The following is a 71,470-nucleotide window of genomic DNA, read 5'->3' on the forward strand; positions in this document are numbered from 1 at the left end:
TGAAAGTGAAGTGATCGTCATTGTGAAACACTGCAGCACACGGTGACACAGTAAAATGTGTCTCTGCTTTTAACCATCACCCTTGGTGAGCAGTGGGCAGCCATGACAGGCACCCACGGAGCTGTGTGTGGGGATGGTGCTTTGCTAAGTGGCACCTCAGTGGCTTGGGATTCGAACCCACAACCTTCTGATTATGGGTCCTTACCCGCTAGGCCACCACTGCCCCTGATAAATTGTACGTTTTCCATTTATTGAAACGAACCATTCTAAATTAATTGTAGCTTAAAAAAAACTCATCACAGCATGATCGACTCAAAGTAAAACTCCATGCAAGCGGAAAAACAAATAAAAGCAAGAAGACTGCGGGCAGGTTGTCTGGGGACCCATGTCATCCCTGAGTTGGGACGGGGTGGTGGCAATGGGCCGATCTCTATCTGCACAAGCAGCTAATTATCACCAGCAGTCAGCGGGATATTACTCCGGTGGGAGGGGCGGCCACAGCAGAGCAGCGGTGCTACTTAGAGACCTGGAACACAACATCCCCGGGTTCATTGCACGCAGGTGTGCCTTGCTCCTGGCAGCACCTCCCCAGGACCCTCCACCAAGGAGATGGGAGCATCAACAAAGCCCTCCTCAAGGAGATGAGCCATGGTGAAATGAGATGTTGGTGAATTCCAACAACAATCCACAAAATGATGTGACTGTGATGCACAAAGCAGAACCAGAGAACAAAAATGGTGTCACTGGACATCTGACTGCACACCATCTCGGAATGTAATGGAAACGTCAGACTTATAAGCAAAAAAAAAAACTTTTTCTGATAAAACACGGCTAGCTGTGAGGCTGGATATTGCAAACCAAACACACAGACACAAAGAAACCCTAAATCACACTTCAGTCCAAACTAAAAACACATAAGCGTGCGTACATTTCACTTGCATAAAGAATGTTGACTGTTGGGTCGACTACTGGCACCTAGAATACCAAAACAATCTAATGTCAGGTTTATTGAACGAGCCTTAACCAGAAGTAAAAACCCATCCAGCTGGGCAGAGCTGGATTATCGTTTCTATATTTAGACCATATGGCAATAACCAATTCATCAGTAAGGTAGAGGAATGGTGGCCACAAATGCATAGATCATGGATTAAATGCTCAAAAGTCTGGGACCATTTCACCGCAGATTAGGCAAAGAGAATGGTTGAAATGGTGAGAAAGGAAATTAAGCTGTTAGAAGACCCTCTCAGATGGTGGAAGGAAAAAGGAGGGTGTTTTTCCCCCCACTGTTGAATCTGGCAAGATCATTTATGTCCATTCCTGCAACATTTCCATCAGAGCAAATCTCCTCTGCAGCAGGGAATATCACAAGAGAGCAAACATGACCCGAGACCACGTTAAAATTCTTTACATGTAATTTTTTGCCTGGTTTGCTGCTGCTAATGTGCCTGCAAAAATGTATTTTTTCTGTCTTTATTATTTGCCACGTAAGTTAAATAACCTCATGCTATAAGTAAAAGCTGGTAGTTAAATGGGAGCCGTTTTATAATAGTTTATAAGCTTAATTGATTATAGGCCAATTCAACTATCAAAATAGTCATTAGTTGCAGTGCTGGTGAGGGGTAATGGGACATCGAGTAAAAAGTTTGGACATTCCACAGAGGTTATGGAGAGGATGCTGGATGCTATTCAAAATCTAATACAGAAAAAAACAAAGCATGTTTCACAAATCACAAACTTTTATCTTCATGACAGCTTGGCACACCATTGTCATCGTCATAAGCAGCTTCCTGAAATAATTGAGGGAAGCCAAGCGTCTAAACTGCTGTAATCACAGCAAAAAGGGCCTAAAATATTTAGCTTCTTCTGTTGTCTGTGCAAACTCACATATGTTATTTCATAGTTTAAACGTTCAGCTTCAGAACCTTTTGACTCTCCGAGATTTATGGAACAGTCAACTCTATAACGGTATTATACAATCCGTGTTGCACTTCAGGATATTACATGTTGAGCGCATATTAAAGGACAAAATTGCACTTGTATGACTACAAGTGCAATTTGACTACATGGTAAACACCACAGCCGTGGTCTTTTGTAAAGAAAGGCTCTGCTTTGAAAAAAAAAAAGACATTAAAGATGTCGGCCAGGTCTGTTATTGCCATTCTAAATAATGTACAGTAACGTGTTTGGGAGAGACGAGGTTTTGGGGGCCACAGCTGCACCGGTGAAAGCACCTCAGGTAAAACAAGATCCATATGAGATTTAGTTGCCCGGGACGCATCCTACGAGGATGCATTCCCATGAGGGCTGTTAGTCGGGGCTGTTTGGCCATTAACTGACTCTCACAGGCCAAGTGAAACACAAAAAGCCCAATGGCCAGTCAAACAGAGTTAAAAAAAAAATCCCACTCAGTGCACAAATAATATCTGTTTTAATGGCACCGGGACAGCAGTGGCCTGGGTGAAGCACCACAGTCGTTTAGATATTCACAGAGGAGGGCGACACAACCACGATGTAACACTGATGTAAATTCATATCCATCATTTGTAATATCATGTCTTAGATTAAGATAAAAGATATGATCATAAGAAACAACGGGCGAAACACACAAGGCTTTATTTCACATGACTAGCCCTCAAACGAAAAAGCAAAATGATCCCATGCTGAATGAAAAAGGAACATCCACAGAAAATGGGTTGTATCTTGTTTAATGCCACCGATCAGTTGAACATCTACTCGCCTGAAAAATACAATAATCACGCGGACCGCGACAAACCCGGATCCAGAGACAGAGGCTGCTTTTCTGTTAACTTTAAATAGCAGTATCACAGGGAATTATCACAGATCAGAGGATGAAATCAGATTAGAAAGGAGGAAAAGGGTGAAATAGCAATACAAATATCATCTCCTACATTTCATAAAAGGACTGACATTACATTAAGCTAAGCTTATAATAACCTTGCTTTTTATAGATAGGTTGGGGATGCAGTAATCTGATTTGCAGTAATCTTCTCCAATCTCGCATAAATGCTGACTGGGTGCTTTTCGGCGAATGAAGAGCTCCTATTGGCCCGTGCACAGTCTTACTGACATCTGCTGTTGAGATAAAGCACATCATATTTAGGTCTGTTGCGAACACATTAGTGTGACTTGAAACGTCACTGTTGGAGTCACATGTGCCGTATGTGCATGAGGCAGAACTTGGATTAATATTCTAATGTTTCATGGAACACGCACACAAACAACGCAAGGAATGTTAATTAGATAATAGAAACAGTAAAAAAAGCCGTAGTAAACGAAATGTGCAATTTACAGGAAACTGTGGGGACCAAAACTTAAATATTTATTTTCTCAAATTTTGACAATGTACATTTCTTTGGACAAAAGGACAGCTTATATGGCATAACATGGATGTTGCATGGACAAATCCTGCCGCTGTTATTCGTTTGTTAAGGTGCATGAGATAGTTCTATTCAACCCTTTTTTTGTTTTTTTTGCCACAGCACTTGACCCTTTCCCTCCGTAGTAGTTATATTTGTATTCACAGGCTTCCTGTCTAGTCCACAGTACTGCAGATGCAATTTTGGTGTAGACGTTTTGTGCTGTGGACACGGTGTACCGTGGGTGTGGATCCATGGGATGCGTGATTTCTCTCCCCCTGCTGTTGGTGAAATAATACTGTACCAGCAGATGCAGTGGATTCTGTAAGCATAGGGCCTGGAGTTATTCCACGGGTGGCAGACAAACAAGCAAAATGCACGTCGGCCTGAACATGGATCCGGGAAATTATGAGGGTTAATTTAATCTATATGCAAGGTTTTCTGAGGAAGCTGTGCATACTTCTTTAAAGATACATAAAAACGAAATATGACTTAGCAATAAGCCAATATCTTTGTGCCTCAGATCTACTTCATCTGGAAGAAACAGAGCACTGAATCCGAAGCTACGCTCAACCGTGTAATCGTAGCATCGTACGACCACAACAGATAATTTTCAGGTCATAGTGTATTGTATCTCCTAACGTCTGGACTTAATATAGCCTGTATGCAAACTGTGGGTGTTACAGTTGTTGCCAAGGCAACCGGAGTGTCTGTTGTAGCCCAGGGATGCTCCAGACTCCTGTGGTTTGTACTTAGCCTTTCATACAGTAGGCATTCTGTGCAGATATAAATAGCCCTAATGAAATATGAAAACAGAAACGATTTCTCCTTGGCAAGAATGAATGATGCACTGACAAACTACCTGCATAAATACCTATTAATCTGCCCAAAAACGCTATGGGTCTTGTATCTAATTTTCTGTGACGTTATCTGATCTAACACAGCCTCTTATTGCTGTTCTTAGATGCTGCTCTCAGAGCAGTATTATTTAATTATTTACTTATTTATTTGATGTATTTTCATGGTTTTGTTCTTTTTACACAGCCTGCTGGCTCCCTCTTCTGGATGTCTTTGGATACTGGACTGTCATGCAGGAAGTTCCACTGAGAACATTATGTACGTTAGACTAAGGCAATCTGTTCTACGTGTACCATGCAAATCTCAAATGTTCAGCTGTTACATTGCATAGAGGTATAGATATAGACATAGAGAAAATATATAGATGCTCCTTGCATCACACCGTGGTATGAAGTCAAAATGATTCATTTTTATTTAGAACTAACAGAATAAATACATACAATCTTTGCGATTAACAATATTTCATAAATCTGTGCCATGAGAATGTAGATGCCAGGTCTTGTGTTGGTTTGTTGGGTCTTCAAATTTTTTTAGCTGATTTTCTCATTTGAGGTGTGTGTGTGTGTGTGTGTGTGACATGCTGGTGTGACATGCATGCTGTGTTAGGTGAAGGCCATCAGGGTGACACTGTAAACTTCTGTCACATCTCCTTTAAGGGTCAGAGGGGAGTTGGCCTGGACAACCTCGTACGGCTGAAAAAAAAAAAAAACAGAGAATGAGAGAGAAATTATCTTTAAAAGTTAGAATGCCTTTAAAAGTTGGTTTGATGTTGCTCATAGTACTTTATGATCTAACAAGTCCAGTCTCACACACACCCCATACACAAAAATGCAGCACCAATTTGTATGTCATTAGCAGACACAAATAATTCTCTCTTTCTCTCAGAAAAGCTGCTGATGCTGTGGTTTAAGAAACTTCAGTAGCAGTTATAACTGTAGTTTCAAATATTTTTTTAATTTACTGCATGCAAGGAACTAAATTAGACTATTACCAAACTTTAATATTTTTGCAAGTCATTAATAAGCGTACATTTCATAATAATAAAAAAACTATATAGTTACATTTGAAGAGACATTTGCTTTGACACAATTTTGTTTGAATAAATATTCGACACATTTATGGTTGTATTGTGATGTTGCTACGGGAACAGTTTTTACAATTTTGTGTTATTCCTTTGGGCAGATTATTCATTGGAAAGCACATGCATGTGTGTCACTATTCAATTCACAATGGGTCAGCAATTTTTTAGCAGATCAAAGAAGGTTGTCTTGGCTAATTAAAATCATCAAACCGCACATGAATTTTCATTTCATGGGTGTGTATGAATGCAAAACCTCATCCTTGAAAATTATATCTGCAGAAAAGTGAGGTGATGACATCATGTGACATTTCCAGGTCCTCCAGTTCCCTGTTTCCCAGACCAAAGTCTTGAGCTACTGATTACCTGATTGTGTGCATCTGTGATTATTAAATATATTCTTGCATGTCCTGTCCTTATTCCTGTTTGTTAGTCATGCTTTTGCATGCTCCCTTATTTCTTAACACATCAGCAAATTTTTCACTCATCTTTACCATATTGCATTAATGACCTTCAAATAAAATGAAATATGTACTTTGCCCAAAGCTCCAGGAGGTAGACTGAATTAACGAAAGATCGCTACTCACCCTTAAGCCACAAGGGGGAGTCCAAGTCACAGTAATGGTGCATCTGCTTCCTGACTCAACTGTTCCTCTCGCTGGCTCCACAGTAAAACCTTTCTGCTGTAGAGCAGACTGGTTCTCCCAGACAAACTCAGCATTCTGGAAAAGGCAGAGGAGCATTTGCATGAATCCCAGTGCTCACCAAAGCCTACACACTCTCAAGAGACAGCCAACTACCCAGCCAAGCATGCACACAATCCTACACAGATTTATAAAAAAAATCATTTTAACTCGCGTGAACTAGAACAGTAAAAACATCACTGCTGTAATCTCACGAATATTCAAGAAACACGTGGAGGCAAGTTGTTTACACCAGAGACTTGAAGCACAGGATGACTGCAGCTGTTGAGACTCTGAGACTGATGTTGGTGAAATTCAGGAACAGTACCTTCTTAGCTGTGGCCTGTGAAGACTGTATGCACCCCACTTCCAGCTGGCACAAGGCTGGAGCCCCAATCCCTCCACTCCACTCGCTCCTCATGGTCAACAGCAGAGGACGCACGTCCCCACCTGAGGGAGCGAGCAGATGACTGATCAGGAATGCAGATCCAAGCTCGGCCTCAGTATTTAGGCTCTTAACGAACAGGTTTAAGGTGCGAACGGTTCCTGGACCTTGCTGTCTCTTAGCACCACAGTGCCTGAATTGAATCTCTTAAACCACTCAGGAAAGGAAAGACAGCTCTCTGTGTGAATGTCATATAAGTCATATACACAAATTAACACTAACATTTTGTCACAGACTTGTTGTTGAGAGAAATTTTTTTTCAGAAGCTGTTGCGTAAAAAGTCAATATTTTGATATTTACATTTACGGCATTTGGCAGACGCCCTTATCCAGAGCGACTTACAACGTGCTTTCAAGTTACCATTGATGAAGAGATAAATAAAATATGATATGATAAAATATATTAGGTAGGTAAAGAGAAATAATTATTTCCTCCACAAAACAGTACTTTTCAGAACAATGGCATCGATCAGGGTTGTTCACTGCTGCCTAAGTCCCTAATTTGCAACATCCCTGTCTTTCCAGACGATGTGTTAAGCACTGTCCTTATTTAAATGGAAAAAAAAATTGACCGAGTTCATATGACCGAGGGTTGTTAATAGATATACCACTAAATAGGCCAGCCCCACAGGCACACGTAGTCACTAGTATCTTAGTAATTAGAAGCAGATTCTAATGACTTGTCCAGGGATGACAAGGTTTACTGAGCTATTTTATTTGTGAGGGGGAATCTTTGATTCATGAGTGACAGAAGTGACAGAAAAAAGTGTCATGTTCTGGGTGTAGCTTTTTATCCATGATATGACGAGAAAAGGAAATAATTATGATATGAACTTTTCCGTGGAGTAACATTCCAGTGTATCCAATGGTTTGCCTATGTGGGTGTGTGTGAGGGAAATCATACCCCCTTTTACACTATTGTGTCTTTGTCTATATTCTAATATGTAATATATTATATTGTTTTATGATGTTACTGTTCTCTTTCTACATTCGTATCTAACTATGGGAACACCCTCAGCGTGACCGATCGCGGAAGCACCAATGACACCGCATCCGTTACTGTTATATGGTAATATTGTGGGTGTTTGTAGGAACTGTACCCTCAGTGTCTCCTGCTCTGAGTGTGTGTGGTGGAGGCAGTAGGCTCTCGCAGGACACCTCAAGCGGGTCTCCACCGCTCAAAAACATGGTGTGACGATGGGCGCCTCCTTTCAGATCCAGAACACACACTGTTTGCTAAAAAACAAAGATACACCCACATGATTGTGGCACACACACAACAGTCCCAAGCATGCATTCAATCGTCTGCACAAAGAGCAGCATTACCTCACGGGCATTATAAGGACAGTTGCTGATACAGTGACTAGGTGGAAATTTGGGTTTGAGAACACCCAGGACCTATGATAAAGTTACGGTGACATTTACAATCCAGTTTCCATGAGCCTGGATTGAACCTCTGCAGAGCCGCTGGTTCTGCTAACAGAAGGTACGTCACTCTTGCTTGCAGAAAAGTTCACTGTAGCCTGATTTCAGTGCTCTCTGGGGGCAGGATGCGTCTAACGCATGGCCTGGTTCAGTTTTCCACGCTCACTGTACTGTGCTGTGTGCTGGTTAGGCCTTCACATTCACTGTTTAGGGCAATCATGGCTGATTCAGCTAAGTTCATGTGTTTTTAACAGTACGCGAAATAAAAAAAAATCTAAAAACTATATTTTTTAAACCCTTGAAGCCATAATTAGATCAGGTCATTTGTTAAATTCATTGTAATCTAATTTTAGCCATATCAGAACTGAGAGTTGTCTAGCGGTCTAGTAGTCTAGTTGATTAATCATTCTTACACATCTGCCTATTATTATTGTGTCCTGGATTAAGGCAATTAACCCAGTGTTGTTCCATGAGGGCTGAACCTATAATGATTGGTTAACAAAATAAATAAATGTAGATGTAAATTTAGCCCTCATCCACCCCAAGGGGGAATTAAGCTATGTATCTACATCCATATAAGGGTTGTAGAACTTCTGCTGACTCTTTAGTCGGAGTAACTGTCAGGGCAAATCTGAGCTGCATGCCCTTGTAAATGCAGAGCATTTGAAGCCTTTGAGAGGTGTTTGCTCTGATGTCTGGTGACAGGTGGTGCAACCTTGTTCATGAGATGAATGCTCAGTCGGTCAGAGTAGAACGGGCTCTCATGGTCAGGCTGAAAAGTCACAGTGATGTCCTGAGATTTCCCAGGGGCAAGAGTGCCCTCTGGGGGCGACACTACAAACACACTCAGACCACTGTAGTTTTGTGTACCTGAGAGGTAGAGAGGAAAACAGACATTTGAGGTCATTCTGCATTTATTTAATAAGGGACTTATGAATTTGTTTTAAGAATAGAATATGCTTGCAGGCATTTTCTGGTATGGAATGAAAGTACAATGCTTGGTTTGTTTGCTTGTCTTACCTACAGTAGTCACTGTGCCTGTAAGTGTAGACTGTATGCTTGTCAGATGCTCTGTGTGTAGCTGAATGCTTGCGGAGAGGCTGTCCAACACGGCATTGAACTTCACTGGCAGAGCAGAGTCATTCTGGAGCTTTGTACACACACACCCACAGACATGCACACATCAGTTCTGCCCTCCTCATTCCCAAAATGTAACTTAAAATGATATATTTTCAATAGTGGCCGTCAGATTAGAATGTTTCCAGCAAACCGATCCCAGGCTTTTTCATTTTACATACCTGAAACACTTGGCAGGCGCTCTCTTGTGCCAGCACATGGCCAAAGTCAATGACTGGTCCACAGTGTGAGCATGTGACCAGTGGCTCAATGCCCTCACCAAACAGCATGAGTTCCAGGGTCATTCTGCAGCTGTGGATCTCCAAAGCCTCTCGGTACTATAACACAAAACCACGAAGTTGCTTTTCAGAATGATTTTTATCAAATAATGAACTGTTAAGAATGCACAACAAGAGTTGTGTTATCATTAGCATGCTTAGGTGTGAATTAGGGGGCAGTGCTTAGTGATTCATAGTGGCGTTTTCTACAGTATTAAGCGGTATAGTAGTAAGCAACAGCCTTTTGATCCAAACCCTTGTATCTTTCTCTTAATCTTTCATTTTCACCTTCTCCCTTTTACCAAACTGCCATCATGTGTCTGAAACCTATCTCAGTAACTATGTCTTACAGGCTTAGGAGAACATATTCACACTGCAGAGGCTCTGTTACCAGCAACATCATATACTTCTCAAACAAGAAAGGTAGTTGGACTCTGGAACTGTCAGTCTGCTGTTAAAAAAGCTGACTTCATCTCTGTACTCACTACCCTCCACTCCCTGGTCTTCTTGGCATTAACTGAGACTTAGATATCCCCTCAGAATACACCTACACTTGCTGCTCTCTCTTCTGCCTGTAGTTTTTCCCACACTACTAGAAAAACTGGGAAAGGTGTGGGTACTTGCCTCTAACTATCATGGAATTTGTCCTTTACACCACTGTCTCTCACACATCTTAAAATCTCTTCCATGCAGTCTCAGTTTCTTCTCCAGTGAACATCCTTCTCATCGTCTCATCGAGACCCTCCGGGGCCAATTGGAACCTTTATTGATGAATTGGAGACTTCCCAGAGACTCCATTTATCTCTCCTAGGTGACTTCAACTGTCACCTTCAATTGTCTTCCCTTCTTACCCTTCTCCACTTTTTCTCCTTGACCATTAGCAGCAGCTCTTCCACACACAAAAGAGGGAATGTCCTGGATCTGGTCTTTAGTCATCCCTCTCAACCTACCGATCCTTCTGTCTCATCTTCATCTGTATCTTCCTGAAATCTTTCACATCTTTCAACCTCTGACTCATTCTTCTCCATAACACTAGAAACAGCCACCAACACTCTACTCTAATCACTTTCCTTTTCTATGGATCATCTTCGTCCTCTCTCTTCTCAACCCAAAGGGAGTTCTCCCCTGCTCCCTGACTATCTGAGACATTGTGCAACAGTCAAAGGGAACTCGACAGATCAGCATCTCATCTGTTCTTATTCTCCTCAACCTCTCTGCAGCATTTGATACAGTTAACCACAAGACTGTCCTGTCTATCCAAAAGAGACTTGGAATTTGATGAGTGGTCTTATCCAGTGACTTGGAAAGGATCCATATCTGCTTTAGGCAGACTCTCCACTAGCATCCCTCAGGGTTCAGAACTTGGTCCTCTTCATTTATCCCTTGACATGAGATCATTTGGTGAGGTCATTTCCTCACATGGGTTATCCTACCACTGCTATGCCGATGACACACAACTCATCTTCTCTTTTTCCTCCCTCAGATGACTGCAGCTTTTGAGACTCCGAGACTCCGTTTCCAAAATCTCTTCAGGGCTAACTGAGATTTCATCTTAGCCATGAAGAGATTTTGGTGGTAGTAGCCTAGTGGGTAACACACTTGCCTATGAACCAGAAGACCCAGGTGGTTCAAATCCCACTTACTACCATTGTGTCCCTGAGCAAGACACTTAACCCTGAGTTGCTCCAGGGGGACTGTCCCTGTAACTACTGATTGTAAGTCGCTCTGGATAAGGGTGTCTGATAAATGCCATAAATGTAATGTAAATCTTAAATGGCAGCCCATCGTCTAAAACCCAATGCCATTAAAACCAAACTAATATCCAGCAGATTCTTCACCACATTTTAAATTTTTTTACATTTACGGCATTTTATCAGACGCCCTTATCCTGAGAGACAATTGGTAGTTACAGGAACTGTCTTCCTGGAGTAACTCAGGGTTAAGTTTCTTGCTCAGGGACACAATATTAGTAGCTGGGATTTGGGTCTCCTGGTTCATAGGCGAGTGTCTTACCAACTAGGCTACTACCACCCACCTGAACAACTCACAGACCTCTCCTTCTTTAACTGCACACAACCTTGGAGTAACAATCGACAACCAACTATTTTTCTCTACTCACATCACCAATCTTTCCCACTCATGTAGAATAACAGATGGATCCACCCTTATCTAACACAGGCCACCCAGATACTTGTTCAGTTTCATGACTAGATTAACTCCCTTCTAGCAGGTCTACTTCTGAATGCCATTCAGCCTCTACAACTAATCCACAATGCTGTAGCATGACTGGTTTCAACCTTCCCAAATTCTCCCACACCACCCCACTGCTACACTCCCTCCACTGGGTCCCAATAGCTGCCCGCATCAGATTCAAAATACTGATGCTGGCCTACACAGCCAAACATGGTGTAGCCCCATCCTACCTCAGAGCCCTTATTATACCTCACACTGCACCTCGCACTCTCCGACCCTCCAGTACTACTCACCTGGTCCCTCCACCGCTGAAGACTCCTCCTCTCTGTCTTAGCCCCGTGGTGGTAGGATGAACTTACCCTTTGGCTGAGTATTTTCAAAGACCTTCCTCTTTAGACTAACTTGTAACTTTCTTAAAGTATGACTTATGTAAGAAAAACTACAACAGAGTGAAATAAAATGATTGTATTCATGGTTTGAGTCCTAGTGAACCAAAGCTGATTACTTAATTGATGCTAACATGAAAATACGTTGTAAGTCGCCCAGGGTGTCTGACTGGGAGTTTCATCTAAAGATAATGGTGATGAAGAAAGCCGTTATTTTTGACAACAATGAGATCAAATCAATTCCATTCAGTTTTAGATTAATTTAGATTGTCACTGTGATACACTGCAGCACAGCATAACCTGCTTTTAACCCACCACCTTTGTGAACAGTGGGCAGCCATGAAAGGCACCCGGGTAGCAGTGTGTGGGGATGATACTTTGCTCAGTGGCACCTTGGCGATTCAAACCAACAACCTTCTGACTACGGGGTCGCTTCCTTGACCTCTAGGTTATCTGTAACACTTTCAGCAACACTTCTGGCTCACTCACTTTATAAACACATCATATATAGTGCTGTTTTACAGCTAAGTGTAAGCAGAGAGCTATCTATTCATGTAGACATGTGTGTATATGTACACAATTTGCTTGAGTGATTACATAGTGATGAGGGATGGTATACCACCTTTTTGCCCTTTGTGGGGGTAAAGGCCAGTAAAATGGTATGAGTTGCTCCTGGGCTAAGGGGTCTCATGGCATTCAGCACAAGGAATGGTCCTCTGAGGTCCAGCAAAGATGGCTTCAGCTGCACACCAAGGATTACATAAGCCTTAATCATGACTCATCATCTATTGTACATTAATTAATATCCTTCAACAAAGCCAGAAGCAATGACTATTTTAAATCAAAAATGTGTTATTCTGTAACAGATATGCATAGATGGATGTAGATGAATAATCACCCAGAGCATCTGTCATATTTTCAGTGTGAAATGAAGATGGGCATTTTTTTAATTTGCAAAAAGGATATATGAAGTACATTCTAAGCTTTGAGAGCAGCTATGTCCTTTTATTTTTTTGTCTTTTAGTTTAGTCTTCTGGATTCTTGTCCAGTGTGGTTGTAAAAGTACCCTATAAATAAAGTTAGATTGAATTTTAGTTCTATTTACAGGATGTGGAGGCCACAGTACCTCCACTTCTCTGTTCAATCGGTCTCATCTGTTGTCTCACTGCTTAAGGCCTTGTTCCTCATTATCAGGCAGACAGATCTCACTGTGTTTATTGAACTCCTGTCAGCATTTCCCAATTTGCTCCTTTTTCAATGTTTCAGCTCTACACATACCCTCAGATTGTTCTTTTGGTTGCCATGGTAAAGCTCTGCACTTGGATTCTTTGGGTATTTTTTTTAACCTTACATGAACATGCTTTCTAACATGTTGAAAATTTGATCAGGAGGAATACCTCAATGGTTTCCTGGGAGATGTTCTGCACTTTGATCTTTACTACCACTCTGTGACCTAGGCAGTTTCAAGACAAACAAATATCGGGTTTAGTGTATGACAGATCGAGTAATCGCCATAAAATGTGGGCAGGGTCTGACCTAATGCGACTTGATGGAAATTGATGTTGTTAAGACCATTGTTGGAGAGCAGCAGGAGCGAAGGCTGGACCGCAGGACAGTGAAGCTCCAGGTACAGCATGTTGTGAGGACTGAGGGAACATGATAACTTCAGACACAAGTTGGTTTCTGGATGCTTTATGTTAACTGGTATTATTTTGATGCATTACTGATGCTCCAATGTGGAGCAAAATAGAATAAATTGTTCTTTCCTGAGAAGCAAAGGCAGTAGCAGGCCTGTTATTCTCAGTGTGTGTGGGCTTCAGTATACAAGTACTGTCACACTATTTAATTCACCTGTAACTTGGTTTCTCTCCAGGTTCCTGGTCTCCATTTGAAACAAAGCAGGGTATGATTAATTTGCTGTGCCTCTCCTCAAAAGAGCGGAAGAGGGATAACTGTCCAGCTGCGAAATCCTCAGACCTGAGCAATCAGAAACACACACACGCACGCACACACATACACAGGGTGTGTGATTGGATTTAATAAAATCACCATTAAAGTTCTTCATGGTACACATGAACCAAAAAAATCTGGGGCTAGTTAATTCCTCCCTCTCAGATAACAATAACTGGAAAGTAGTCCTGTATCTGTTTATGTCTGTAAATCCTATAATTGATAAGACACTAACATGCACTATGCCCCATGCACTAGGCAACAATCTACAACAATCAAGCCCTAGCTTAACCAGATTTGGAACAAAAAAGCACTCAGTCAAACTCTCCATGGCTCATTTGTGCTGCATGTGTACATGTACGCGCGTGTGAGAGTGTTTAGCAGACCCTTTGTTTATGCTGTCAGCACTTGGTGGTCTGAACGGACTGTCAGCCTCGGATGTGACTGACATTTTGCAGTTCTTCTTCTTCACTGAATGCCTTCCTGAGCTGCTGTTGGGTGAAGCCTTGCCTCCCATTTTTGCTTGAGACTCCATTTTAACCTTTAGTAAAGGATGGCAAAATAATAAACTGTGTGTTTATGATTTTGAGAAAACATGGCTTCATACTTTCTGTTTTTGTCTGCATCTGTGTTTACCGGCGTATTGGCATTTCTGCTGCTAATTTCAGTCTCTGACTTCTGCAGCTCCTGCATTCGCTCCTCCTCTCTCAGGCATGCCAGCCGCACTGCCTCGGCCTTGATGACGTCATCAGACAGTGATGGCCTGAAGGTGACCTGAATCAGGCGTCTCTGTGGGCACACAGAGCACCCGGACGGTCAGGAAACCCTTTCACATGTTATCTGTAACACTTTCAGCACATCAGTACTTCTGTGCTATACTAGTATTATAATGGAATTAGAACCTCCACTCAACATCCAAAGGTAATGTGCAGGCACACACATTAGTATATGTAGAGCTTATTATGATTAGAATCATGATAAGCATTTTGTCACAATTGTGAAGCACTAATGAGCATAGTGTGTATACATGGGCTGTTGTGTACCTGCCCAGGCAGCACTCGTCCACTGGTAGGGGTGATAGAAATCTCAGAACCCTCAGGTGGAGCAAACGCAAACAGCCTGGGGCCCGCAGCGGTAGCCGAATTGCTACCCACACGTCGGACAGAATGCTTGCACTCATTCAGGCTGACGTTAGAGTTCACCACGTACAAACTTGCTATACATTTATCCCCTATCGCTGTGGCGGCAAACTGCACCAGCGAGTGAGAAAGTTCCAGAGAGGGGCACACGCCGATTGCTCGGCATCTCAGGGCGAAGTCCCTGTGAGTAAAAGGGGCAGAAATGGAGCAACATGGCATTCAAAAAGCCATAGGCCTAAATATGCATATGGCGCAGACAGGAGTAATATTCATAGACAAAAGTGTGAAAGTGACACCTAATGACATTAACAGCTTATTATTATACAATGCCTCCAGCAGAACATCTGAAAATTCCATCGGAACTTAGTTTAATTTTGCTCTGGCCTGGTTTCAGAGTTGGTTCAGAGTTGTTGTAGATCACCTGTTAATGCCTGATTTGCAGTTAAGATGGAAATTGAATTCTCCAGCTCTGGGAGCGCTGAAAATGATGTCAATTTGTAGTGTTTCTTGTGGCAGGAGGGTCCCAAATCCGTGGTTGGGCTGGATGTCAATATACTGTAAGGAAACAAATTACATGTGTAGTCCCCCAACCAAAAAAACAGCACATTTCCACAGATTATACTTTAGTAATAAAAAAATTAAAGCATTAGAATAAAAAAAAAAAGCAATTACTGACCACCTCAACAGATTAGGGGCTATTTTAGAGACTGATGGGAATAACAGAAAGCTTGTCACCTTGGGTACTCCCATGAAGCCAAAGTCTTGGGGCAGCAGTGAGGTGTTGATGAGCCGGACACTGGCCCTCACCGACTCGTACACAGAGCAGTGGCCAAAGTCCAGCTCAATTTGGTCAAAGTGAAGGTTGGAGCTGGTGATAACGGCATGGATGGTGAAGGGGACAGGACAAACCTAGGTGGAAAACAGACATATTGAGTTGTGCCGCAGGTTGCAGAGGTCATTTAGTCAAGGTGAACGGCAGAATGAAGGTAAAATGGGTCAACAGGAAAGAAAGTGACTTTAGTATAAAGAATGTTAAGTCCTGGATGGTTGAGTGTTTGTGTGGAAAAAGAATGGAAGTTTGGTGTACCGGTGAGTATGTATGTGTGGCGGAGTGTTAGAAAGTGTGTGTGTGAAAACAGCAGGGAAATAGGATACTGGTCCTCTGCCAGTACTCTAGCCTGCAGCACAGCTTTACACACTGTATGGTTCTTGGACTGGAAACAGAAATTGTCTGCAAGTCTATAAGTATAAGTCCTATGTTTCTAAATGTAACGCCTTTTAGATCATGTGTGTAAGCAAATATACCTGAACCTTTTCCTTGCACATGCACTTATATGCAAATATGTCTGTTCATCCATTTGCCTCTGTAGTGTGCTCTATCTGTAAGTGTCTGGTACACAGATTCGCTCGCTGTGGGTCATCTGGCCCAGTGAGGTGAGACGCTGTGCATATGTGTGTATAAAGTGTATGTTTGAATGTGTATGTGTATCTGGGCCACAGGATTAGTCTCCATGGGACTCCTGGCTGTGTATATGCACGAAGGCAAGGTTGCAGAGAAGTAGTGAGATTTGCAAGGAGTACAGATTTTCATTTGACCACAGTTCAAATGATGAGGCTAATTCAATCCTGCATTATGAACATGTTGTTAGCTTAGGACATAGAGCAAATAATTGTAAGACTTCTTAATTTTAATTCAAATCATGCCTGATCATGTACACCTTAAACAGGATCTTTAAACCTACTATATAAATAAGTAGATAAGTAAATGTTGACTTAAGTCATGCTGTGTGGAATGAAAAAGCATCTTCAGCCCTGTGCAGCCTCAAATGCCAGAAATCATCTCAAACAATAATAATATGTCAAAACACACACACAGGCGTTACTCATGGAAACCTTTGGACAGGAAAAAAAGGCAATCAGACAAAAACAGGATGCAACAGAGCGGTCTACGTAAAGCGCAAAAGATCCCAGGTAATGATAAAAATGATGCTGGGTCTGCAATGCCACATTCAGAGGTCAGACCAACATACTTCAGCAAATCTACAGGTTGACATAAGGAGTTAAAGTTGGCAAAAATAAACAAATAAATAAATAATCATGAGCTATATGGTTATTTTGTATTATTTGTTGACATAGACTTTAAAAAATGCTGTTAAAATGTTCATCTGCTTTTTTTTTTATAATTCATAATATATTTTAGACACAAAAAGCCTCATCAGTGTCTCATATCCTGGATGTCCTTAATCTGTTGCTAGGCAGATTGTGAGCACCTACCACCCTTGGACAGCCCAATGGGGTTTAAACACACATATTTTTCCTACAGATTGTGGAAAGCATTTGACACATGGAGCTGTTGTTTCACCTATTTTGTGTTGTTTAGTTGCAATGGTGCACAAAACAGTTGCAAAAATCTACATGGCAAGAACCTAACAGCCTCAACTTAGAACAAAAAGAATGCCGTGGCAACCATTTTTATTGTATAATCAGACTGTCACAGGTCTCCATGACTCCAAACACAGACACTCTGTATGTAAGCCACTGTGGAGTAACCTTTTCTCCACACAGCACTCATTAGCACGCACAGTCATTAGCCTTCAGGGAAGGAGGATAATTTTAGCGGTCAAACTTCAGCATTAAGCACCATGAACTATTACTGGTGTCAGCATGAATAACTGCAACAGGACTTTAATGCCAGGGTCAGGACACCTCTGAGAACAGATTTTGTGGCTGTCATAGGCATGAAGGAATATGACAGAAACTTTGAGGCACAGGTGGGTTCAAATATGCTATAATGTCCATATGAACAAAAGAACATATAAATAAATAAACATATCATGAGGTAAAATCTCATCCCTGATGTGAAAGTGAAAGTAATTGTTATTGTCATTGTGATACACTGCAGCTCAGCACACCGTGTACACAATGCAATGTGCTCTCTGCATTAAACCCATCACCCTTAGTAAGCAGTGGGCAGCCATGAAACATGCAATCCTTCAGTTATGAGTCCCAAGGTGTTTGAGCCAAGGTGTTTTAAATGTAAATAAAGCCCTACAAAAGTTGACGGCATCACCAAACTCTAAAGTATTAGAGGTGGTAGTAGCCTAGTGGGTAAGACACTTGCCTATAGAACAGATCACACTTACAAAGTCACACTTAACCCTTAGTGTCTTCAGGGGGACTGTCCCTGTAATTACTGATTGTAAGTCGCTTTGGATATTTTTTATTTTAACTCAATATGTCAAGAAATCTATAATAGCAGACCTTACAACGTACGATCAGTAGACCATGGTGCATAGAGTTGTAAGAGTGTGTCCCAAACCTGATCAGCTACTTGTACTGTCAAAGGCACTTCCAGGACTCCAGTTTCCTTGTCAAAGAAATGCTTTGCATCCACAGGCAGGGACCGTCTAAAGATGAAGCAAGGAAGGCAAAACAAACAAACAAATAAACAGAATTATCACAAAAGTAATACCTGATATTCACAGAAGTATAGCCAGTTGACTTTAAATGGGTCTTTCCACAGATTTCAAGCCAGCAATTCTGCAGGCAAAACACTTACATTTTAAAGCTATCCATCAATACAATTCTATAAACCAGAAAATGGCTTTTGAGAACTGTTTAACTCATTTAAAATAAAATGTTTGCTCTTTTCTGCCATGAATAGAAAATACATAATTACTACCTTCTAAATATTCCATGCACAAGGAAACTGACATTTGCAAACAGATCCTGATGAAGTAAAACTTGATTTTGTGAACCGTGTAATTCAGTTAGAATGCTTCTACAAAAGCTTAAATGCAACTCATATCTTCCAGCTGCATTTTAGAGTAGTATGTATTTAAGTACTGAATTAAAAAAATAAAACAGAATCTATGTTGCTGTGAATATCAGTAAAGCCCTTGAATTTGTCAATAAAAATACAGTAAAGAGGACGTTGAGTGTCTGGCTGAAAGGAGCTGAATTGCTGCGTTTGTTGCATATTTGACAAAGCTGAGCTTGACAACCCGTCTAAAACAACCCTCCCCACATGGGGTTAGAGTGAGTGCAAGAGAGAGAAAGAGTGAGAGAGAGAGAGCAGGCTAATCTCTGCACTGGGTGGACAGAAGTTACATCTGCTGAAAAATCACTGGACTACCTCCGCACCACCGTAGCCATGGTGATGCACCGTGTAGGAAACGGCGCTACGCTGCAGCCACTCGTAGTTGCGAGTCAGCCCCATATAACACAGAAAGCAGGGGAGTTAATACATCTGCTTACTGCATTGCCCAACTCGATCACCACGGTAACAGCCCATCCAAGCTAAATAATTCAATCCCGCTGTTAAGCAGCTCCTCAACCCACACAGCAACTTTCCAGCACATGTGACTTCATACAGGCAGCGCATTCCTGTGCACATTCTTGCATAAATACCAGCTACTATAACCTCTCGCCACATAGCTTCTGTGCTTACATTATAATTGCATGGTACCTCATGACACACTTTTTCCTTCCAGGTGGATTTAAGGGACCTCACAGAATCTATTTCCTTCCCTATGATATTCTAGTAAATCTGAAATAAGCCTTGAAGTGACTTGGCAGAATCCTTTCTCCACAAGTTCCCTCCAGGGTGGCTTAGGACAACATTTCATGGGCCAAAAAAACAGAAAGAAAATCAGCTTGTATTTGTAAGAATGCAAGCGTCACTCTGGCTAAAAGACTTGGCTGCACCGGCTCCAGGGGAGGCCATCGATCGCTGGGATTTGTTAAAGAAGTGTTTATGCCCCCTACCCCCCAAAACGTGGGTTGATTTATTTAAGGAAGCGCTTGTTTTTGGTTAATGGAGTCACAGCCAGAGCCTCTTTCTGGAATTATCTTGGCATGGCAGAGTGGAAAAGCCTCACAGGGCATCGGCCAGCCCATCTGTCAGGAGGATTTATGGGTGGATGGATTTTTGGGGACCTCTTTTTTTGCCTCCCTATCCATTAACCTGCATGTGATTTCTTCTATTTGTCTTTTCTGACCTCATGTTTTCAAATATTAAACATGACATGACTCGATAATTGATAATTTCACAAAAAGAAGAAAAAAAGAAAAAAGGGGCAGTGGTGGTCTAGCAAGTAAGGAAACAGACCTGATGTCACTGTCATGCTGGTTTGACATGGCAAGGAAGGAGATCTGGAATGATGGCTGGACATGGCAAGGAAGAAGGACGAATACGCACAACGGGGGTTAATTACGTAGTGAGCAGGACAGGGGACACATCAAGTAAGAATGACCTGACGGCAAACAGACACAAACTGGGCAGCTTTATACAATCATACAAAGGACAATCAGGAAACATAATAGCACAGGACAAACATGAAACTCCAGTCCGAATCCCGGGCCCAGAGTTGCCCCTGCCTGATTGCAACAGTTGTGTTGACGGTTTGAATCCCGAACCACCAAGGCGCCACTGAGGAACCACTGAGCAAAGCACCGTTCCCACCCACTTCTCCCCAGGAGCTTTTCATGGCTGCCCACTGCTCACCAAGGGTGATGGGTTAAAAGCAGAGGACACATTTCTGATGTCAGTGGTTAATAGTAGAACTGATACTATTGATAACACACTAATGACAATTTAAGCATTGTTTAACTATGAGTTCCATAGAGATTATTTTGCTGAAACGGTCAAAAGGTTCTTTAATATTGCAGTATTTGCTTTTACTGTTACTGGTATGACTTTGCAAGAACCCCAACTACAGAAGACAGATAATGAAGGACATTTTGGATAGCAGTGATCGGGGGTTTATTTCAAATCTCCACCTTAATAATAGAGCACTCTGTTGCGCTCTAATGAAACCCTGTCCATAATGTACTGGAAGACTGGAAATTCAAGAAAAAGCACATGATAGATTACTGAATTTAAACTACTCATTTGATTTTATATTGGTTATGAGATCAGCAAACCTGCAGTATGTTTGTTATTATTGCCTTTAGCTTTTTACGCATGCAAAACTATATATATATACACACACACACACACACACACACCATATGTACATTAAAAGTATTCTGAAGATTAAGCAACTGTAACAGAACACAATGCTGAACATTTTACCCACCCCTGGTAATAGATTACACCATGTCTCACACTTCTGCTTCAGTGAGGTGAGAAATTGAAATAACAGCCGCATTGGCTATTATTACATCATTGGGAAAGCAGAGCAACGATGACAGATGTCTAACATGTTCAAGCTTTTATTTTGGTTTGAGGCAGTGCTTTTTACTGATATGCTCCTACATGCATAAGTGCTAACAAGTGCCACAGGGTTTGCAGAAGTACTGCCAGTGTCATAACAAAGTGGCAAACAGACCAATAATCCACAGACCACCACACTGACACAGTGCTTAATAGCTCATGGTCGCCAGAGAGAACTACTTTCACTGGAGTACATGCATAATCTATGCTTTTGTTAGGATAGGACAAGGTAACGTACATGTTCATTATCTCGCACATACAGCGCAGGGGAAAAAAAAATCCCATCATGTTTTGAGCATAAAGCTTTGCCTGCACACCCACATTAGAAATGCGATTATGAAAAGGATTAGAAACAGGCAGTACCCTCTCTCATCACATTTATGGAACAAACACTTTTAAAAGAGGACATCAAATGTCCTATAACCCCTCTAGATTTCTTCAGGTAAATGTGTACATTGAGAGAATTAATCCATGAATGTATAGCACCCTGAAGATGGATGTTAGGGGGTGGTTCACTACAGGATTATCATTCTCAAAAGCCCTTGGGGGGGAAGGGGGGGTCCATGAGCGTGCGCAGCCACAGTAATGAAACTAAACACCCGCACACTCATGTGGCCCTGTGTGAGCATGAAAATGAGTCACTTGTAAGCCAAACAAAGGTGGTTGTGAATGCGTGATTGGTGACGTCAACCACGTCACAGGGCTTTACAGATCGTGTCATGACTCCGGCTTCCAGCTCTAGCTGGGAGCTTTATCAAACCCAACACCCACCCCAATGTAATCAAATTTCACAACTCATACCAAAGCATTGCATCTCAATGCAGTAATACATTAAATGCAGATCTATAAAGAATGATGAAAAAAAGATCAGATCACAAAAAACACAGGGAGCAAATTGTAAATAGTCACTGTAGATGTTCTTGTGACTGTATTGGTAATTGTGAACAGATTAGTGAAAGATCATAAGCCTGCACTGACAGAAACGCTGATGCCGGCGTGAAAGGCAACGTTCAGTCACATTACATAAATGCAGCTCCAGTGGCAGAGAGGAGGGGTGTAATGCTCGTTTAATCTGCACTGCAAAACTCACTGATTCGCCAAAGCAGATTACAGCAGCTCCACTTCCCCAACAGCAATCGCCTACCCCAACAAATGTGCCATTAACTTTTTTCATGGAAATCTGCCGCCATCATAACCTTCTTAGTCATCAATATGCCTCAGAGGCAAAATAAACATATAAAGGAGTGTGACGACTACTGCAAATATTTTACATTTACACACAAACCTGTATTTAGATCAATTGTCCAAAATTCTAGGTAACTTGTGCTTTTGAAATGTAGTACTACCTCTATGTAAGCTAAACCAACCCCCTAGCTTTTGCTAGTTGGTGTGTAATCAATTCTTTAAGTCTTGAAAATCAGCCAGTTTAAAAGGGAAAGGACAAATAACCGAGAGCTTTCATGGATTCTGGATGATTATAAACCTGTGACCATTAATACGTCACTAAAGATGTTTTATACGCCCATTCCAAAATAATAAGAAATAGACATAGTGTCACTTAAAGGGACAGCACTCACACACAAGCACACACAACCTGACACTTTTCTCTGAAATTCGTATGGTGCAATATAGAAATAACTGCATGCACACTTCCCTTGTATAAGAGGCCCCTGCATGTTTACCTGGGGAGAAACCTCAGCTGTGCGTGGAAGGTGGAGTTGGCCTGAATGTAACCTGTCTTGGGCAGGATCTCCATATGGTTCTTCAACTCCTTACACACTTCAAACGTCAGACGCAGGGCAGTGCTGGCTCTGTAACACAATTACGAATGTAGCCATAAACATACACACACACATTCTTCACTTTCACTTTTAGTCAGGTTGTTATTTTCAAGGTGTGTGTTTCTCACACAATGATCTTGTAACCATAACAGCGAGCATAAGAGAAAGACTCTTTCTTGAATTAAGTCAACGTGGATTGGACTGTTTCAGCATGTTGTCATGGATACAGTGTGCATGCTACTATTTTATGGCTAACAAGTTCATTTAAAACATGGCACAGGCTGCTTTTGAATGATTCAGTTTTAACACACACCTTTCAACCTATCAAGTACGCACCAACTTGGATAATATAGGTAAGTATACTTCATCTTACTTTTGACCGTATTCACAACAGATATGTCACTGTCGAGCCAAAGTCAGACTCGTGGATATGGCCACCTATTGTAAACTTTACAAAGAAGGCACCAATCTCAACCAGCAGTCTCAGCAAAAATGGAGAAAGGTGCTCATTTCTGCAAGGACACAGCATGAGGCTGGTGAGTGACACACGCTTTAATTGCTTCCCCCAACGCACTGAAGCAAGTCTTCGTTTCACTCTCTCCATTTGGGTGACCCAGTTTCAGTGGGATCCAAAGCATGTTATGCCCATGGCAAGGAGTTTCCACGGTACTCAATAAAAAATGTCCCTCCACTCTGGGAATTAATTTATACACACACACACACACACACACACACACACACACACACACACACACACACACACACATACACATACACACTGTGAAGGACTGTTAGGACTCCATGACTCAACGCTCACTGGGACTAGTGCTTGGCAAACAGCTTTTTTTCTATTTTAAGTCCATGAATTCCAGAAATAGGGTCTTTGGAAATGGGCGGGCATCGGAAGTCTTTGAAGAGAATGTTCAATGCCATGTTCAAATGACAATAGCAACCACAATGTGCCCCATTTACAATGGGCTTCAACAGATGGTGTTTGCCTGAAGGCAAGGGCACTTGGATAGAGCGAAAAAAAAAATTAACAGATGTTCCATGACAAGAGCACTTCTTCTCTTGAAGGAATTCACACTTCAAAACTGATGGCACCATATTAGATAAAATAGTGCAGTCACCAGACATTTTGCAGAAAGAAAAGAAGAACACACACACACACACACACACACACAAAAAAAAAACACATTTCATATGGGAGATTTTCTAAAAGTAGCTTTGTGGAAAACTACAGCTGGGAAGACCCTGTAAAATCATATGTTCTGTGACCTCCCCGTCTGACGACCTTTAGTGCCTGAAACTGCCTGCTGTGTAAAGTAGGGCCGGATCGTGAACATCTGGAACCAGCATGATTCTAGTCTCTCTCTTTCTTAGAAAAACCCTTCCCCCGAAGCACTCGTCTCCTAGCGCTAATGCTCATTATCGGCTAATGTCTGTGTGGCTTTAGCAGTGGCACTCTCTGAATTCCTTAAGGGCCCAGATGGTAAGCTTGGGTATAGTCCATGTGGAGAAGAAGTGCTTGGATAACCAAGCTCCAGAGAGTAAGAGCTCACTGGTGCTGCGGTGCACCGCACATTGCTAACATCTTCCAACGTGCCCAGCTCCACATGCGCAGAACCTTCTGCCAGCCCACTTAGCACTTAGCCCACAATTCACACATAAGGGCTTTGGGATGTGTCCGCTACCCCCATCTTCTTCTTCTATTTTTTTTTTTTTTTTTTCTATATTAAGAATTCGGCAGCCTAAATTTTAAATGGAGTCGGGAGGAAGGAGGTGAGGGAGGACTTAAAATGGTGCCTCTCTAAAAAAACAGGCAACATTAATCAAGAGAGACAGAGAGAAAGACAGGGAGGGGTAAAGCGATGGAAGGAGGCTGTGCTAATAAAAGGCCTTTCACTGCATACTCAGCTCCACTAGCTTTACAGTATGGTACAGTACACAGGACGGGGTTAGGGTAGTGGGCAGCGGGAATTACTGTATGGCCAAAAAAGTGGAATGTCAGCTGCTGACAAGTTTTCAGTTTTTAGAGGATTATTTAACGCGAGTGAACACCGGTAACAGAGACTATTTTTTAACCTCGCTGCCGAATCAATGAACCAGAAGATCTGACATGGATTGGCACAACATTGCAAAAATGCAGGCTATTAAAAGCAGGGCTGGGTGTTTATTTTTGGCTGATCTGGTGAAGGAGACACAGTCATCAGCACATGCACACTGCTATGTTTGAGCTCCAGATGGCCAATGCCACAAATCCCTCTTCAGTTGTAACATGCTGAAAGTCAAACACACACACACACACACACACTAACATAGACAAAGGTGATATTCTATAACCTTGCAAACTGGTGAAGTACAGGACTATAAGACTCCCCAAACCCTTTAAAGTTGAATATTTTGACCTACAGTGAAAGATTTACATTTACATTTACAGCATTTATCAGACGCCCTTATCCAGAGCAACTTACAGTCAGTAGTTACAGGGACAGTCCCCCCTGGAGCAACTTAGGGTTAAGTTTCTTGCTCAGGGACACAATGGCAGTAAGTGGGGTTTGAACCTGGGTCATCTGGTTTATAAGCGAGTGTGTTACCCACTAGGCTACTACCACCCAGATTTACAATTTACAATGTTTCTCAAACTTTATAATTTTCTCAATTTTCTATTCCATCGATTATAAATGTGTTCGCTATTTGTATGTCAATGTAACCTCTGACAGAAATAAATGTGTCCCTGTAACTAATTCTGTAAGGCTTTAAATATACCTTCTTCAATAAATGTTGTTATTGTCTTGAAATTTATCCATTGAAGAAGTAGGATAAACCACAATCTTCATATCCCCCATCTGCCTGGGAGTGCGTCAGGCTTGTGCTTTTAGGCATTTTTTTAAAAGCTGGGTAGAGCTTCAGGGTGTTAATCGTATATACTTACACACAAAAAGATATTTCTTGCGAAAGGACATTCCAAAATGTTTTAGATTTGAAAAGCTTAATGCTCACTTTCCGTTCAGCACCATGGATAGCTCCTCAGCAACTAAAATGAATCTATGGAGGTTTGGAGATAAACTATGTCATGTCTGTTGATGAAAAGCTGACAAATTCTCACATCACACCACACACATAGACGCAAACACATATCATGCTGGTTCAACAGAGAGGTGTCAGAACACACACTTGTAATGCCCACCATGTTGATCAGTCTTTCACAGACGTGCTATTGAACACTTGTATTGGAGAACAAAACAAACCCCCTCATCCTTTACCTGCTCTGAACTTCTATGCTGTCTTGGTAGAGACGGTCAAAAAAGCAAATCTTCAGATCGATGTCTGGCTTTGTCACTGAGACAGGCATGCTCACTGCCATCCCTTGCACAGTAACAGGAATCTGGAAGTGTCAAGTTTACTGCTCAATAATAATAATTAAAAAGAAAAACTGAATATTTTCAGTAATAGGATGTCACTCTACTGGCAGACAGCTCAGATGAGAAAAGTTGATCTGGAAGTCCATACTGGCTTCACCGGGAAGAGTTGGAGTGAAGGTGACATATATCTTAACGCTCCCAAAGGGTCCAATATCACCCTCTCTGACCTGAAAAAGAAGACAAGTCAAAATCTAATATCTAATAAAAATCTAATAATGGCACTTGGATGGCACTTGCTACGGAATTTAAAGCTCAAATTCAAATTTGGTAGCTTCTTTAATCTTGGAAGATTGGAAGCTATATCTCATTCAGTGAGTAGGCAAAAATAAAGATGTCAACACAGTGACTTGTTAAAACAAATTGTATGAAAATCCCAGGAAAATCAGGAAATATACTAAAATAATTTAAGCGAATTAATGTTGTGCTGTGAGGTCAACGCCATTGTTATGCCTTTCATATTTCTGATATACAGTCACTTTTATTGCCTGTTTGTTGCCTTTATGTCAACATAAATAAAGCGACTGATTCTCAGATTTTGACTGGTTGGTATTAAACCAGAGGCAACATGTCATTGCTGACACTGAGGTAAAAAAAAAACTGTGATAAAGGAATGAAAAGATCAGGAATATATTGCCTTAGAATTTTCTGCTCCTGTAATGACTAGGATGCAGTGTATAATGATCCACCTCTCATGATGCGGTAATCAAATGACAAATATGAGAGAAATAAATCAAAGTGACAATTTGGAGCAATTTCTGCAGCTGCCAGGGCTCTACTTGGACAACCAGCACGAAGCAGGATGGAAGGTGGTCCAGCAGCATAGAGACAGAATGAAATACAAGACTGCCAGAGCTCTAGACTTCAGGCCCTGTTTAACAGCCACATTAATTTTTACATCTACACCAATAATGATAGAAAATGGTGTGTTCACATGTTTTGTTCATCATAAATGCAAAACTTTTCCAGAAAGATCAGAAGAGAACAACTCTTAAGCTAACCATACTGCTTTAGAGTGATGGTGAATGAATGTTCAAAGATGTCTGCAATAATGACAGAAAAGAGGCTGCCAGACAGGACGGAACAGCAGGGCAGCTGGATAATGACTTCTGAGCCCCTGACTAAAGCTTTCAGAGTTTTTATTTTTCTGCAGTTACTCTAAAGCTAATCCAATGTTGCATCAGTGTGAACAATATACCTCCCCAAGATGAATCTCACTGGTCTCCTCAGTAAACTGGTGGGTGTCATCCTTGGTGGGGTCCTGGTTCACATGCTCAGTCAGGCTGGGGCCTGAGGTGAGAGCTTCTGGACCAGACTGAGCTGAACCACATGCAGCGGGCCGTCCTGTTGAAGAAGAAAATCCTCCCTCACCATGCGAATGGACACTGATACACAGCTGCAGGCCTGATCCAGCTCCTGTCCTTTCTTACCAAAGTGCCTCAGACATATGGCACAACAACTGTTCAACAGCACTGAACAAGGGATTAAATTTTTTTGGATCACATCCGAGGGATTTTTCAAGTGAAACCTCAACACATGAAGCACTGGTTCCCCAGCAGGTAAGGAAGCCCCATAATCAGAAGGCTGCCGGTTCGAATCTCGAATTGCCACGGTGCCACTGAGGTGCCACTGAGCAAAGTAACGTTTCAAAGTAGAGTTTCACAATGGGTAGTAGTAGCCTAGTGGGTAACACAATCAATCGCCTATGAACCAGAAGACCCAGGATCAAACCCCACTTACTACCATTGTGTCCCTGAGCAAAGATACTTAACCCTAAGTTGGATAAGGGCGTCTGATAAATGGCACAAATGTAAATCAATGTGGATTCACAATGATGATCACTTCACTTTAACTTTCAAGAACGAGTCAAATGTTTAATTCATGCTTCTGTCCTCCCTAAACTGTTGAACACAGCAAAGGTTTCCAGGCGACCTGATGGATTTTACCTGGTGATTCAGTCTCCTGACAGTTTTCCTCACTTCTGATCTTTTCTGGGTCCTGTTTGACATCACTCTCCTGACAGGCTGGTGCCCCTGACTCACCGATTTCTGCAAGCCCCTACACAAACACACAGCCATGCTTACAGCAGTGTGCAGATGCACTCCATCAATAAGACACAGACAGGCAGTAAACAAATACATTCTTACAAATCAGTTCTCGCTAGATTAACAGCGCTAAATTGAAACTGATTTCCTGGTTACATGTACCACTTACCAAAGTCTGCTATTACCATAATATTTGATTGAAAAAGATTAACACACATAGTGTTGGTGACTGCTATAGTAATGTGAAAGTGTTTGGTTTATCACAGCACAGCACACGGTGCACACAATGAAATGCATCCTCTGCCATCGCATCTCTGCAAAACACATTCATAGTTGAAAGAAAACCGCTGATCTGCAGGCCTGTGTTCCTCTAAGAAATTGTGTAGGGAGTATTGAACAAGAATAATTAGTGCAAATCACTCAACACACATCTGGTCCCTACCTGTGTGCTGTAGGAGGACTGGGCTGTGCTCTGTAGGCGCAGATGATTGTCAGAGGCACAAGAAATCAGGAAGTAGCGTGTGCCCAGAGCCCCCCTGTTGGTCAGGGTGATTGGGCGTGAAATTGTCTGACCAACCACATGGGTTCCAAAGTCAATGAGGCTGCTATCCACAGCCATCTGTGGAGAGTAATGAGACAAAAACATACATTTTTTGATGGTGAAGTGTCCTTCTCAATCCACAAGCCCAATAACACTTTAATGTTTAGCAGCAAATGCCTCTAGCGGCAAGACAGCTAAACAGCAGGTTTTTTATGTGTTTTTTTACCTCATTAATATTACAACAAAGCCATGTGTATCATCTTTTGCTATCGCGCACACACTTTTAAGAAATGAATCACGTAAAAGATTTATTTTTATGCTGCCTTCTCCTACCTCACATCTTTTCTGAGTGCATTTCACAGGCACGGAGAACAGTCCTGCAGCAGAGGCGAACCGCACCTCGCCCTCCAGGTCCTTCTCTACCTGAGAACAAACAAGAAAAGCATCAACAACCAAAAAAGCAAATCTTTGTTCTTCAACCAAATAACACAGAAGCGGTCCTGACAGAATGCACAGCACGCCCTGGCATCAGTCTAACTGCATCTCGCACAACATGATCAAACCGAGGAGAAAAAAAAACTCAGATTGATGTGTTTTGTTCACGTAAAGCATCCCTGGAGTAGTTCATTTTAAACATGTCATGCAATTTCTAAATCGTCAGCAGGCCTCAAGGGTCCTGCACATGGGCTGCCTTCCACAGAAACCTTTCTATCAGCCCATGATTAAGACTTGGGGGAAGCGGATCAGGGGTTTCACGAGCCAATTTAACATCTCAACCAGTCACTTATTTGTTGTGGTGCACTGCACTCCACACGTGCCCAGCAGGCTCCTGGGAACAAATCCATTGGACAGCACAACCTACCACTACACTACACAGTTACATATGGAGAGAGTTTAGTTTCAAAATTCAGTAATAAATATCACACCATTCAAAAATATATTTCTTGATTTAGCAACAAATGCAACAAGATTCACAAATGGATTTCTTGACTAAGAAAAATTAGTCGGGACAAAAGTCATATATACAGTATAATGTAAATCCTCCAGTGTTTTGTTGTGTTACAAACTATTTTTCTGCTGAATTTAAATGAAAGATTTCCCACTCGCTCATGTCAAGTGATGTCCATCTGTCACATGTCAACACAGGATACAAGAATTCAAGACACGGTCTAAAATGCAGATTCATTTTATGAAACTTGTTTTTACACAATCCCTTCCAAGAGACCACGCCAGTGTGCGAAAGAAGCGCAAAGTTGTCAAAATTAACCCTTGAACATGAGTTGATGTGATTGGCTTTGAACTTTGGAAACATTTGATTGGCTACCTTTAAAAAAAACACATTTGTGCATCGAGCGCAGTCCGGAAAGTTTCAAAAATCCACAAATTAATGTAAGAGTATTCACAAATATATATGATGATTGGTAAATGCAGGTTTATCGGTTTGTGAATAAATGTAATTGCACTGAAATCACGCACATTTTTTTTTAGTCAAGAAATGCATTTGTGAATGGTGTAATATTTATTGTTATTATTATTATTTGTTGCTGAATAAAGACATATATTTGTGAATGGTTCGATACTAATTTGTGAATTTTGAAACTAAACTATCCCCATTGTTACAGGCCACAGAATACATTAAACAGACAGGATGTTGAAGATAATAAAAAAGGGAAAACGTGCAAGTGTTGATGGATGGAATCGACTTGTTTTCACTGGAAAGGAAAGTAATCCTAACGAATCCTAGCAGTGGATTGGTTGAGGGGAAAATGCTCTGCCGCTGACACACCACAGTACAGATTAGATCATGGAATGGTACTTTAAAGCTATTTTAAGACCATGTTTATTAGTGACTGTCCATGTGTATGTGAATTAGTGTGGCTGTGGCCTCACCACTGGTTTGAACACAGCCTCCATTTCACAGGCCATCCCAGATGACATGGGGCCAGGCAGCTCGAAGCTGAAAGAAGAGACACAGCAAAAAGCAGGTTCCTGTCATATGGAGAGTTTTCTGTCACAAATATTTAAATAATTTTTGTAAAATAAGTCACATGGCAATAATAATAAATAATAGACATTAAAAACAAAACCTATAAACGATGAAATAAAATTATTATTTTACTATTTAACATACAAGACTCAACATCCAGTAATAATCCCTGTAAATGTGGTGAAACTGTAATCTGCTCTGTGAAATACAAAAGTTTACAACTCTGTAAACATCAACCGATATCCAACCCAAAAATAAGAACGGGTGCAACAAAACCTCCTGACACTTGGGCTGAGGCAGCGAGGTGCTCTACTTTAGGCAAGAACCCAACCGAAGGAGCCCTGCAACACATCCATTGATTAAATTTTACAAGTCAGTAAATAAACAAATAAATATATGAGAGCAACAGTGTGCCTTGGAAGAAATGCTTTATTTTTTTTCCTGAAAAAGCTCACAAATCAATAGGGCTGAGAAGCAAGGCAGTGCCGCAACCAAATCACATTAAAGAGAAACAGTGTAATTAAACCCTAATTAAAAAAGAAGCAGCAGCACTGAGCACCTCTGAGGCAATATGGAGTCATTGTTCTCCAAAAACAATGCCCTGCTTGTTAACTACTGCTGTCCTAATAAGGCTTACAAATGGACGCATTTAACAGCAATCCTAATGGTGCACAACATTAAATCCATCCTCCTGCTCAGAAATGATTAATTTTAATTTAAGAAGTCTATTCTTTGTTTTTTTTTTTTAGCTGACACGTCCAACAGAGCCTGTCTCCTGTAAGCCCCGTGCCTCTTAGCTCACCTTCCTGCTCCAGTCAATATTTTTAGAATAGGAATGAGAAGACTGAATCCACCACTGTGGCACCAGCATGGGCGCTCCTGCCAGAGTTATCCAAGGTAAACAACAGTCATGCGCCAGCAGCCGTTTCTGACCCTGATTCCGAGTCTGATCGATTACAGAACCCCAGCCCTTACATGGCCTTAGGGTGTTTTCACTGAAGTTGTGCCAAAAGCAAGATCGAAACCTTATCTTGCACTAAACGCATGCCATATAGTCCAAGAACCCAGACCGATATCTGGCCCATTGGCTATTCACTAAACAAAATATCATGTCCCAGGATTATTTGAATCTTTAACACACTGCTATTTGTACACGTATGTGTACACATGCATTCATTTTTAGTCCAAGGGCACATTATTCTTTACCCCCCTAAACCCATTATGAATCCCTCTACCGAAATAACTCCACCTACCACCTCCATCGCTCAAAGTAATAATACCTGGAATAATAATACTAAGTGAAGAGCATTTTTCTGTTCAACAGATGCAAATTTGACAATGGAGAAAAATTCTGACTTATTAGACATAAATTAGACAGTGTCTTAAGTCAGAAATAGTATGAAACCCTTGACATGGGCAGGTCCATGTGATGACATATGGAAATGTGAAAGACCAGGAGGACTGGAGAATGTAAAGAGCACCGGAGGAAGAGAGAGAGAGGATTCTCGGAGGAAAAGAAAGACTATGGAAGGGGGTTGAGAGTTGGGATTGGATGAAATAGAGAAATCAGTATCCATTTTTAGAATTCCAGTGGGCGTTTAAGGAAGCCGCAACATATGGCCAACGCGGGCTCACTCACCCACGCCAGCACGTGAGGACACACACGAGGACCGCATTGTATACACACACACGGATATAAATTCCTAATTGTGTAGACAGTGAGGACACAGATACTCTATGATTGGAAACTCCAGAGAGGGCACCATTAGGGCTAAACTGTTGAGTCAGATAACGCAACCTGGGCTGGCAGACTTCCAGCGAGCCAGGTGTAGTCTGAAAAAAAGAAGAAATGACCAAATCCATGCCAGCATTTAATGTGCAAATGCCTGACTCAGTCCTCTGAGCAACTGTGGTGCTTCTCTAAACTATTAAAGAGATTACAGTATTGCTGTTCACTAATCTTTTTATGCAGGTGGATGTGCCACATGTGCCTACTGTGTCAGTCTCTCTGGATTCTTGCTGTGTTTAGACCCATAACAACCTCCTTAACATTAATGGACCCAACAGCCCCCCCTGTGAGTATCTCTCTGGTTCCCTATAGGCTGCCTGTACAGGAATCATCTGTTTCTATGTTTTTAGCTGCTGCAATACCAACAGCTTGCTGCCGGTTCCCAAAAAAATGGAGTTCTGGTTGTCTTCACAGCTGTTGCATAGCAACTACTACTTGTTTGCCCGACATGACGACTGCGCTACTTTGGTGGAGACATGAGTGATCTGGACTATGACTGCATGCACTGTCTGTAACCATTACTCATTCACTGTGGTCTGTTCATTTACCTCAAGCTCAAGAGAGCACAGAACAGAACTGTCCATCAGAAACTTTAAGAAAGATTGGCTTACTTTATGGATACAAAGTCCAACAGCTCAGCCGTAACACCAAGCAGCTTGCAGTGATTTGTAGAATATGTGACATTGATCAAGGTGACTTTCTTCTTATAAACTTTTCCAATATCAAAGTCCTGAAAGAAATGGAAATCATTTAAATCATATTAGATTTTTTTTACTTTGTTATTAAACCACATGTAATACATAAACATTTACATTTACATTTACAGCATTTATCAGATGCCCTTATCCAGAGGGACAGTCCCCCCTGGAGTAACTTAGGGTTAAGCGTCTTGCTCAGGGACACAATGGTAGTAAGTGGGATTTGAACCTGGGTCTTCTGGTTCATAGGTAAGTGTGTTACCCACTAGGCAACTACCACCACTTCAAATCTAGTTATTTAATGAGACAATGATCAATAATTGAAAATTTGTTACCAGCCCAAGCCTACTTAATATATTGAAAAATTAAGATGTTTACCTTAAAATGGATGACCTCTGGCTTGCTAGTGAAGGGTCGTTTAAGCTCCCTCTTACTTGAGCCCTTTTTCTGAGACACTAAAGTCTGTCTTTTGCCTGTAATCTGAGAAATCAGGTCTTTCTGGAGGACGCTTGAAGAAAGGGATTTAAAAGCACTCTCCTCATCAGATGTGCTCTAAAATAAGTAAAGGAAGGAAAGAGTGGAGTGCATAATAAATTAATTCATTATGGTCACTGAAATTTAAAGCAATCGAGATTCACTCACACACCAACCGAGCATCAATGAGAACTAGCAATGTGGCAATAGGTTTCTTAGGACTGCATTAGTCTGTTGATTCTCTCAATATTCAAGTTTCAGAGTTTATGGAAGTTGCCAATCTTATTTCTTGTGGACTTCCTCTCACAATGACAAATTCCTCTTGACATGGGGCATAATGAGCTCCTCCAACATTAAGATAATGCATTCCAATAAAGTTGTTTTTCTCTTTACCTCACCCTGAAGAAAACATGTCTTATTGCACAAAGAAACCATAATTGTGCAATTTCTGCTGTCTGCAGTCTGTTGCTCTGACAGCAACCAGATAAAATATTACCACGTCATGCTCAATTAACTGATCCATCACAAAAGGCACCATTCACACAAAACCTAAATAGTTTGAGGGTGGTTGGGATAAAGATGAGCAGTTATGAAAATGTTAATTTCCCAGGAACATCATAATCCTTTTTATTTCTTCCTGACTGACTCACTTTCCCGAGATGATGTCTTATTTTCAGCATGACATCCATCATAGTCATTAGAAGAAGACACTGAACAAAAACAGCGAGGCGAAATGAGAAACACTGTAATGGGCTTCATACCACCGTAGGCTTTGCAGCATGACATCGGCAGAGTAAATAAATCAACAGTTGCTTTTGCATTTTAAAAATGCAAACAGAGTGGCAGTGCAGCTCTTAACCCCGTTCTCCAGGTTAACAAGCCTGGTACAAGGCCATCATCTGAGCTCGGCGCCAACGTTCCACTCAACCTCTCTCACTGAGACACACTCTAGCTAGACGTCAGTTTCGCTTTGAAGCCTGAGAGGTACCGGCAAATGAGAAGTGATGTCTGTCACAGCGTATACTGAGACCGGGCCTGGGACGCTCTTTGTTGGGGCAGTGCAGTTTGTCAGAACGGGTTGCACAGTGAAGTGCCTGCAACTCTTAGGTCTTCAATTTCTCTTAGGCTCAGATACACAAGGTCCTCGTCCTTATTAGTTTTATGAGATTGTAAAATTGTGCTCATGCTGTTGAAGCAGCAAGTGATAATCAGCCTATGGCTTTATTGGGTAACGGTTCTGTAGGATATTGTGCTATTTATTTTATCTGAATCTAATGAAATGTGACTGAGAGTAATGTGCCTGCATATATAAATATGAGTTTGTGTGTGTCTGTATTTTTACCTTTTCCTTGCTGATCGTCTGGTCCCACAGCCCCATGAACTCAGGAAGAGCAAGACTCTCCTTTATCCCTCTATCTTCCTCTTCTTTTTGGTCACCATCGACCCCTCCATCATCCACAGAATCAGAGTATTCGTCTGAGGATCTGCTGTCAGTCATCTCACAAGGTCCCTCCCTTGGCGCCTCTGCCACCTAATCAGCCCAGTTATTACTTTACAGTTGCTCATTCTGCATTAGGTATCAGACCTTCGTATAAATGACCTCAACTCCAAGTTGATGGAACAGGAATGATATTTACAGAGCTGAGTTCAGTGACCGTGTTTAAGGTCTATTATAGGTCTTTATTCTCACTAGCAGACAACTCTTTTAGCAGGTCTGTTATAACCTGTATGCATGTATGATAATTAGACATATCTGTGAATATAGTAAGCCCTTGCTCACATGTCTCTGTTGCTTTGAGTCTGCCGATACAGAATAAAGGCCCTGGAGGATTCTCTTATGGGATTTCCCACGTCCCGCGGGCCTCCGCCCACCAGCAGGAGGGGCGGGGAGAAGCCAGGTCTGCTGCTTTTTATGCCTCTTCTCTAACTCCTCCTCTACTAGAATTTTAGAGATGATCTCCATCCTCCGGGCCTCCTGCCTTTTGCTCAACTCCCTTCACAAGAAAATAAATAAGAAATCAAAAAGAAAGAGAGAACATGTGGCATTGAAACAGACAGACAGCGAAGGCAAAGGGAGCGGAGGCGGGATGCATACTCTTCCGTCTTATGGAGCGCCTTCCGTCTCTGATGCTGGTACATCTCTTTGTAGCTGTTGAGCCCCTGTGCCTGGAGAGACTCTCTCAGCTGCCTGTCCTGCAGGCTCTGCCTCTGCGCTCGAGCCCTGGCCTGTGCCTGCTGATCTCGCAGGCTCTCCTGAACACGAAAAAATAGAACTAAGCATCACTCGTTAAAACTGGCACTGTCAAATTCAAAATAAATCTATATATCACTTCTTCTATTCTACACTGCTCCAATATATTCATGAATAATTTGCTTGAGTGTTAATACGATTTCTTGGTTTGGTTGTATATTCTCAGTCCACCACGATATTTCATGTTCCTCTAGTCCTCTGCCTCTGTGTAATTGACACATATATATCAAGAGCAAGATTAAAAAGATATGTCAAGATGTTACTTAATTGTTGTTAAAATGTTATTATTTATTAGCCGGTTGAACAGGAAGTTGTGTTCCTGCAGAAGGAGTCTGCATTCATAGTCTGTTGTCTGACAATGGTGTGGGCTGAAACCCACTCCTGGAGTTACCTGTGTAGCAGTGATGCTGTTCTTCAGTGAGATAACAGCTTCCATCCTTCTTTTCATCTGTTCCTTCTTCTGCTCTTCTTTCTCTGCCTCTTTCTGGCGGATTCTGTACACCAGCATTCAGTAACCACCTCACAAAGTTTCACAAACCTGCCCATACACACTTTGTCTGTTAAATTTTCAATAGCTAGTGTGATCACGTGCCAGGCAGAACATTTTAGGCTTGGCCGTCAAATGTTTGATGGCAAGGAAACAGAATCACTCCCTGATGTAATTATACTGCAGCCTGGCTAAATTACAGTAGAGGAAGTCATCATCAAATGACTCTCCAGCCAGCTTTCATTTGTAAAACGTCAATCTGTGCCTGTCTCTGCTGTCATTCTTAAACATTCAATCTTCTTTTTATTTTTTTCTCCAGAAACAAGAACACAATCAAACAGTTGACAGCTCTCTCATTCTCTCTTTGTGGCTCAGTGTGATGGAGCAAATCACAACTAGAGTCTTTTGGTTTTTTTCAACAAAACGTGTTCATGAAGATATAGGAGAAGGACAAAGCTGATTCTGACTTTTAAAGGAAAATTCTTTAAGTTGTGCAATTAAACAGGTCCTTACAGGTCCCGTTGAGCCAGTAAGATGTATGTAATCCACCTAACAAGACACAGCTGACCTGACCTTCTGCTCTGACCTGCTCATGGTAGTTCTGAGGTGCTGGGAGGCTTTGAGCTGGCCGGCCTGAGCTTGCTCCAGAACCCGCTGTTGCTGGGCCTTCTGCTCCTTGATCAAAGCTTTCCGTTTACTGTCCCAACAAACAAAAAAAAAAGGACATAAAACACTTTATACCTTTAAAAACGTTATACCTAAATAAACAACTTTTTTTCACATTATAAGCATGTGTAATTGTCTTACGCTTTGGCCTGCTGTCTCCTCAGGACTGTCTCCTTGGCAGCAACACTCTCCTGCTGGATCTGTCTGGCCCGCCTCTCCTCCTGCCACCGGTAGAAATCCTGCTCCTCCTGCTGCACCTCCTGTCGCAATTCCGAGAGGCTGCCCAGCTTCACCTCCAACTGACACAGTTCCAACCTGCACAGAGGGACACTGCAGCTCAAGCAGGACACTGGGCACACTTTCACATTATAGCTTTAACCAGAAATAGATCCCACTTTGCACCGTTTGCCTAACTCCGGCTGTGGAAAACAACCTGAAAACCTTCACATTTATGGCATTTATCAGACGCCCTTATCCAGAGCGACTTACAATCAGCAGTTACAGGGACAGTTACAGGGACAGTCCTCCCCTGGAGCAATTGAGGGTTAAGTGTATGCATGTATGATAATTAGACATATCGGTGAATATAGTAAGCCCTTGCTCACATGTCTCTGTTGCTTTGAGTCTGCCGATACAGAATAAAGGCCCTGGAGGATTCTCTTATGGGATTTCCCACGTCCCGGGATTTGAACCTGGGTCTTCTGGTTCATAGGCGAGTGTTTTACCCACTAGGCTACTACCACCCCATTCACACAGCCACATGCTGTTCATGAGCACATCGATCCCACCAAAAACAACAGCCTGTACAGTTTCACATGGATGCAAGCATGACTCATCTTGCTCCTGGTAGAACCGATGTGTGAAACAGCTCCAGTGTTCTGGTGATGGTAAACTGTGAACCAAGCATATCAATATTTTTCATCTCATCAGTATTTTTTTTTTTTTATCCCATGTTGTGTCTGGAAAATATAGGTTGCAGATCCCAGGGAATAAACATTCTCCAGACATTTGCTGGACATTTATGATGTCCCCAATGGGTCCCCCACAAGATTCTGTGCTGGAGGTTCTTTGGATGGTCCGTTCTGAATTTGATGTAAATTGAGCACTCAGTGAACATCCCAATTTGGTCAGATAATGTTCTTATTTGGTACTTCAACAATATCCTTCTAACGTCCCATTCTGGTCCCATCAAAACTTTAAAAATGATGTGTTTCCCAGCATGCCGTGTGCAATGGTGCAATGGACATTCATCACAAGGATTTCAGGGTTGAGGTTCACTAGTTGATGTGTGTAGTGTTGTGATGTGTTCATGCTGCCATTGTGTTTTGTAATTGTGAGCGTGTGTTGTGATAATTTGGTTGATGTGTGTATTTTCTTTTTCACGTCACAGCAGCATATCAACTGCTCTAACTAAAGGTAAGTTGATGATAATTTTACAGTTTCTCCTCCTCTGGTGTTATAATCTATAATTTTGAAGAAACGTTATCAGTCTTCATTTGCCCAGAACCTACATTAAGGCAACAACTTGTCCATAAACTCTAACTGCAAATGCACAAGCTATGCGGATATGGCATGTATTTCTGAGTGATTGTGGCCAGTATGTGTGGTTTGCAGCAAAAAAATACTACAAGGGCGTCATTCAAAGATTAAAAAAAGAAGATTTGAGTGGCATTTTACTGTAAATCTTACTCGTGCTCCTTCAAGGCCAAAGAAGTAAGAGCCTCCAGCTCCTCTTCCCTCTGAAGCTCCACACACAGGCGGTTGTGCTGGGCTCGCAGGCGGAACACCGCAACGCTGAGGACCCCAGAGGCAGGAGAGACAGAAAGCCAAGCAGAGATGAAGAAACAAAAGCTACCGATCAGTCCACTGAATCTTATCATTTCGGCTGGGCCCACCTGTTTTCTTCTTTTTTCTGTCTTTCAATGTCTTCTTCCACACTTTCCCTCTGTGCCTGCAGTTCGGCGATGTGCTGATGACATGCTTTCAACTGTTCCCTTTAAAGTGCAGAGGAGTCATACAGGTATCACACAGGCCCGCAAAAAGTTTTAAACACGGCACATGTTCTGGTGGAACCAGGGCTTAAACTTTAAATTAATCAAATTAACTCAATTTCCCTACCCAGGGTAGCTGTGTGAGTTTGATTGTAAAAGTCTTAACGGATTGCAGGGACGTGTGAGCAGAACCCTCTCGTCTGTTGCGTTTGTTGACTAATGAGCTGCAGCGTGACAATCTGTGTCTGCGGCACTGAGAGACGCCGACATGAAAGATGATTTGAGACGTGTGTCTGATATCTGTACCTTTCTAAATAAATAAATTAATAAGGCACAGCATTATTCCAGCCGCCCACCTCGCAGCTCCTTCTAGCTGCATGCGGTGATGGCTAAAAATACACCATGGAAACATGTGATGTCAGGAGGAATTTTCTTCAGCTTTGACTCTTTTTCCATTCCACACGTGTGTTTGGAGGGGGTGCTGGATGGGAAGGGTTTATTGACGACCTTGTGTGTCTGTGTGCGTGCGTGTGTGGGGAGCATGTGAGGGCCGCTGTGCCTGCCCATGTTGGCCCAGACTGACCTGGCTCTCAGTACATCATCCTCCTTCTGTGCATAGAGGCTATCCAGCTGGTCCAGGTTCCTCCTCAGCTTGAACATCCGTGCGTTCTCGGCGTAACTCTTCCTCTCTCGCCCTCCCTTCCCTGACTTGCCAGTTTGACCCTCGTCCCTACCCACAAACAATAAAATTACAACTGCAAGGACACTCATGTTTTCTCATATTTTCCAAATATGCCTTAAGTTTTAGGATTAAATTTGAAACAGAAAAACTTCTGTATGCAAACCAGTTTGTCTTTGCATCAGAATATGACGGCATGTCCATTTCAAGTGGCGATCCAGATTCTTCCACAAATGTCACCTCCTTATTGTCATCATCTGAAACATACCCAGCATGCATTTATTTATTTAAGGCACATATCTGACAAAACCATGTAAATAAGCATTACCTTTAACTGAATCATTAATAATTCTAACCTTCTGTGTCCGTGTCAGTCCCAGTGCGTGTTTGTGTGTGTTCAAAAGCAGAAAAAGCCTCGTGTTCTGCCTCAGCAGTGGGGAAGTTTCCTGTCCATTGTTCCATAGTTCCTTCCTAAGAAGACAGGCAACCAACTAAAAATAATGACCACGATTGTGCAATAATTGTGCATTTATTTACATATAGCAATTTAAGTATAGAAATATACTATAGCAACATACAAAACACCAAACTTCACTTCATACCTTGCTGTTACACATATTTTATGCTTTATGTCTTGTTAAAGACATTAAAGTGTAATATTTGGTTATGTTTGCAACATTTGCATATTGGTAATCATTGTATACTTGCAATATTTGCAATACTGTGGGCTGTAGCAGTCGCCAAAGCATTTCGCTGCATATCGTACCGTGTATGACTGTGTATGTGACAAAGAAAATTTGAATCTGAAACTAACTGCTAAGGCAGAATAGCTTAGCAAGCAATGGCGCTAGCGAAGCGGCCATGAGTAAAGTAATGATAATACGCGATTCAACGCCGCGTTTCGTCGACGAAATGACAATAATCGTTATTGTTTGCATTTGTTTACACTCACTCGCCTCCTTCTTCCTGCTCTGAACGTGAGTGTGTGTTTGACGCGTTTCCATGGACACCAGGGCCCGGAGAGCGCGCGCGAGGGGAGGGGCCGCGCGCCGGAGCGCATCTCCGTGAAGCGGCCGGTTTTAAATTCTTAGGTTGCAGCCTTTCCCCAAAATGGTTTAAACGAAATCCACCCCCCCCCCCCCCCCCCCCCCCCTTCATACAGTATAGACCAAAAGTTTGGACACACCTTCTCATTCAACGAGTTTTCTTTATTTTCATGACCATTTACATCGGTAGATTCTCACTGAAGGCATCAAAACTATGAATGAACACATGTGGAGTTATGTACTTAACAAAAAAAGGTGAAATAACTGAAAACATAGCCGCCCTTTGCTCATTCTCTCGATGAGCTTCAAGAGGTCGTCACCTGAGATGGTTTTCCAACAGTCTTGAAGGAGTTTCCAGAGGTGTTTAGCACTTGTTGGCCCCTTTGCCTTCACTCTGCGGTCCAGCCCACCCCTGTTACGTCCCTGGACGTATGCTCCCACATATTCTGTGTGGCTGGTTGTGTTTTTGTGTCCTGTCTCTTTTAGGTTGACTTCGTGGGAGGAGATGAAGCCTACCAGCTCCCCCTACCATCTGCCTATTGGTCACCACCACCTATATAAAGAGACTTCGGATGGTGTTCGGGAGGTCCCCAGGGTCTGCTAGGCCCTTACTCTTTTGGGAGGTCCCCAGGGTCCACGGAGACCTGCAAGGAGCTCTTTTGGGATCTCATTCCTGTGTCTTGTTGAGTTGTGTGATAGACCCCTTTGTTGTTAGCCTGTGTTGGCCTGTTGGCTTTATGTGCCCCTTTGGTTAACTTTTGTGCGTGTTTGAGTTATCCCTTTAGGCTGTACTGATGTTGGTTAGCTGTGCAGAGTCCGCTGTTTTATTGACCCGGTTAGCTCACTGTAAATATAAGCACCGTTAGTAGGCTTTGTTTGGTTGGGTTCAGGTCCGGTGACTGTGGAGGTCAAGTACATAACTCCACACATGTTCATTCATTGTTTTGATGCCTTCAGTGAGAATCTACTGATGTATAATATGTATAGAAGGTTATGGCGAATTTATTACAATTCAATTACATATTCACATTTGGCAGCAATTAAAGCCTCAAGTAATTAATAATAATAATAATTATTATTTTTGTTAGAAGTTATGTGGGCTACAAAAAATCTGAAATGGTTTATGAAGCAAATGACATCTGACACCACTAGACCTTTCAACAGAAGCCACCGCTCCTGCAGTCTTATACGAACAAAGGGTTTTCTAGGACCAGATTAAAATCTTGCTGAGGGCTAAAATATTCAGACTCACATTAGTGCAAGACAAATGAGAGATGATCTAATCTCATCGTTCCTTCCGCTCATCTGCAAAAATGACTTACCTTGAACAGTGAGCAGCAGGCTGCTTCGTGTGGAAACAATAGGCTGGTGTGACAGTTCAACATCATGACCTACACATTGCCTACAGTGTTTTGAGATAATAGACTTTTTAGGCAACATTATTATGCATTATTTTTTTATGGTTCTATGTGTGTAAAACCCTACAATAGGGTTTATAGGGTCTATGTTGCTGAGAGATCATCAAAATGAAGACCCTTCTGCAAGTGGGGCGTGATGCCAGGGGCAAAGTGGACCTGGTAGAGTGGGTTGGGCTGCCCGAGCTTTAACATTGCGTGACTTGCCGCATCACGTCATGTGGAAAGCGTTTCAGGAGGGGAAGTAGTATCTCTGTCGTTCTTGGGTGGCATGGGGAACGTGATAAGGCCTCTGTTTGTTTTAGAAAAAGCTAAAAATTATTACATTTCCTAAAGACCATGGATGGCTTAACAAGGGTCAGGTTTAGTCAACTGGGAACCCAGCCCACCACCACAGCTTAGTAGCTGGCATCACCAGGCACATTTTCTGGCACCGGGACGTCTGTTGGGCCAGTCCCTGCGCAACGGTGACAGTGAAGCGTGCACGAATCCACAACGACTCCCACCCAACCCAACACCCAACCTCCGCCACCGCGTCAGTGTCACCGCACCATCTGCTCAGCGCCGATCCCCCGGTCAAGAGCTGACCGTCGAGCAGTAATACGGTGGGCGGGTGTCGTCTCTCAGCAGATGGGCGACAAAGTGTGCACGCTCTGAAGCGAAGTGTGGATCGGCCGCTACTGTACGTCACCGAATATTACCCCGCTGCCAGCTTTACGAGTCGCATCAGCGTGTAGCGCAGGGAGCACGGAATTGCCGCGTGGAACTTTCATCAAACTTCCGAGAGAGCGCCGTACGTGATGTGCGTTATGACGCACAACGAATGTAAAGCTTTTTTGTATATATGCACGAAACGTATTACGTAAGACAGTCGTGTCCCTCTCACGGACTCGCGGCGCGATCCACGCTTCTTCTTTTTTTTTTTTTTATTCCCCCACGCGTCGCCCGAGTTAAATCCGCCGTCGTTCCCGGCGCAGGAGCGCGCACGAGTGGGAGGGGGTGGGACTTAACTCGGATCGTGCGCGCGGACAATATATATATATATTTTTTTTTGTACATTATTATTATTAATTTTTTTTTATTCCTTTTCCAGGATCCGACCTCTCGCCAGCGTCCTCCCTCCATCGCGCTCTGGCGGAGGACCATGGGTCGCCCCACCTGGCCACTTTATCTCCATTCCTCCCGAGCCGTGGCACCGTAGCGCGCCGGCGGAACCGACGCCGTCCGCGCCGCAATTCCAACCCAAGTCCCGGCGGAACAGGAGAGGAGGAACAAAAAAAAAACTTTTCTTTGTACAGGTTCTTCTTTCTTTCGCGAGAAAATGAAGATCATTCGTTTCGTCTTTTCGACCTTGTTACCGCTTCTCACCGGGGCGAGCAAAGTGGCCAGGTAAGCGTGCCGGTTTTCTACCCATTTACATTTACAGCATTTACCTTATCCAGAGCGACTTACAATCAGTAGTTACAGGGGACAGTCCCCCTGGAGCAACTTAGGGTTAAGTGTCTTGCTCAGGGACACAATGGTAGTAAGTGGGGTTTGAACCCGGGTCTTCTGGTTCACGGGCGAGTGTGTTACCCGCTAGGCGACTGCCACCCTCCACGGGCCTCACCTGCCCCACTACCGTCCCCGCGAATGCACGACCGAGCACCTTCGCCCTCGCCGCGTATCCGCCGCGCGTTTTGGCCGCGCCGAGATCTGGATTCACGGCCAGCGTCACGCCCGCCGGACGCCACGGACCCGGTTTTTATAGGTCAGGGGTTTTCACGGGGTTCGTCCCCCCCCAACACACACACACACACACACACACACACACACACACTTCAGATCCACGCGTTGTATGTTCGTGGTGCCATCAAATGCAGATTAATCTCGGAGATGATGTTGGCGAGCGGCATCTGTCTCTAAAAATCTAAAGAGATCAAAAGTCTTAACTCAACCCAGATTCCTCTCTCGCTCCACAGCAAAAGGGGGAGAGAGAGAGAGAGAGAGAGAGAGAGAGAGAGAGAGAAAAGAGTTTTGTTGCGTAATGTTACATTAAGCTGTGGCATTTTTTTTTTTATGAAATGTGAAAATATCTCTCCGTGGCCCGAATAGCGTCCGCGTCATCTGCCCAGAGATCTAAATAAAAAAATAGAAAGTGTGCTTTCAACTAAATTTCAGGTCACATAAAGGTTAATGAGTATTTGAAGGTTAATGCCATGCCAGGGAGCCCTTCGCGCATCTCCGGCTAAGGGCGTCCATCCAAAACTACAGCAGGGGCTGGAAAAGGTTCATGCGCAGCCAGGTGATTGATATATATATACATAAAAAAAATTATATATATAATTTTTTTCCATTGCACAGCAGTATTTTCTTGGTTTGCCAGATACCTTAAAGTTGCTCCTTTGTGTGACGAGGTGCCCACACTTACTGCCGCGATGGCGGTGATTTATTGCTCAGCTTTTATGTTGACTTTGCATGAACTACTTACCCGCTACGTTGTGGAGCTCCGCGGGGATCCTGCAAGTTGCGCGCTTAATTGTGCCGTAATTGTGGACTGCATAGCTTCGGCGTAGATGCACTGTGACGCTGGGCCTACAAAGAGCCCAGGGTGAAGAGAGAAGGGACAAGGGAATGGACTAAGCACTGGGAAAACACTACTTCACTCGCTCCTTCCCTTGGCTAAATAGTTCAGTTCTTTTTGTGCTTTAACTGGTTGGTTTCATTGAAGGACGTGTGAAATTAACATGAACATCATTTGAGAAGTGACTGACCAAACAGCACCCAGCAAGAAGTAAAAATCCTATCTTTGGTGACCACCATGGTTGGTTTCCATACATAAATTGTAAAAAAATAAACGTAACTGCAGTGAAACTGTTATTGAAGAATTCTGCCAGAGTTGTGCAATAATTCGGTAATTCTGGCTAGTATGCTAGTAAGCTAATGTTGCTATCAAAACAGCAGAAGAATACTGTAAATTCTCTCAGTGTCGTTAGCCTAAAAATGTGTCCAGTGCAACAGTACGAGATTTGACCATGTGAGTTCGTCCACAGTGTATCTTACTCGAAGTTCTAAAAAAAAAAAAAGAACAACGTATAATCGTCAGTCACGTGATTTAGCCAAGATGGCTTCCGCTCAAAGTCGCTGTTACCCGTGAGGAGTCTTTTTTGGCTTTTTGAGTCCAAAACCACATCTACAGTTCAACCGCAAGTAGAATTACACGTTTATAACGACTAGACTTGTCCTCGCTTCTTCGGAGCTTTGGTGATGCACCCTGTGGAGGATGAGATTACCACGTCTCACAGCTTCTCACTCAACATCCAGGTTCGACGTTTGAGTTGTTGTTTTTTTTTCTTTCTTTTAGCGAGGCTGATTTCACAGGGATCACAGTATCCTCCCTGATGCATCAACACACACACACACACACACACCCTCAGTTATTACAGCGGAAGGGCAGTGTTATTTCTTTATAAAACCATATAAAAACGTTCTAAAGCAAACTGCGTCCTCTATTATTGCTATTTTGTAATATGAACCTGGCAGATAAAAAGGCCAAATGCTGCCTTGAAGAATACTTAAACGTAAAAAAAACAGAAACGCCAGGACGTTTTAAGCTCCGTAATATATTCCACTTTCTGGGCAGTGAGCAATCAAATGTACCGCGGTATTAAATCACTTTTAGACTCGCTAGCTAATTATACATCATCTGTCAGCCTGTGATGGCTGTGCGCACACTTTTATGGTAATTTCAGAGCCCTACATGACTTATTAGCCAAATCCTTAAGCTCTCTCATGCACGGGGCCCTGACTGATGGCTTCAAACTGTGAGCGACTGAAAAGGATGTGACTAAGTTGCGTTCGCGGAGCTCTGGATTGATTCGTGACTCGGGGGAAGAAGCGGCGCTGCGGCCCTTGTTGCACCATCCGGATTAGGACGTAGACGTCAGGAGGAGGTTGAACGAGTCGCATTAGAACTGCAGCGCGGCGTGTCCTCTGTTCGCTGTCAGCGGAAAAATCGCTGCTGGCCCGCGACTGCGTCTGTGCAAGCCTCATCACCTCCAAACACGTCGCTTGTTCTGATGTCTTAGTCTTTGGCAATTTTAGCCTTGAATATGAAAAAAAATAGCTTTAGTCGGTGGTCGGCCTAGCGGGTAACGAAACGGACACGTAATCAGAAGGTCTGAGCAAAGCACCGTCCCCACTCACTGCCCCCCGGGCGTCTGTCATGGCTGCCCACTGCTCACCAAGGGTGATGGTTAAAAGCAGGGGACACATTTCGTTGTGTGACCGTGTGCTGTGCTGCAGTGTCTCACAATGACAATCACTTCACTTTCACTTACGTAATTTAAATGTAGATTGCTATTCACTATGGACATTGGTAGTATTCTGAAGAACTCGATTTGTAACATATTAACTCCACAGCCCCGCTATTGACCTGATCATTGACACTATTCCTTTATTTCTGGGTGCTGCAGTGTAAATGGTTCACAGGGACCCCTCGTCCTGATTTGGTGCCATAAAGAAAATGGGTTTTTGCCTTTCCAAATGCGCAAGTCAGACGCCGGCTGCTGCCGCGAACAAATTGGCTTTATTGCAAGGAGTTAATAGAGGTTGATGCACAATGTGTGCCTGGAAACGTTCCATCTTTTTTGTTTTTGTGCATCTCACCTCGGTGTGTAAGCTCATAAATAGATGTTTAGTATAAAGGGCCTGGGGAGAGGGCGGTAATGAAGGCGAATGAAAGGAACCGGAGGAGCGCCGTGGCGCACAAATCGACTTTGAAGAGTGTAAGGGCGACAGTGGGATTCGAGCACTTACCAGTCCCCCCTGAGAACAATCAAACGGACTGCTGCATTAGCATTTTTTTTTTTTTACAGCACTTTCCCCGGCTCCTTCGCCGAACGCAGTCTCCAGTTTCTCGAACCACATGCCACAAAGACTGTTTTAACAATGAACCTTTCAGAGTGAACGCCAGCTGTTGTCGCAGAACATTTTGTGCAAAAGATGAAATGTAGGCCCATTAAAGTCGGCCTACAGAGGTTTACCTGCTGCTGGTTACTTCAGACGTCTCAGGATTTAAAATGCGCGGCTCGGTACGCGTCACCTGCCAGTCAGAGGCAACGCGCTTAATTCCGATTATCCCTGTGGCGAAGCCGACGGTGATTTCCTGGTCCAAGAACCTCACATCAGAACGGAAAAAAAAAACAGTGCATAGTTCCGGGCATCTTCAGGCATCGTCTCCGACGCGGTCCGTCAGTCCACGCTGTCCTGCTGTTCTTACAGGTTGTGGGGTACAAAACAAGATGGGGCGAAACTGTTTTTGGCAATAGAAAATGTCACAGTGTCTCAAATATTCCACTATTCCATGGCTCCTCAGCACACATTATTACGCCTCGGTACATCTTTTATCAAGCCTTCCCTGCAGCCATTTATATGCAATAAGCATGACTTGACCTTTGCTTGATCTCCTCAGCAATGATACACTTCAATTTCTTTATATTCTAAAACGGTTCCTATTTTTTTACAAACGTTGGTCACTTTTTTTGAACTGTGCATGCTAAAAAATTTTGTTAAAACAATAATCTCTGTGCGGGCTTTAGATTTAGTTTGCTTCTTTTTTCAGCTTTCATTTAATACAGTAAGCAGATGCGCAGATACCTTAAAATCATACGTATCAGACCCATCCGTGTTTTATTAGCAGGAGGGGATGTGAGACGAGCACTTTGCTTGCTGATCGTTCATCTCCAGCACCACGTAGAACCTGCGGCGGTTATAATCTCCTCATAGTCCTCCTCGTCTCATAGCAACATGCAGCCTTTTGCCCTTGCGGGCAGAAAACACTGCCTCCCTGTGGTCATTCTTAGGCCACTAGAATATTCGACTTCACACCCCCGTTATTAACATCTAACTACAAAAAAAGGAAATACCATCTGTTCCACGGTTTAATTCCTTTACAAAGTGGTGTTTCTCTATTAAAATATCTTGCCACGTACTGATAATTTAATCTCGACGTGTCAACAAGCATCATTTCAGTCGGACAGTGGAATGGTAGCGGTGGAGAAGGACGAATCAGCTTCAAAATTCATTTCACACAGTCTGCGGCGAGGCAATTTTAATTTCCACTCTCCAGCAGATCGCTCCATTAACGTTTCTGTCAGAGTTTAGGAGTGAGATGTTTGTGTTTAAAAAAAAATGTATGCATTTATGATTGCATGAAATATTTTGTTTGCAGCACGCGGGGCCCGCTCTGCCATTAATTGCTGTGTCCTGTTGTCATAAAAAGCAACTTTCTCTCCTCTCCTCTCCTCAAGGACCTCAAGCAGCTGTGCTTTGTTCCCTCAGGTCTTTGATGAATGACATTGGGGACTATGTAGGTACAGACATTGAGATATCATGGTTGCCTAATCTGGATGAGTTAATGAAGGGCTATGCTCGAAATTTTCGCCCTGGGATAGGAGGTGAGTATGAGATCTATTGCTAGTGTCATTGGATTGCGCTTCCACCCTTTACATTTGCAGCCATTCTTAGCACATATTTCCATCTCGAGGTTACGAAAAAAAAAAAAAAAAAAAGAAGTCATTTCTGTTTTAGGACTATATTACAATTCCATGTTTCATGTTTCACCTCATTGTCATTGAATATTTTTTTTTAACACACATAAATATGTAAAAATAAATATGCAAATGTCATACACTTGTATTAAGGTTAGTCAATAGATGCAAATGTATGCGTTACCGAAGTGACTGGTGTCCGCAGCACATCTTGACAGAGACAACATTGCTAAGAATGCCTGTCAAATGTATAACGTCCAATGAGCATGGCCTTAGATTTCTCAATCTCACAGCTTAACTCAGCGTGAGGTGTGGTGCAAATGCATGGCCCGAAAAGGCTGGAGGATGAAGTGGTCCAGAACGCGGGGCGGGGGAGGGCAATAAGTTATTCACCTTTGACAAAGGTGCTGCATCTTCTTACTTTATCAGTCAATTCCAGCTCTTATCCATCACCATTTTTATCACCGAGAGCAGAGCACAACAGAACTCATGTTTGAGAATATGATAGATGTTAAACTTTATTAAGTGAACTAGGGCTGGGCAGTACATCAATACAATTTTCTCTTCCAATTTGAACAGAAAACTTAATTTATCATTTGATTGTAGCATTTTAACACAATTTCTATGAAGACAAGAACCTTGTCATGCTAATCTTTAAGACAGACAGTATGTGTCAGTTAACTTACATATTCTAATATTACATATTCTATAAGTTATATTCAGATAATCTAACATAAATGAATATAATTTAATTGCAGTAATGTATTTCTCCATTCTGTCTAGAAACATATTTCAGACAGCGAGTGAGCACAGTTGTGGAAATTACATTTTTTTTTCTCTTATTATGTTATTTTTATAGTTTTTATAGTTTTAGAATTAGCATTCACAAATTAGCCTAACTGTTTTAATTATAAATTAAATTTATATGTAATTTTATTACACCTTGAAAACTAAGAATTGAGCTGTTAGTTTGTTTATTCTGTTAGTTGAGGAATCACTCATATATTATGTTGTATTCTGTTTCCTATCATATTGTATTCTATTGTATTCATATGTATTCTAGATATACATTTTATAATAAAGAGGCCTTTAGTCCAAAACTGGCAAATATTCTCTATAGAACATATTGCACAGACAAATGATGAACAACTTAAACTTTGAGCTTATCAAGTGCAATGGAATAATTTTCTGCTGCTTTGAACAAATTCTGCTGCTCTAAAGTATGAGTTCTTTGCCTCCTTCATCCTCTCACACATGAAGGTGCTTCTGCTCTCGCTCAGCTCCTCACTGGCATGCGCTTTCACGGGCCCAGTGTAAAAATGGAGGTGGCATAAATTTTAATCGATCAGGGGGAGCGATGAGGGCTCTCTAATGTCCAAAATTAACGGCCATCCAAAGTGCCTCGGCGGACGTCGGGAGCGGCCTCCTTTTTTCCCCCGAAAATGTGCCCTGACATCCAATTCGCCCACTACGCAAATATTCCGCTTTCACATGGCAGGGTACGGATTGATCGAGCAGCGGGTAATGAGGGTAGTTTCACGACGGCCCTTTTGACCGTTTCTTGGAGCGGCGAGAGGCCATTGTCATATTCCTAGTGTCTGCTCAAATGACTCCCCATAGACACGCAGCTTTACACTTGGCTGTAATGTCCCTTTTAATGTTGATTGCGGGAGAGTCCATAAAAACCTCGTTCTTTGGGTGAGGGTGGGCAGAGGGCTTGGCCATCCGTCCTTTTTTTCTCACTTGCTCTTTTACAGGCCCTCCGGTGAACGTAGCTATGGCTATTGAAGTAGCGAGCATTGACCATATTTCCGAAGCCAACATGGTAACGTATGGTTTCATACACATATATAAATATAGTTATTATTATTCTCTTTTTTTTAAGTTACCCAAGAGATCCTGCCTTAAATTGCCAAATGTTTCCTGCTGTCGTAAGCCAGGTCGCTGCACTTAAATGAAATGAAAGACATTAGTAGCCCTTTAAGGCTTATGCGTTTTCCACACATGTCGATATTTCAGCTGACCAGTGAAGCTTTTTGTTATAGTCCCTTTTTTTTTTTTTGATTACACAGTTCCACTCTGGGTTTAATGGCAAGCCACAAATCCATGTGGCCAATTTAAAGTGAATTGATATGCCCGGAGTGTTTATTTAATGTAAATGGATAGCTTTGTAATTAACCTTTCAAATATTTATGGCTTGACCCCTTTAAACCTTTGTCAGCCTTCTGCAGGTCTCTGCTCTTTCCACTGTGTTTATCTAAGACGTCTTACTGATTACATTTTACACGAAGGAATAGGGAGAAGAAGTGTTTAAATATTGCACGGTGTGTTCTTCTTTGTCAGGAGTACACCATGACCGTATTCCTGCGCCAGAGCTGGAGAGATGACCGCCTGACCTACAACCACACAAACAAGACCCTGGGCCTGGACAGCCGCTTTGTAGATAAACTCTGGCTCCCCGATACGTTCATCGTCAACGCCAAGTCAGCCTGGTTCCATGATGTCACCGTCGAGAACAAGCTCATACGCCTTCAGCCGGACGGGATCATCCTGTACAGCAGCCGGTGTGTGCGTGTGCGTGTCTGGGTGTGAGATTGTGAGACTGCGCTTGTGTACTAATTTATGTTAAGTGTGGTAATGGCTGCTAACAGCAGCGTAGGAGTCGTGATCGTAGCACCGCATTAGCCTTACAGGCTTTAATGCATCCCTGTGTTTTTCCTGTAACCGATTTATAAACCCCTGAACGGGAAATTACATTCTTTGACCATTTCAAAAATAATCATGATCTTTCTCTTTAGCAACTCTTCACCAATTAAATTATGTCAAAGTTTCTTGACACGTTGCTTTTTTTTTTGTTATATTACTATTGGGCCGTTCTTTCAGGATCACCTCGACGGTCGCCTGTGACATGGACCTCACCAAATACCCCATGGATGAGCAGGAGTGCATGTTGGACCTGGAGAGCTGTGAGTGGGAAGTCGACCTTCACAAGTTGACTTCAACCCTCCGCCCTGGAGGCCCGTCATTCTGTGCTCTTTCATTATCGACCTTCGGTGCTGCCAACCTGCCACGTGCTTCGTTACACTCTTCATTATTCCACAAGCGTAATTATCAAATGGTTGGAGAAGACAATTAAAAAGTATATAAATATATGATGTGACTGTATATTTGAAGAAAATAATCCCTATATGCCACCCTGTCAGATACATTAAACATTAATTAGAGTTTTATCATTTATTAGGCCTTCTCATAAGCGCTGCCTTGGGGACCTTCTGCTTTAAAAGCAATAGCTGATTAAAGTCTACACATTGAAGGATACTGCAGAGATAATCAGAGAAGAACTCTGTTGAGCTCCACCCGCAGCTATAAATGCATCTGCGTGTGTGCTCCCTGTTCTTCAGATGGCTACTCTTCTGAGGACATTGTGTACCACTGGTCCGATAGTCAGCGCCACATCCATGGCCTGGACAAGTTGGAGCTCTCACAGTTCACCATCACCAACTACCGCTTTGTCACGGAAATGATGAACTTCAAATCTGGTCAGCAGAACGTTTGCCTGTTTGGACTATTATTACTATTACAGTTATTATTATTAATATTCAGCATTATTGTTATTATTATTTTTTTAGCTGGCCGATTTCCACGTCTCAGCCTGCGCTTCCAGCTGAGACGGAACCGAGGCGTTTACATCATTCAGTCTTACATGCCCTCTATCTTGTTGGTTGCTATGTCGTGGGTCTCCTTCTGGATCAGCCAATCTGCTGTGCCTGCCCGTGTATCCTTAGGTAGAAATGACATAGAATGATATACAGTTCTTCTGATACGTTTCCCAAAATTTTCATTCAGGATAAATCTCTCTGTACAGATATATAAATCTCTCTGTATAGATATATAGTACATTTTGGTGTAAATTGGTAAAAAACAAAGTTTCATGCTAAGGGTAGAAGTTGGATCACTGTAACAAGCAAATGTGAATGTCCACACTGTCTCTTCTGGTCGACAGGGATTACTACCGTCCTCACCATGACAACGCTGATGATCAGCGCCCGATCGTCGCTCCCACGTGCCACGGCCATCAAGGCTCTGGATGTGTACTTCTGGATCTGCTACGTGTTTGTCTTCGCCGCCTTGGTGGAGTACGCCTTCGCCCACTACAACGCTGATTACAGCAAGAAGGAGAAAGCCAAGGTGAAAGCCAGTAAGAGCAGTGCAGAGGTGAGAATCCCAATCCAAACATTCCCGGAGAGCGCTCAAGGAGCGGATTTACTGCAAGCGAGCCGTTTGCCCAGGGGGAGAGATATTACACTTTGTCCTCTGTGCAAGCATTCGGAAGATTATATTAATCTACTAGTGTACATAAGTCCAATACGTTCCGGAAAATCACGCAAATAAGAATTTCTACTTCAACTGCATTAGGGCATTTAACAGAAATGATGTGCAATTTTCCCTTTTCTTCTCCACACCGTAGTCCATAGTGAATAATGGGAAGCAGGCCATGGTGCTCTTCTCCCTCTCTGTGACGGGCATGAACCAGGGCCTGCTGGTGACCAACAGGCAGAGCCGCGGCCAGTGCGCCGGGGAGCCGCCGGCGGAGCCCGAGGAGACGGAGGCCCGTGGCGCCGCCAAGCCGAAGAGCAGCGACGAGAAGTGCTGCAAGTGCGTCTTCAAGCCCATCGACGCCGACACCATCGATATCTACGCCAGGGCCGTGTTCCCCGCTGCCTTCGCCGCCGTCAACGTCATCTACTGGGTGGCATACACCATGTGACTTACTCGCCAGGGTGCGTTTGCGCGGTGAAAAAGGACAGCGGTAGGGTTTAGTGTGAGTGCTTGATGACTTGACTGAATCCAAACCAACACGCAGGTCAGGACCAATCCCAGGATGCACTTGCTTTGCCATCAGGCCGCCTGCACTCTGCAACACTGTTCACCGCGCCAGCAATACTGTGCAGCTTGTGGACTCTTTAAGAATTTGCCGGCTGCAGTAAACAGGCCCGCACCCCCTTCCTCATTTTCAAGTCGTCCTCCTCGTTAATTCTGAATCTGTTTCCACCGCTTCTTATCAGTTCCTGCCAGTACTGCCCGTCTCCGGATCATGAAGAACATCTGAGTGGCTGCGCTCTGTAAACCAACAATTTCACACTCTGCTTTTAAAGCTCATCTGTTTCTTCACAATTAGGCACCAGAGTCATTTTCAGGAGCTGTACATGCGCTAGCCATGCGTTCTAATACGTGACTGCTGACACGAATGGCATGCCAATTAATGATTTCATTTTCCACTTCATTTCGTTCTGATTCATCACAGCGCTTGCGAGGAAACTGCAACACGTTTCAGAAGGACACATTTCATACATGAACACAGAACTATTGAGCAAAAATGACATTTTCCTATAAGAATAAATGAAAGAGATTGGACTGCTATAACCACAGGAGGTGATTTCGTATTTTATAGAAATATTTTTATTCTGTCTCATTCTGCCATCATCGGCTGTTTGTGAATTTAAACTACTTTGCTTGTTTTTATATCCTCGGGATGCACAAGGGTGTCTTATCGTACCCTCCAGGAAAAGGGCAGGGTGTCTCGCGGTGGCACGCTGATAACTTTGTTCTGCTGAAGTGACATCATGCTCAACCGCGGTGGCCACCTTAGCAGGAAACGCTATCTGCGGCCACCCTGTTACAGGAGCACTTTTTTCGACACATCTTCCTCTGAGTTTTGCCCATCTGTGTAAAGGTTCGGGGGGGCTGGGGGTGGGGGTGGCAGTGGCCGTTTTAAAAAGGCCGGGCCGTAACTTTCCGAGAACTGCAGAGGTAGTTGGGCTGTGATTTATTTCCCACAACGGCACCGGACTCCAGCGCCACTTTTATTACTTTACACTGGTGGAGCTGTGGACGAGGGACAGATTATTTGCTGAAGTACGTACTGATTCATCAAACGACCCTTCCTGAACCGGATGCCATACCCTCCCCCTGTAAGTGTGATTTTTGTGAAGGATATTATTATTAAACGCTATAATGGGTGACAGAAATAAGAAATTGTTGTTATTCCTCTACATTGAATCCCTGTGACATTTGGAGACTCAACACTCGATTTTAGTTGAAAAATGAAACATTAACATAAATAAATTATCAATTGAATAGTGCTTTTTATACAAAGGCAATCCTATAGTTTCCAAAGGGTCACCTGAGACATTTAGATTCAATGTATCAGCCAATCATTAGTAACAATCAGTTTTTGAATAAATACCATGAGTTTTATCAATTGCAAATTAAAAGAACCAATGATCTTTAAAGTAAAAAAAAAAAAAAAAACTCTTAGCACTGGCTGGATTTTTCTCAAGTACAGAAAACCTACTCTCTAAACCCAGTGCAATTAAACCAATCTCTCTTCTGGTAAGATGGGCTTCATTCTGGCTTGTGCTACCCGTAATGCATCCTAATGACAGGCTTATTGAGGTGGCTGTCACTTTTGGAGACGTGGCTGGGATTTAGCTTTTCAAATATTGATCAAACAACACATCTCATGAGCAGTAATCCATAATTAATGTTCAATTTCTTTACGAACTTAGGATAAAAAAAGTATACATTGGCTGTTATTCATATTAATTACACATGCACTGTAGCCATTTTGTAAAGGGACTATCAGATTCTATTTTTTAACTATTTAATGAAAAAAGTCACTGATGTTGTCATGAGATGGTAATTTGAGGATATTTAATGAACTCTTCATTTAAAATGGGTACTTTTACCCATTTTACAAAAGCAAGAAATATGTACTAGCTATAGAGCCAATAAATGAATATAATTTTATATTCAATAGAATACTGATGCTGATTAGAATGCAAATGAATTGACTATTAACTGACATCCCTGGGATGATATTACGACAGCAAGAACACTTTAACGCCATGGTTACCCTGCACCCCGCAGCTCGACTTGGTGTGATGTGTCGGCTCCTCAACATCCTGCTGGCACTGGTGAGCCGCTTCCTGTTCACCGTGCATGGCGTGGTGACCGTGTGGCGTGTGGTGGAGGAGAAGGGCGAGCCCGTCTATTGGCTGCTGCTGCTGGGCGTGGCCCTCCTGGGGGTGGAGATGGCCATCACCATTAAATGCACGGAGAACGCGGAGTGGAAATGGTAACAGATTTCCGCTGGGGTGTGTTTCGTTTGCACTGTAGGGCAGCAAGGGGATTTAACATTTTTTTTGTTGTGCTAAATGGCAAACTAGAAAACAGCATATTGCTAATAAATAAAATAGCATATCCTTGTATAGACAGTTTTTGCAAAGTATGTTAGTAGGTGTGAACAGGAAGGCTAAAAATAAAGGTCTGATCTCTGAGTTTATATATTAGTAAAACAATATAGTGCACTATTTTCTAAGTGCAGCACTACGCACCACGCATGGGGCTTGTTTGCTAGCGTAAGATTAAAGGAGTCCTCAGGATTTACGTAAATAAACAGATGAAACAAGACAGAATCGATTGGTAGTTGTCTTTGTCTTCAATAAGAGAAAATAATTACACTCTTCATCTGTGTGTAATCATTTCTGTCACCCGGAACAACATTTTTATGGGTTCCTTTTTTTAAATGGGAGGAGCCTGTATGAACATCGTTAAAGGTCATGTTTTGTTGTTTTATCTGGTTATTTATGTAAATGAATAGATGAGTTATGTAAATAAACAAATGCCAAACAAGCATGTTCAAATTCAAAAGCGCGACCAAAATCAAATCAAGTGCGGAGCCCATAGGACCATCTCAACGTACGGAGTGTGGCCAGATCATTGTTGCAAATATTCTTCTAACTCAACGATCTCTCTTTCAGCGATATAGTTTTGTGCTATCTTTAGAGTTTGTTTGGGCTCTGAGCATCACATCAAATCACATCAAAATGAGAACAATGAAGTTTCACGCTGAGTGAAGAGGCAAGATTTTTTTTCGTACAACACGAAATCCTTTCCCACTGTGTATATCTCTTGAGTTCCTTTTGCTCTCTTTATCTCACCCTCATCCCATAAATATTTTACATTGGGATCAATGTGATAAGACTATAGAACCAGTGTTTATCTCTGCACCCCACTGCCCATTAATGCTTGAGTTTAGTGGCTTATTATCTAAACTGGGGCTGACATGAAGATATGGAGCAGCGCTTACAAGCCATCCTTTTTTTTTGGTGCCTCAAAGGGACATCTACATTTAATAACACTTTTCCTCTTCCGCGAATAATGAGGTCCCTATAATCTCAAACACAAAGACAAAAATGACCTAATTCGTTCAGTCGTTTTATTCTCTCTCTCCTTTAAGGACTTGAATATGATGTCATTTGAGATTTTTTGCATGGGATGCTGCGGGTAAGATATCTAAATCAATGCCCATTGTCTGGGGTATGTGAGATGAGGATTATGGGTAGGGCTTGCTTCCTGTGGGTCCTTGCCTCTTTTGTCCCCTCTCTCTCTACCCCCTCATCCACCCTTCTCTTCCTTCCCACATACAGACTTTGATGTCCCTGGCTCACAGAATAGGGATTTGCATCCATGATGAGAATAATTTACCATCTGAAAACTTCTGGAATCACTCACCCCTGTTCTCAGGTTCTCCCCAATGGTGTTTCTGTACCTCAGCACCATTATCCCCTCCATCTGGTTCCTAGAGCTGAACCTGCTTCAGTCCAAGATGCCCCTTAACTCCTCCTCGGGACCTGATCTCCATCTCTTCAGCCAAATCCCCATCACGTCGGTAGGTGGCTCTTTGGACATGGTCTGCAGGATGCCTTGGCTTTGAGGGATCACTGAAAAAGCCAAGACCAGGAGATTAGGCCTGAAGCCTATGAGAGGTGCAGGACACAGAAGTAATGGCTGCCTTACGTAGCGCTCCAAATATTTCAGCGGGTAAGGAGGACAGTGAGAACGTGATTAGGAAGTAGTTGGGACCCCTCCTTATCCTATAAAAGGACCATTTAAATTGCACATATCAGAAAGCAGCAGCTGTTTCTCAGGCAGCCCAGTCAAATCTGATTCCTTGAGGTGTTTTGTAGGGATATGAAAAATGACAGGGAGATTATGCGAGGGCAGAGTCATCCATATTACCTCATCCTTCTCTCGCAAATCCAGCCAGTCGACAGGAAGTGCGGAGTAATGGCTGAAGAAATGTAAATCTCCCCTAAATATCTGAACATCCTGGAGAATTAGGTAAATTTAAAGAGAGATTAATCTAAATAAATAAGAGAGGAGTGGGAGAATTCACACATAGCCAGCAGCAGAAATTGACATTTTTGACGTTTTGTAAATACGTGGCTCTGTGAACAGTTTAAAGATGCCATGTGTATTTTCCTACCAATATAATTTACACTCCATCCAATAGGGGGCAGTATTTTCCAATAAAACAGATTTAATTTATCAAAATATACTGAAATATGCTCAAATATGCTCAAACACACAGTGTTCAGAATTACACACATTATGCACATTATGGTATTACATGACTGGTAGAAGATTAGAATACAATATTCATCCTTACCGTAACCTTATTGATGCAACACTGTTTATAGACATTTTAGACTTCATATCAAAACAGTTTTGCAGATACAGTTTTAAATATGCCCTTCTATGTTTCATATATTTCACCTTAAAATAATTATTTTTTTGTGTCTGCATGTAATTTTAGTTTTGATGGATTTTTTTTTTTTTATGTTCTGATTGATTTAGAGCATAGGCCATTTGGACCCGGAGAACTGGGCAGCTGGACTGGAACAGACAATGCTCATTGTACTGGTGGTGGGGCGGTGGTTGATGCCCAAGGGTGACATGTCACGTGACCAGCTGTCCCAGCTCCTCATGGTCTATGTGGGCTTGGGTGCCGACATCCTGGACATCTTTGACACGTTTAAAGAGCCGGAAGTGAAAACCAACCGTGCTGTGATCATAGTCGGCCTGAGCTTATTCTCCTGGGCTCTGATGCAGTTTCCCCTGGTTCTCACCCAGACCAGCACTTCAAAGGCCCAGTCTGAGCCCGTCTCTGCCCACCTGGAGGACGGTGGAGGGGCCTCCTGCTGCTCTAGTGAGGTCTGGAGCCTCCTTCTCACTGTGGGAATGCAGGACGGGCCCTTCTTGGTGTACCGCCTCTACCTCATGATTCAGGAAAACGTCCTCAACCAGCTCATGATCTTCTTCACCTGCAAGAACATCCTCATAGTCCTGCTGGAGGTCTACCGCATCTGCGTGGTCCAGTTTGAGCCCATCACTCTGGAGATGCCCTGGACTCCTCGCATCCCATCAGACAAGCACGGTGAGGACGTCGAGGCTCAGGGACAGAACTGTCAGGATTAGACAGGGCTTTCAGAACAACTTCATCCCAGCCAGAAGGGCCGCATTCCCAGCCGAACGGTCCTAGCTGCCACATAATCAGCCCGATTCAGCGAAGTCTCGGTGGCTTAGGCTCCGGGAGGTGGCAGAGAAAGTGAGGAATCCAGAAATGAGTTTCTAAATCAGCTGACTGAAGACTCCAATATGAACTGCTGTCTGACTTCACTGACCAGATAGAAACAAGTGCTGGTTTATATAACCAGTATCAGTTTTATGTCTGTCCACGACAGGATGTGTTGTTGCGATAGGAAAAGTAATGCAATTTCATAACAGGGCTACCAAATACAGACAACTGCAATTTCTCTCTCTCTCTCTCTCTATGTAAAAAAAAAAAACAAAACGCTGCGATCAATTTTTTTTAATGAAGTTGTTTAGTACGTACACTCACATTTTCCTAATATCAAACTGGAGATGTATTCAAGTGTCATTAATGGTTGAAAGTTATTTCAAATGGGCGGAATCGCACCACATTTGCATGTTCTCATTAGCACAATGAGAAGACCCTCATAATGTGCAGTACCTCTTTAAAAAAAAAAAAACTTTTTTTAAACAGTGTTTGTCATAGCAACTCTTGCCATGAGATGGCAGTGTTCACATGTTAAGGACAAACACATGACACATGTGTTTACCTGCAAGTTCTCATCAAATGAAGCCCCCCCCCCCCCCAAGCCAGCGTGCCGGGGGTGCTGGGTGCACTTGCCCGTCTGACCCAAATGCAAGTCTGTTTTTTTCCCTTATCCGCCGCGGACCACCTGGCGACTAAACTTTTCCCATTCGGAGCGTTTAATGCTGTCTGTGAAAGAGGTTGCTTAAGCATTCATGATCTGAGCAGCTGGCCTGCTGCTGGAACTTCTCCCTCTCTCAACAGTGCTCCAGGAAATTTTGCTCATGTACACACGAAGGCTGAAAGCTTTTTTTTTTTTTTTTTCAACATGATGAAATAATAATGATGAAGTGCGGGGAAAAGGTGACATCATGCACTACATTTCATTATGTTTCGATTCTAAAAGTCTTGGCTGATGCTCATCGTCGGTTATTCTATCAAACGCCCCGGGCCTTCCTCCTCTTATTTTATTATCATCTCTCAGTAATGTAGCCCCCTCTGTGCAGTCAGAAGCCGAGCACTTTACGAACGCCCGTTTAGAGCAGGGACGTGTGAAGCCAGGGGAAAATGCAAAGCAGCACTTGACATACATTAAAAAAAACGTTGGCTTTAATGGAACCTTCAGCCACTGTGCTGAGGGGGCGGAGGGGGAACGCTTCAAGAGGTGAGGAGGGCATACCGTAATGGCAGATTTTTCCCAGGTTTACTTCTGTGCTTTTTGACTGTTATTATTATTTAGACTTTTTATTTTTTTCCACGCACAAGGCTTTTACACGGTGTGCTCTCTTCTCTGTGCTGTATAATTGATGCTTATAATCCTCTGCACTAGAAGGCAGCACGTTGCTTTGAAAGTGCCACCGGATGAGGAGGAGGAAAGAAAATCAGTACAAGAGAAAAAAAATTGAAATGTTCCGGGTAGGTACAGGGCTGAGAAACAAGGGGAAGGCCGAGAAACAAGGGGAAGGTTTGGGATGAAAGGGGATGGGACCCCTTAAAGCTCCAGAGAAATGGACTGAGCTGTTGCGTGGATTCCATTTGCTTCCTCGTGTGACACTGTTCTCAATCCCGCTGCGAGCAGAGGAAACCCTGAAATCTCTTTTTTATTCTTTGGCTCTGGGAAAGCTGGATTTGCGGTGGATAGTGTGCACTCAGGGTTAAAAAAAAATGATGGATAGAAGAAGCACGTGGACGCAAAGAAGAGCAAAAACATCAACGTGATTTGCAGAAAACATGTCCATCGTTAAGAAAGTGGAATGGTGCCCTGGCATGAAGGGGAACACGCTTGGCTTCGAGGGCGCTATCTCCATCCCAGATTAGCTCCATGCTTTAACGAGATTGGGAGGAACACGTGGGAGGATCGGCTGTCAGCTGATAGCCGCCTTTTTAACCAGCGGATGGCCTGCGGTGTTAAACGGTGCGCGTCTCTCTCTCTCTCTCTCTCTCTCTCTCTCTCCGATGTCCCTCTCCTCCCCTCCAGATCCCGTTTCGGCGGCGGCAGCGATTCGGGCGCTGCGCATGCGCGGTCGCGGCGCGTCAGACACGTGTCAGTGTGAGGGTGTTGAAGCAGGGATCTGCACAAAGACAAAACATCGTGACACTTTCATTAAAATCTTTTAAGAATTTGTTTAAAACCAGTGGAGACAACACCACTGTGCATCTAAGATGCAAGCACATTTGTCAAACACTGATCAAATATTGACTGAACTAAATTTATTTATTTTCATTGAGAGAAATAGACTGTTCTCCTGTTGTTCTCTCATATTTTTTGTCCATCTATAGACTTTTGCTGGTAGGAGAGCAGTCATTAGTTTACAGATTTCTTTTAGGACACATCTAAAAGTTATTCTCAAATCAAAGTTAATTTGTTAATCATTATTATTTGTGAGTTTTATGAAAACCCCTTTAATTAATTTGACAACTGCCTACTGTAGTTTTTTCCACAGTACTGTAAATGATAGCTAATTCTAACTTAATTAGGACTTATTTATTATTATAAACAATTACAGTGTATTTCCATGATGGAATATACATAAAGTCTCACATTCTAGTATTTGGTTGGAGCATCAATACCTTTAATTATAGCACCTTGGGATTGTTTCAGTAAAGGTCCTCTATTATGAAAATTTCACTTTGTGAGATTATTTTACATTAATACGAGTTGCCTCAGCCTGTCTATGGTCTTGCAGTGACTAGAAATGGTGGTAGGTGTAAAGAGTGTTTTGGCCATTCTGCTTCGCCATTCAGAGAACGGCAACTCAGACGGTCGGATCTGAAATGTTTCCCCTTATATCGTCATAAGGGGAAAGGTAATTTGGGGTGGGTGTTATTCTGCACCAAGGCTGAATTTTGGAAACAGACTTCAGATACGTTATTAGAGGAAAAGCAAAAACTGCCATTAATTAAAAAAATCCTGCCATTGTCACGTTGAAATGTGCCCAGGTCAACATTAATAGAAACACAATCCATTGATGGAAAAACCTGGTCGTTCAGTATATTCAAGTAGTCAGCTGACTTCATTTTGTTGCCACACAATGTTGCTGAACCCAGACCTGACCAACTGAATCCATCCTTGAGCACAAAACTGCCTCAACCGGCTTGTACTGTAGGGTCTATGCATGACTGGTGCAGCACTTCAATCAAATTCTAACTCTGATGCGCCCATCACTCTGGTATCAGTTTAAATCTGTATTTGTCCAGTATTTGTGCTTTCTAGTGAAGAGTGAAAGGGAAGTGACTGTCATTGTGAAACACAGCACAGCACACAGTGACACAACATAATGTGTCCTCCTTTAACCTATCACTCTTAGTGAGCAGTGGGCAGCCATGACAGGTGCCCGGGGGGCAGTGTGTGGGGACGGTGCTTTGCTCAGTGGCACCTCAGTGGCACCTTGGCGATTTGTGATTTAAACTTGCAACCTTTGGATTACGAGTCTGTTTCCTTTCCCTCTAGGCCACCACTGCCCCATAATTAAATAATTATAATTAAAGTATTTGTTGCATAATGCCTGTGGTTTCTAAAAAATCTAAATCAAAGCAAGTCAGTGTCCCCAGTATGACACTTGAGGTGGAGCCTCAAACACAAGAATGACAATGGCATGATGAAAGATGAAACGTAGAGATTAACAACTCAATCACCATGATGAAGAGGCCTGATAAGGAGCGAAAGGTTGCCGCAATAAGCCAAAATCAAAAGGTCTTAATTAAATCAAGGTCTTTATGTAATTAAACACAAAAACTGAATAATCTCTAACTGAATTAAATGGCAAATTTTTAATAACGAGTGTCAGTACAAAATCATATAATTTTGTGGAAAAGACAAACACTTCCAGGGTCTCCAGCCCTGTGAATAAAAATGTCTGGGCTTAGTTAACCAGGCTTTTAACACCTTATCTCCAACAGTTTCCTTTTTTCAGCAAAGGAAACATAAAAGTGATATATCTTTTTTCCCTTCAGATATGCCAAAATGAATAATTAAAAAGCTGAGCCTCAGTTGTCACGAAGAGCGATGCTTAAAATGCTTTGTACAGGTCGAAGAGGACTGCATAAATACATAAATTGGCTGTGTTTGTGCGCCACGTGAGCTGCAGGAATTGGCTGAATTGGAACTACAGACAGCGATGAAGGGGGGAAGTAATTTGAACACGGACCAGGAGCTATCAGAAAAGCTTTTTAACTGTAAAAAGGCAGAGGCGCATCACGTGTGAGATGCAGGGGACTTTGCTCCTTCCCTCCCGTATGCTGTCGGCGGAAGTTCAGATCTTCATCAGGTAATTGCTTAAGCGCTAAGTGACAAGCAAGTTCGTCTTTTAGTCTAAATACACACAGGCACATCTGCTTTCAAAAGAAGTTAATTGTGGATTTTTTTCATTTTAAGGGCAAGAAAATGTGCCACACAAAATAAGACTATATTTCTGCATTGTCAGTGAAACTGAACAAAACAAGTTCACCCTCAGACCCAAACCACCCACAGCTTTTGAGGTACATCAAAAATAAATTCTGTCTATATAAATGTATCAATGATAGCAATTTATGGGTACTATACCAAATTGGTGTATGGCAATTAGCTGTACTTTTTAATGCATCACAGGGAGCATTAAAGGAGAAGATGGACCACCCTTAGTGGGGCAGTGGTGGCCTAGCGGTTAAGGAAGCGGCCCTGTAATCAGAAGGTTGCCGGTTCAAATCTTGATCTGCCAAGATGCCACTGAGGTGCCACTGAGTAAAGCACCGTCCCCAAACACTGCTCACCGGGCGCCTGTCATGGCTGCCCACTGCTCACCAAGGGTGATGGTTAAAAGTGGAGGACACATTTCGTTGTGTCACCGTGTGCTGTGCTGCAGTGTTTCACAATGACAATAACTTCACTTTCACTCACTTAACTTATAATATAATAAGAACAAATCTATATAATCCTGAGGTAGAAAACGCAATTTACTCCTTAATTGAAGGAGAAGATTTATATATTTATATTTTTAAATGATCACTGCTCGGGTAACGTTAATGATACCTAATTTGCTGATTTAACATAATTGCCAAACCTCAGGAAATATTGAAGGTTAATTTGTAATTATAATTTCAGGACTAGGAAGGTCTGAAGATCTGGGCAGCATGCTGGACTCTAAGGGGTTTAGGTTGAGGGTGTCCAGGGATGCGTTGGGATATGAGTGACGGACGCCTGCCTGTACGTATAGCCTGGATGTGCCTCCCGGATGGGAATGGACTCTGACTGTGGCAGGTTCGATATCCCGGGTTTGAGACCAGGTGGGGTGTTCCTGTCATGCTCTTTAAACCTCTCTGTCCGCCGGATCCTTGACAAAGACAGGTTGGCATGGAGAACTTGGAAAAGCAGGGAAAGTGTCACGGGTGGCACATATAGCAAACACAAAAATGTGTTTTTATAATTAATGTACTGTTGCTGCAAGCTGTCATGTTTTTCTTTATTTTGGAATGTCCCTATTCAGGTTTTTTTTTTTACATTTCTGACTCATCTTGTTTTTCTTTGGAATGTCATGTATCTGTCACGATATCCATTCGCAAATCTCCATGAGCTTGTGTACACCACCTCTGTTGATTGTGACAGATTATTTCTTGAAGGGATGGGGGGGGGGGGGGGGGGGGGGGGTTCAAACATGTCCTTAGACTACAGGTTGTCACCTGTTTCATGTATTATTCAGTTTCATGTGTTACATTGTACCTTCTCTCACAAAGCCCTGTCCCTGTCACAGCACCACAGCCCAATTTAATTTATCCTTTCAGGACTGCTGAGACAGAGACGGGCCTATCTCCTCCAATCTACCGAGCTCGCGGGCCATGAACTGGCACTTCCTGCGGGAAAACGACAACTCGAAAGAGATATCCTCCTCTCTTGCACACAGTGACTCACTCAGAAGGGAACGTGTGAGAAAAACATCACTCAGGCTTGTTCATGGTCACGCTGCATTTTAATGCAATCCTGTAGCTTTCCGTTCGTCCTGGGAAGTGGCCCATTTGTTCATCTGCTGAGCAACCATCTCAGCAACTAAACGCAGTCGCTGTTTCTCAGCTGACTAGAGAAATGAAGCTCCGTCAGATCCATCATAAGGTCAACATGAAACCTCTTTACAGAATGGAAAATACTTCAGGGATTTCCTGTCCCCGCTGACATTTCAGAATGTGTAATGCATTTACAAACGTACATACATGTCGTAACATTTTAAAGGAATGTGACGAAATGTAAAAGATGCAGCAGTTTGGTTACAGGAGAATCTTTCAAATGAATGGAAAGTTATCATGAGCCACCACCTGCTCCACAGTCTTTGCGCTCATGTTCATTTAGTGACACTTTGCAAGATTTTTCAATCCCATCTGAAAAGGGCCAGTGCAGTTTTTTTTTTCCAGATAACGTTCGGGATAATCAGCTGTTGTGAACCCAGTTATAAAGACTCAGTAGACCAGTCTTGTAATTAGGGAGATTTGAATACAGAATTCCTAAAATCACACTTTATGCTTCATGCACATCATGCTTCCAACAGTTCCAACAAGGCACTCATTTATTACGGGTTTTGATTCGAATTTGTTCCCCATCTGTACCTATAGCATGACAAGACTTTAATATTCATACTGAGCCAATAAAACATGATACAATGCAAGCATAGCATAATCCCTAGCGGGATTTCATCCACAGCGTGCTGAATGAATTACATAACAAAAATAATGTTATGCAAGTGCACACACATGCACAGTGTCTTTTTCAGTGACATTATTGAGGACAAAATGGTTTCTTGTGGCCTCTCAGCCTCCGCAACTACGACCAAACATGGTATAGGCCTAACGTCCGGTCTGGAAACACACAGGCATTTTGGAAGAAGTATGTATTTTTCTATGTATTTGATCCATTGGTCCATACATATACAACATTTGAGGCACTAACTGAAAAATAGATTAAATTTCATTTACATTTATCAGACGCCCTTATCCAGAGCGACTTACAATAAGTAGTTACAGGGACAGTCCCCCCCTGGAGCAACTTAGGGTTAAGAGTCTTGCTCAGGGACACAATGGTAGTAGATGGGATTTGAACCTGGGTCTTCTGGGTTATAGGCATGAGTGTGTTACCCACTAGGCTACTACCACTCGTGAATAAACACCTAGACAGTTATGTCCTATTACCTGTCCTTGGTGTAAAAAAAAATTGCATGCATAGTCACATTTTGGAAAATGTTGGATTCATTTTGCAGTGAAAGGTAAGACAAGGTGGTTCTTCTACAAGAATGGTGAGAGGATTGTTTCCCCAAGGCTTCTGATTGGCCAACATTTCCGTATGGTTAGGGGTATATATATCGTCCGTTGTTGCTTTGGCATCCTTCTGACAAAGCAGAAAAACGCTGTTTTAAAAAATTTACTTGTGGACAGGCCCTAAGTCCAGCTTAAATCGATGTCATAAGGTACATAATTGAGCGTGAGTAGGTGCAAAGGCCGGAAGTGTTTTAAACAGGAATGTGCTAGCATGTTACAACGTTACCTTGACGATGTGACATTTTGCACAGCCGAGTCACTTAAGGGTCTGACTGCTTGTTCCAGGTGCTTCTCACCTTTACACAGAATCTATTCAAACTGTCAAATCATTTTCTTCCTTCCAAAAAATGTATGAAAATGAATGTAAATGGTTGATGAATGCTTTCATTCCTTTGATGGTGCATCTTAGATCATCAGTAATGCAGTGCTTCTTTTTTAACTCTGCATATTTTGGCGGGGGTGGTAAACCTGTCACTGCAATGTCAGGTGTGGGTAATTTCCTCAGGAGAGCGTGCAGACTGGCGGAAAGTATGCATAAAGGCCTCAAAATGGCCTGCAAGAAACGGCAATGTTTCTTTGCAGAACTTGTGCTATTCGTTACTTGAAAAGATTCTAACATTCTGCGTTCTTTGACGGCCAAACCAAGACTGTTAATGACACTGTATGAATAACCATGACAACCACTTGATTAGAGCAACTCCACAGACAGAGCGATGTGTTAAACTGTTGATTGCGGTTGAGCAAGGGTGAGATTGATCATGTGATAGAGCTTAATGTATATGCGCTGGTATAAAAAAAAAAATCATCAAAGTGAACTAAAGATACGAACGCTCGCACAAGCTAATCCACGTTTGTTGAGCTGACATGAAAACGTCTAAAACAAATCTATCGTTAAAAATTGATGCTGCGGCTCAACAAAAGCCAGCATCTTGCTCCTCGGCTGGGAAGCATCTTTTCGTGTGCGATGTTTCTTAAGTGCCGGTGTCTGCCTCGTCACACACGGCTCTGTGATTTGGTTTGGCGGCGAAAGTCTGAATCGCATGTTCATGTTGAAGGTGTGGTATGAATAATACAAGCTAACGAGCAGCCAAAGTGCTGGACCAGGCTAACTAACCCAATTTCCCCTGGTTTCTCTAGCCGTCGCTCAGGACCGAAAGGCAGATGTAGTTCGGTGGTCTCGAGCTGGAACGGGCTTCCCATCATCAGTCTGCGGGGACATTTTTCCCCATGTTTACAGGCAGTGAACCAAGAAGCAAACTCACTGACGTTGCAAAGCCCCTCCAGCATGTCAATTCTTTGCTATTTCAATACTGAATGCCAATTTGTGTGTCTTTGCAGCATATATTAACTTCTAGAAACACCACAAGGCACATGTCCATGGCTTTATTCACTATGTGAGAAATGGTATATGGTATAAAAGTATATTTTACATTTACAGCAGCATTCATCAGACGCCCTTATCCAGAGCGACTTACAGTCAGTAGTTACAGGGACAGTCTCCCTGGAGACACTCAGGGTTAAGTGTCTTGCTCAGAGACACAATGGTAGTAAGTGGGATTTGAACCTGGGTCTTCTGGTTCATAGGCGAGTGTGTTACCCACTAGGCAACTACCACAGATATACAGAAAAAACATTTTTGAAGGGAAAACAGGTCAAACTTCTCAGAAAATTGTTGATTCCAATGAGCCACAAAACTTCAAAAGCTTCTTATGATTCCTTTGTCTGTCTTTGTTTTGGGTGACTGCAAATCAGGCTTCTCACATGTTAGAGACACGCAATAGAGTTCTCAGTCACTGAGTCACCGTGCCTTGCAGGGTCACCCTTTACAAGACTGATTGTTGTTTGGGTAGAACAAGAGCTCATCTGTTGCCTTTTTTTGTCACTGTTTTCACGAGCTCCATATTGTTGTAATCTCAAAACGCTTGTGATTTAATTGCAAGAGCAAAATGCTTGTGATTTAATTCCAAAGTGGGAAAGTTCCAAATCTGTTGAGACTGAAGGTGAAATTATTTGATTGTCCTCAAAACTACAGCCCATCAGTAACACTTGTGTCCTGCTGATGGTATTTTATTAATGAACTAGTTTTAAAAAAATTCCATTTCATAATTACAGCTGCTTGAAAGATGGCACTCAGTAGAATGATCGGTTAGATGTAAGAAATGAAAAAATCATAGCAATAAATAACTGATTCCTCTACGTGTTTGTTTGGTCTGGTTGCTGCTTATTGCAATTCTGTCATATTTATTTTATTGTTATTTACATAAGAATAAAGACCAGCCTAAGGACAGCAGATTTTTTTATTTTATTTTACCGTTTTGGAATGATTTACATTGTATGTGCTAAACGGAATTGTTAGGACAATGTTACAATGTTAGTTTCATGCATTGGTTCACTTTCTCCTTTCATTTCACTTCCTGTTTGTATGCATGAATGAGGACTGAAATGCTGCAGTCTTGGTGCTACCGTCCACGTCTCCACTCATTACTGATGCGGCAGTTCATCCTGAGTCAAAATTCAAAAGTTAGTTCAAAATTAGTACAACTTTCTTTCATTTTATGTACTGAGATAATGTTTGAACTTTTCCCTCTCACTTGTAAGTAGAGGCAGGTTTTAAAGAATACACTAATGTGCAGAAAACTTGTTTATTCTCTGAATCAAGCCACTTTGCCTCAACGCTAACCCACTTCCTGAAATAGACTCTCCCCATTCAGACACTGAAGCGCTCCAAGGAGAAAAATTGCTTCTGGCTGCCAATGTCCTACATAATGTAATTATGTAAAAAAAAAAGAGCAACACTCCCCTTAACACAAGAACCCCACAACACATTTTGCAGCTGCTGTCAAAGTCCAATAACTCTCTGGCATGAAGTTGAACATGAGCTGCGATCGTGTTCCACAGGTATGTACAAGCTTTAGTCAGAAGAGCTTCTCCCTCAGAGAGGTCATAACATTTGTTCTCCCGACATTATTAATCATCGCGCTGCCTGTGTGCAAACTTGCAAATGACTAATTGGCACAAAATCTCATGTTGATGGCTTGGAAATGTTTCACCTTCATCAAATACCGTCCTTGGTCTCCAAAACCAGTGCAGATAGACAAAAACCAAGTGTGATTTAGATGTTTCAAGCAGTGATCTTCTAAGGTTTGAACCCGGGTCTTCTGGTTTATAGGCGAGTGTGTTACCCACTAGGCCACTACCGCCTATACTGTGCTTTGCCAGCTGAAAGGGCAGATATTTAGTGCAGTTAGAAAAATGCTGTTATGCAACCCTGAACGCTCAGAAGATCAATATGGGATGATGGCAGTGCATCTATGCGATGGATTTTCTTCCTCCACTGATTGACATGTAATCACTGAATGTTTCATTATCTGTCTGGCACAATTCATCGAACTGCGTTAGGGTAGTTACGCGCTCGCCAAGTCTGATCACAGCCCTGTGGAGTGGCTTCAAGTGTGTCATCAATGCCATATCCGTAGTACTGGAACGTGTCAAAATATCAGAACTGTCTACGTCATTACAAGGCAGTTGTGATTCGTGTTCACTTTTCAGACATGAGATTATATAGAACTCTTAACAACATGCAGCAACTTGTTTTTTTTAAGTTGACCTTCTTGAGGACCAGATAAAATGCAGAAATGATTTTCTATGCTTTTCAACCATTCCTCTTTTTGGTAACATTTTTTGGCTATTTTCCTTTTTTTTGCTCATCCACGGGACATTTGAAAAAGCTGAACCAATTTCACAGTGTCTGCAGGCCCTCAAACCTCTTGCTTGGAAACAAATGATGAAATAATGATTTTTTTTTACAGGAATTCTAGACTTATATTCAACTTACAATCTGCAGTCAGGCTCAATAACATTTAAGAGATGGAGCATGCTTTCAGGAAGTTTTTGATTGAGCAAGGTCACACAAAGAAAACACACATTTGAAACCTAGACTTCAGATAACAGAGTGATGAGGTTGTGAAATAATGAACGTGTGGGTGAAGCAATCCAATGGCTTTCTGGTACACACTGATACCCCGATCAAACAAAGGCTCGTGATTGAACCGAAGTGCATTACGACATTCCTTACAGGACCTCTGGAAGTATTGCGAGGCGCCTTGGAAATACATAAATCCAGAGATGACTGCCGAAAGTGATCATCACACTAGGGGTGTGCTGACCTCATTTAGAGCTATTGGCACTTTGACCTTTCGTCTGTCTAATATCAGTGACTGGAGTCCACAGAGACGGTTAAGCTTTGACTGCTTACTGGGCGCACTTGTCGAATGTGACTGGGGTTGCACTTATTCTTTTCTGATATGAACATTTTAATTCTGATGCCAATGTTGGCATTTCATACATTAATGAAAAAAATTTGGCAAGCCTTTCCTTTAAAAATACAGTTGTGGTCAAAAGTTTTTAGAATGACACAAAGCGTCATACTGGCGGCAGTAGGTGCTGCGACATTAATGTGGATCATGACACACATTTTTCATTATAATTTTTTCATTTTCTGTTTCTGGCCCTTGTGCCGGTTCTTTTGTGTTTAAAATAAAATCCTTTTTATTGCCCCGATGTCCTGCTTCTGCGCCTTCTTCCCCCTTGAGCCCCAAGACGTGACAGAATGTCCCAGCACCTACTGAGTGCTTCCAACCTGCTTTTCAAGGAGTCCTGAGTAATTGTGCTGAACTGGCTCCAGCTTAGATTACTCAGGACTCCGTGATTAGGTGCCTTGGCACCGGCTGTGATGGCCCAATGGCCCAAGGTGTCACAAATATGCAAATTGCCATAATAAAAATTGA

At 42.5% G+C, this 71,470-nt stretch overlaps 3 protein-coding genes across 9 annotated transcripts; 2 read left to right on the forward strand and 1 right to left on the reverse strand.

Annotated features, from left to right (window-relative positions):
• Positions 1-4,712: 4,712 nt before the first annotated feature.
• Positions 4,713-42,407, reverse strand: cfap74 (cilia and flagella associated protein 74). 3 transcript variants are annotated; one of them, XM_028994778.1, is made up of 39 exons: positions 42,324-42,407; positions 40,312-40,426; positions 40,122-40,212; positions 39,860-40,006; positions 39,181-39,279; positions 38,975-39,079; positions 37,427-37,600; positions 37,206-37,316; positions 36,524-36,626; positions 35,977-36,134; positions 35,662-35,875; positions 35,224-35,412; positions 33,786-33,959; positions 33,321-33,439; positions 30,824-30,890; positions 29,267-29,356; positions 28,835-29,011; positions 28,294-28,405; positions 27,546-27,691; positions 26,395-26,517; positions 26,192-26,313; positions 22,827-22,955; positions 18,247-18,334; positions 15,663-15,836; positions 15,349-15,482; positions 14,832-15,108; positions 14,425-14,577; positions 14,238-14,329; positions 13,690-13,815; positions 13,375-13,484; positions 13,236-13,291; positions 12,461-12,580; positions 9,164-9,319; positions 8,886-9,015; positions 8,581-8,735; positions 7,541-7,676; positions 6,325-6,446; positions 5,901-6,035; positions 4,713-4,927 (listed from the first exon to the last, which is right to left on the reverse strand). In XM_028994778.1, the coding sequence occupies exons 1-39, from the start codon at positions 42,387-42,389 to the stop codon at positions 4,838-4,840; spliced, it is 5,085 nt and encodes a 1,694-aa protein (XP_028850611.1). In that variant the 5' UTR covers positions 42,390-42,407; the 3' UTR covers positions 4,713-4,837. The 3 variants fall into 3 exon arrangements, with proteins under 3 accessions (XP_028850611.1, XP_028850610.1, XP_028850612.1); XM_028994777.1 differs by having other exon boundaries at positions 14,175-14,329; XM_028994779.1 differs by lacking the exon at positions 42,324-42,407 and adding an exon at positions 40,908-40,962 and having other exon boundaries at positions 14,175-14,329.
• Positions 42,408-42,950: 543 nt separating this feature from the next.
• Positions 42,951-54,982, forward strand: gabrd (gamma-aminobutyric acid type A receptor subunit delta). 5 transcript variants are annotated; one of them, XM_028993198.1, is made up of 10 exons: positions 42,951-43,098; positions 43,510-43,805; positions 48,738-48,853; positions 50,704-50,771; positions 51,290-51,510; positions 51,830-51,912; positions 52,348-52,485; positions 52,576-52,731; positions 52,950-53,161; positions 53,415-54,982. In XM_028993198.1, exons 2-10 carry the CDS (start codon positions 43,738-43,740, stop codon positions 53,712-53,714), a joined length of 1,362 nt encoding a protein of 453 aa, XP_028849031.1. In that variant the 5' UTR covers positions 42,951-43,098; positions 43,510-43,737; the 3' UTR covers positions 53,715-54,982. The 5 variants fall into 5 exon arrangements, with proteins under 5 accessions (XP_028849031.1, XP_028849030.1, XP_028849029.1 ...); XM_028993197.1 differs by having other exon boundaries at positions 43,064-43,209; XM_028993196.1 differs by lacking the exon at positions 42,951-43,098 and adding an exon at positions 43,110-43,241.
• LOC114797917 (transmembrane protein 26) lies at positions 54,802-59,441 on the forward strand. Its single transcript, XM_028993201.1, has 4 exons — positions 54,802-54,918; positions 55,877-56,084; positions 57,536-57,680; positions 58,649-59,441. Exons 2-4 carry the CDS (start codon positions 55,891-55,893, stop codon positions 59,267-59,269), a joined length of 960 nt encoding a protein of 319 aa, XP_028849034.1. The 5' UTR covers positions 54,802-54,918; positions 55,877-55,890; the 3' UTR covers positions 59,270-59,441.
• Positions 59,442-71,470: the final 12,029 nt, after the last annotated feature.

This window comes from Denticeps clupeoides, chromosome 10 (assembly GCF_900700375.1).
Source record: "Denticeps clupeoides chromosome 10, fDenClu1.1, whole genome shotgun sequence".
Taxonomy (NCBI): Eukaryota; Metazoa; Chordata; class Actinopteri; order Clupeiformes; family Denticipitidae; genus Denticeps; species Denticeps clupeoides.

What these genes read in the sequence shown, in the direction of transcription:
- cfap74 (XM_028994777.1), bottom strand. Translation starts at nt 42,389, where the DNA reads ATGATGTTGAACTGTCACACCAGCCTATTGTTTCCACACGAAGCAGCC. An exon ending in CTCATCTGAGCTGTCTGCCA is followed by an intron (nt 26,314 to 26,394) that starts GTAGAGTGACAT and finishes TGACACTTCCAG; the next exon opens with ATTCCTGTTACTGTGCAAGG. An exon ending in CAGTACAAGTAGCTGATCAG is followed by an intron (nt 15,837 to 18,246) that starts GTTTGGGACACA and finishes TTTTCCACCTAG; the next exon opens with GTTTGTCCTGTCCCCTTCAC.
- LOC114797917 (XM_028993201.1), top strand. Translation starts at nt 55,891, where the DNA reads ATGTGTCGGCTCCTCAACATCCTGCTGGCACTGGTGAGCCGCTTCCTG. An exon ending in GAGAACGCGGAGTGGAAATG is followed by an intron (nt 56,085 to 57,535) that starts GTAACAGATTTC and finishes CCCTGTTCTCAG; the next exon opens with GTTCTCCCCAATGGTGTTTC. An exon ending in GCCAAATCCCCATCACGTCG is followed by an intron (nt 57,681 to 58,648) that starts GTAGGTGGCTCT and finishes TGATTGATTTAG; the next exon opens with AGCATAGGCCATTTGGACCC.
- gabrd (XM_028993198.1), top strand. Translation starts at nt 43,738, where the DNA reads ATGAAGATCATTCGTTTCGTCTTTTCGACCTTGTTACCGCTTCTCACC. An exon ending in GGGGCGAGCAAAGTGGCCAG is followed by an intron (nt 43,806 to 48,737) that starts GTAAGCGTGCCG and finishes TTGTTCCCTCAG; the next exon opens with GTCTTTGATGAATGACATTG. An exon ending in ATCATCCTGTACAGCAGCCG is followed by an intron (nt 51,511 to 51,829) that starts GTGTGTGCGTGT and finishes CCGTTCTTTCAG; the next exon opens with GATCACCTCGACGGTCGCCT.